At 33.8% G+C, this 71,433-nt stretch overlaps 6 protein-coding genes and 1 long non-coding RNA gene across 11 annotated transcripts; 4 read left to right on the top strand and 3 right to left on the bottom strand.

The window, feature by feature from the left end:
* The first annotated feature begins 11,929 nt into the window (after positions 1-11,929).
* On the top strand, positions 11,930-13,866 carry LOC126726616 (uncharacterized). Its single transcript, XM_050431895.1, has 2 exons — positions 11,930-12,252; positions 12,644-13,866. Exons 1-2 carry the CDS (start codon positions 12,165-12,167, stop codon positions 13,501-13,503), a joined length of 948 nt encoding a protein of 315 aa, XP_050287852.1. The 5' UTR covers positions 11,930-12,164; the 3' UTR covers positions 13,504-13,866.
* Positions 13,867-17,064: 3,198 nt separating this feature from the next.
* On the top strand, positions 17,065-17,919 carry LOC126728510 (F-box protein At3g07870-like). Its single transcript, XM_050434318.1, has one exon. It carries the CDS (start codon positions 17,065-17,067, stop codon positions 17,917-17,919), a length of 855 nt encoding a protein of 284 aa, XP_050290275.1.
* Positions 17,920-20,424: 2,505 nt separating this feature from the next.
* Positions 20,425-27,423, bottom strand: LOC126726615 (protein BREAST CANCER SUSCEPTIBILITY 1 homolog). The gene is made up of 14 exons (XM_050431894.1): positions 27,257-27,423; positions 27,019-27,072; positions 26,849-26,919; positions 26,147-26,260; positions 25,032-25,522; positions 24,567-24,680; positions 23,459-24,454; positions 23,243-23,343; positions 22,574-22,760; positions 22,377-22,474; positions 22,141-22,264; positions 21,891-22,056; positions 21,540-21,658; positions 20,425-21,070 (listed from the first exon to the last, which is right to left on the bottom strand). Exons 1-14 carry the CDS (start codon positions 27,313-27,315, stop codon positions 20,720-20,722), a joined length of 3,045 nt encoding a protein of 1,014 aa, XP_050287851.1. The 5' UTR covers positions 27,316-27,423; the 3' UTR covers positions 20,425-20,719.
* Positions 27,424-29,016: 1,593 nt separating this feature from the next.
* LOC126726612 (BAG family molecular chaperone regulator 3-like) lies at positions 29,017-34,660 on the bottom strand. Its single transcript, XM_050431893.1, has 4 exons — positions 34,252-34,660; positions 33,092-33,348; positions 29,652-29,798; positions 29,017-29,335 (listed from the first exon to the last, which is right to left on the bottom strand). Exons 1-4 carry the CDS (start codon positions 34,487-34,489, stop codon positions 29,195-29,197), a joined length of 783 nt encoding a protein of 260 aa, XP_050287850.1. The 5' UTR covers positions 34,490-34,660; the 3' UTR covers positions 29,017-29,194.
* LOC126726614 (uncharacterized) lies at positions 30,318-33,071 on the bottom strand. Its single transcript, XR_007656007.1, has 2 exons — positions 31,425-33,071; positions 30,318-31,381 (listed from the first exon to the last, which is right to left on the bottom strand). It is a non-coding gene; the product is annotated as an uncharacterized LOC126726614 (long non-coding RNA).
* Positions 34,661-39,096: 4,436 nt separating the features above from the next.
* On the top strand, positions 39,097-39,689 carry LOC126728509 (glutathione S-transferase T3-like). Its single transcript, XM_050434317.1, has 2 exons — positions 39,097-39,408; positions 39,507-39,689. Exons 1-2 carry the CDS (start codon positions 39,097-39,099, stop codon positions 39,687-39,689), a joined length of 495 nt encoding a protein of 164 aa, XP_050290274.1.
* Positions 39,690-60,984: 21,295 nt separating this feature from the next.
* Positions 60,985-70,993, top strand: LOC126726611 (mediator of RNA polymerase II transcription subunit 19a-like). 5 transcript variants are annotated; one of them, XR_007656005.1, is made up of 8 exons: positions 60,986-61,268; positions 62,698-62,730; positions 67,804-68,093; positions 68,164-68,217; positions 68,364-68,561; positions 69,252-69,310; positions 69,470-69,569; positions 70,817-70,993. XR_007656005.1 is itself a non-coding variant. In XM_050431890.1 (7 exons), exons 2-7 carry the CDS (start codon positions 62,700-62,702, stop codon positions 70,830-70,832), a joined length of 648 nt encoding a protein of 215 aa, XP_050287847.1. In that variant the 5' UTR covers positions 60,985-61,268; positions 62,698-62,699; the 3' UTR covers positions 70,833-70,993. The 5 variants fall into 5 exon arrangements, 3 of the variants coding, with proteins under 3 accessions (XP_050287847.1, XP_050287848.1, XP_050287849.1); XR_007656006.1 differs by having other exon boundaries at positions 70,798-70,993; XM_050431890.1 differs by lacking the exon at positions 69,470-69,569 and having other exon boundaries at positions 60,985-61,268.
* Positions 70,994-71,433: the final 440 nt, after the last annotated feature.

The following is a 71,433-nucleotide window of genomic DNA, read 5'->3' as shown; positions in this document are numbered from 1 at the left end:
ACTCCTTAAGTTTTACTTTTACTGTTTATTGTATTTGTTTATGCCTTAGAGAGTTGTTCCGATTTCATTGCGTTACACTTACTCTTATTCCACACATTGTTAACTAGGGTAAAACAAGTTATAGTGTTTTAATTTGGAGATCTAAACAAGTTATAGTGTTTTACACTATTTGAGCTTTCATATACTCTCATTTCATAAGAAATTGTAAGCTAAGAATCATATAGTAAACCATAGAAAAATCCCTTGAGAATGTGAGAATTGTGTTTTTCATTTTGTGAGTCAAACACCTTAGTTTCTCCACCTCTCTTCCATCTCCAAATTCAATATTCATGAGAGGAGATCTATCCAAACACAACCCACACTTATTTTGAGTGTAGTAAGTGTCTTGGACCATTGGGAAGCATTAGAGCTTGACCACATATTCAATCCACAAGGCGTGTTGACGCAACTAGCCAGTGTTGCGAGATCTGAAAAGCTAATGAAAATAAGACTTCGTGAAGTCCATTGGTAGATGGAGCTTAGAAGGCTTTAGCTTAGGCTTTGAGGGTTTTTGTGTATTCTTGTACTCCAACTTATTTACTAGTAGATCATTTCTGGCTTTGAGAATCACAAAGAGGTTTTTACGTGAGTTCTTCAGTTTTCCTCATTGACAACACATCAAGTGTTATCTAGGGTTTACATCATCTTTTCCCTACTGCCCCTTATATCAGGGGCGGAGGGAAGGGGGGGCGAGGGGGGGCATGTGCCCCCTCTGAACTTTGAATTTTTTTTACTAATAATATTATAAGGACCTAAAATGCCTTATTTGCCCCCCTTGACACAAAAGACAAAAAAAAAAAAAAAAAAAAAATTATCAATTCACCGTACCTTTGCTCAGGAGACTTCTCCTCCTACTACAATTCTAATATATAATAAAACCAATGGGTCCCACTTAGTAATGATTAAAAAAAAAATCTCAACATTGAATAGGATAGGAGTCTAAACACATTACACAGTAGCTTGATAGACTTAAAAAAATAAAAATAAAAAACAAAAAAAAACATACAACTATAATATAAAACCATGGGTCTCACTTGGTAGTGATTAAAAAAAAAAAAAAAAGATGTTTCATATCCATTAGTGACTTTGACAATGATCTTACTAGTTACAATAGCTATTGTTGAAAGAGCTTTTTTGGCAATGAACATAATTAAAAATCGATTACGCAATTGAATAGGAGATCAGTGGAAAAATGATTATTTAGTCACATATATTGAGAAAGATATATTCAAGACTATTGAGTGTGAAGAAATCATGTAGCGGTTTCAAAATATGAAAAATCGTCGAAGGCGATTGAGTAAAATAAGCTAGGTGTAAAAAAATAAATTAAAGTTTACATTTTATGTTAAATTCTGTATGACAATTACATTATCATATAGTAGTTCATTTATTTTGTTATTAATATTGATTAATTTTTTTAGATTAATTTTTTACTTTCAATCTTGTCTTTTAATTTTGCCCCTCCTGACTTAAATTCCTGGCTCCGCCACTGCCTTATATTATTGCTTTGCACATTCTGTTTTAATTGTATTTTGCCTAAAATTAATTAAGCCGTAATTAAAAGTTGAGGGTCTAAAATAGTACCTAGTAATTAAGTCTACAAGCTTTCAGTATTCCCATAAGGATATTCAAGAACAATGGGGAAGCAAATAATTTTTTCCCTAACGTAACTAAAGCCCATATACTTGTTTTCCAGCATATACAGAATGTCAATTATTGCGCCACAGGAGGTGCGCTAGGGCCCCATTTGTGTCTTCTTACAAGGACGTTAGTGTTGAATGGGAAGATCCATACTCTGTATGTGTTTTAATTAAGCACAACCCAAAATTGGTGAGATCAAAATTCTACTTGGCATCTGACTGATTTTCAAAAAATGGATTATGCTTGGGTGCAGAGAAACTTTGTTTTTTATGATTAATGCAAGGACTATGAAATTAAAGGTACCTCACATGACCAGTGGAGTGTTCATTGAGTCCAGGGGATTGATGACCAAGTGATAAGAGATAAATACTACTTGATATTTTTATTTTTTTTAAATTTCATAGTACATAGGTATAAAAATCTGTATTTTTGTGTGGCATTATTGTATCTGATTATTATTTAGATATTTAATTGATTAAAATTTGTATTCTAAATTCCAATGTCTTCTTTTGCAAAAACTGCATTAACATATTGAGTTGTGACTTTAATCTGCTTACAAAAGTAATAAATGAAATTACTAATTAGAGATTTGTCACACACAAGGTCAAATTATCTTTTGATATTGAAACTTGTTTAGACTTTAAAGCTTAAAAACTCAAAACTTAAGCTTCTCTAACATAAATAGTCAAAAATTTATTGTATGTTAAAAACAAAAGAGAATGGGCCAGGTATGAATAGCCTAATAAAATTCAAATGTTGACATTGTAAGTTTTCATATTTTCCAATGCTTCTATGTGAACAAAGAATAACTTATGTTTGTCTATTCAAATAAAAAAAATTATTTTCATGTTTATGTTTATTTTTATGATGTTTTTGTTTAATTTTTATATTCAAAAATAATAATTCTTAATTAATATATATGTAACTATTCTAGATCTTTTAAATTGTGTATAAAAAAAATAAACAAGTTAGTTGGCATTTATTAGTTAGATGATATCCATGATTACATGCAAGGCACGACAATAAATAAAAAAAATAAAACAAAATAAATATAATTTATAATCATTTTATTGGAATTAAATTACATTGTGAAATATGATAATATTTTTAAAAAAAAATTACAATATAACATTATACACTTTGGCACTTTTTTGTTATTGCAACTGCATGGCATGTACTCATTCCACCACTTTTTTGTTTAGCTACATCCTTTGGAAATATTTTTTGAATTCAAGAACTAAATTTAAAAAAAAAAAATTAAGTTCAAACCTTTCAGAACAAGATAGTTCACCAAATTAGAAGAATATCAAAAACTAAAAGGTGGTAAACTAGAAACAACAGTAGTTTTAAGTGACTATATCACAGCTAACAACCCTACATGTATGATCGTCAATAATATTGAAATGATTTTTTCTTTATTTATACCCGTACGTTATTAAAATACTTATAAATGAACATGTAAGTGATTCCGATAATGTCGCAAAGTGATTCACTAATTTACGAGCCACATAAGACATGAGTTTGTTGCTGACAAGATTTTGACCAATTTAAACTATGGTTGCCACTAGAAGCTCATCTCTTTTAAGTCAACTTCTTTAGAAGAATTGGGAAATATCATTGATTCTTTTTTACTTCAAATGCGCCTATAGGTGAGAGTAAAAAATTATTCATATAATATAATAATAAAAAATAAGGTCGGAATATCTTTAGATGCTGAAACTTCTTTAGAGCTTAGAAACTCTTAATCTTAACTTCTTTTGTATAACTAGAAAATAAATTATTTGTATGTTTAACACAAAGGAGAAAGGGGTATGAATAGCCTTAAAAATTCAAATGCTGACAGGTTGTTATGGGCTTTTAATTTGAATCCACCACTAAAATTATTTTCTTTCCCACGAATAACAACTAGTAACAACCTGCCACATAGGATTTTTTATGAAAGTATTGTGAAAATGTTGTGGACATAACTTTTTTTAAGGCCTAATCTTTGGTTTCTTAAAGTTTTAAATGAGTTTTAGAACTTGAAGATTATCCAGCTTCATCTTAGTGTGCCTCTTTTTTAAGAGTACTTTTGTTGATTGTGGTTTAGAGGTAGCTTAAAAAAGAGTAAAAGTGTGTTATTTATGGTGTATAAAACACCATAATGTTAGTTGGGACAAAGCATGTATGCAATGGCTATAAACTGCCACTAAAAAAATTATCATGGCTACATAATTTGAAAATATAACTATTGAATTGTATGTTCTTAAGTTCTTAACATGCATGTTGTTGATATCCATTTTTGATAAGAGAAGCCCAACGCCAAAAAAAGCCCAGTAGCAAGTAAAAAGGAAAGAAAGAACAAATTAGAAAGTAATGGCAGGAACAATGGGCTATAAAAGCCTAAAGAGAAAGGATACCCATGAAGAATGGGAAATGGATGTGTAGATTTTAGAGAACTGCTACGTCCACAATATTTTCGCAACACTTTCACAACAAAGCTTAGGTGGTAGGTTGTTATGGGCTTTTAATTTGAATCCACCACTAAAATTATTTTCTTTCCCACGAATAACAGCTATTAACAACCTGCCACATAGAATTTTTTATGAAAGTATTGTGAAAATGTTATGGACATAACTTTTTTTTAAGGCCTAATCTTTGGTTTCTTAAAGTTTTAAATGAGTTTTAGAACTTGAAGATTATTTAGCTTCATCTTAGTGTGCCTCTTTTTTAAGAGTACTTTTGTTGATTGTGGTTTAGAGGTAGCTTAAAAAAGAGTAAAAGTGTGTTATTTATGATGTACAAAACACCATAATGTTAGTTGGGACAAAGCATGTATGCAATGGCTATAAACTGCCACTAAAAAAATTAACATGGCTACATAATTTGAAAATATAACTATTGAATTATATGTTCTTAAGTTCTTAACATGCATGTTGTTGATACCCACTTTTGATAAGAGAAGCCCAACGCCAAAAAAAGCCCAATAGCAAGCAAAAAGGAAAGAAAGAACAAATCAGAAAGTAATGGCAAGAAGAATGGGCTATAAAAGCCTAAAGAGAAAGGATACCCATGAAGAATGGGAAATGGAACACGTTGGCCGATGGGCCATATGGAAGGGCATGCCATTGAAGGATGGCCCCCTTCAAGAAATAAAAAAGGGAATGGGCCCAAAGAAAGAAAGGGAAAGGAAGAAGGCCCAATGGGCCAGCCTTGCAGAAATCAACAGCAAGCATTAGAAAGTTGAAAAGCCCACTGGCACAAGAAGAAGCAAAATGGGAAAAGCCCAATAAGCCCATACCATTCTTCATAAGGGACAAGTATGGGTGAAGTAGATTCAAACTTAATAGAGGAGCAAAAGGAGACAAAGCTAAGCAGTAGCGGCAAAAACGATATGGGAGAGGAAGAAAACAAAAGCATGAAGTAGTAAGACAACCACGCTATGGCCGGAGCACCACCAACCTATACCTAGCCAATGCAAGGGAGGTGGGCCCACATTCAAGGGACTTACAAAGGGTCTAGTTTGGCAGAAGGGGGGGGGGGGAAAGGGTCTATTTTCGGTATCCAACCAAGGCCTATTTTGGGAGGTGCTCTACTGGGAAGGCATCTTTGCCCAAAATATGTAGTAAATTAATGGTTAGGACCACTTGATGCATGCTAGAGAGATAGGTAGAGAGAGACCCAAAGCTTTACTCATCGGAATGAGAGAGAAAGACTCATGGTAGAACCAAACGGGTAAGAATTTGTCATGGGATGGGTAGTGGAAGAGAGAGAAAACACTGGCATGTCCAAGTGTAATGGAGGCCAAACAGCCAACAGTGTAATGGGCAACTTTAAAGAGATGTTCACAGCAGAAAAAAATGGTTGGTGAGCAAAAAAGGCAAAAGAGAGAAATCATATAGGATTAACCCAGTATAAATAGGAACAATAGCCATAAATGGAAGCAAGACAACAACTAACACTATTAAGCAAGGAGGGGTTGCCTTGCACACAAATGAACTCCTATACTTTCCAAACCAACTTCTTCAACCAAAAAGAACACTAATGACCCTCTTAGGCATTGCCACTGTATTCCAAAAATTAAAATCCCATAACTCAATATCAATTTAGCAATGGGCCAACAAATGATCCATGGTCATACAACACTGATTTATCAAAGTTGCATATACATGTGGTCGAACCTAATTAATATGTCGAAGATTCTTTAAGGCTTTGCTGTTGTTGTTCTCCCTCGTCATGGTTTTTCACCAAGTTGTTGTCCTCACATGCACACACACAAAGGAAAGAAAGAAAGAAGAAGGAAGTTACAAATTGCACCCTCTAATTGTTCCCAAAATTTAATTATGTTATGTAACGAATGTATCTCATGAACAACTTATCAAAACAAAAATTGTACCTCACGAACTTATCCAATCCTTTACATTGTCCATAGGCCCAAGCTTCCCCACACCAATCACTCACCTTCAAAATTGATCTCCTGCCTCTTCAAAGTACCACAATATTGAAGGTGTCTAATACTCTCACCCCCAATCCCCCATATTTTATTGGACAAGACATTCAGCAGCTTGTTCACCCCCCCTAAATCCAATATCTCCAAGCTATATTTTAATTGCATACCCTATACCTTATCCTAAATCAACAAGTATTATGAACTTTAAGCACACTACAAGCACATATATAGTTGTTTTTTAATTTTCCTACACTAATGGTCACTTATATCAAGGTGGGTTTTGTGATTTGCATACAATGTAAATGTATGGGTTTTTTTTTTGTTTTTTTTTTTTGAGATATAAATAAAATTTAATTCTAGCTTAATTTAAGTATATATGTGTGTGAAACTCTCTTTTGAAAACTTAAATCTCGGTCCTATCCTCCCAAATCCCACAATCATTTATACTTGTGGAGTGATCATCGCGTCAAAAGAGTGCAGTAGTTGTGTGGTTTGTTGCAACCACATCAAACCTCTTTTTTTTTTTCGGGGGACAACTAATGCACATTGAACCAATTATCATTTTTTTTTTAGGGGGTAACCAATTATCAATTGACAAATTATTTTCATATCCAACAATTTGTCATGTGACTTTGATAAAATTGACCGATCAAACTACCTCTCTATAGAGCAGATACAAACTTGGAATAGTTTGGTTGCTTTTGATATTTGGTTAAGCTTACTTATGCTGTCAGCGGACACATGGTCACAAGTGCTTGGATTGATAGCTTCAAATTCAGGTAGGAAGCTTGGATGATTTGGCCTAAAGAATGTTGCCAGTTAGATATGTTGATTTCTTACTCTTTGAACATTTTTTTTGTGTGTACAATAGAAAATAAACAACACACCAACACGTTGCAACCCTCATGGGTCGCACTGAAATGGAGGTCCTAGAGAGTATTTCTTTGATGACTTACTACAGTTCACAATCTATGTGGTGGCTTCAAGCTATTTGTCTCCAATATTATTGAATTTACAGGTGCAGAATTCTTCCACATTTTGTATTTACTTGTCTATTTATGATTGCTGGTTCATTAATCTTCATCACATTTTTGGTATCTTTGCAGTACAAGTCAGCTAAGACGTCTTCGTCTTGTATGTTGCTATTACATTACGAATGAGAAATTGACTGAAGTGGCTACAAAGCTTCTATTATTGGAGGAGCTGGACATGGCGATTTCTTCATTGTCAAAAGAAACTCTGGAAGCTTTGGGGAGCTGTTGTCCTCTTTTGAAATCATTAAAATGGAACTAGCTGTGGTATAGAGGCTGATGAGGAGTATGATGATGATGGCTTGCAGGCCATACTTGATGGTTGTCCTCACCTTGAATAACTTGACATAAGGAAATGTTTCAATGTCACCTTTTCCCTGTCAGGAAATTTAGGAAAAAGATATGCTGGAGGGATTAAAAACTTGCGGCATCCCAATGATTCCACTCATGACTATGGATTAATGGCAGGAATTTTTGATAATGGACCTTTTTGATGAAGATGACTTTAGGAGAATTTTATTTTGACTAGATCTTTAATTTTTTTTTAAGAACATGAAATTTTAATCTGTAGCTTCTAATTTTTGAGGGTTGTTTTTACACTTTCTGTACCTTAGACACTTGTCTTGATTATTAAATAACGTTTAGTCTAAGCTTTTTTTATGAAGGAAGTTTGGGCTAACGCTTCCGCGGAATGGGCTCCAAGGTCCCATTCTGTTGCTGTCAGTTTGTAAGCAAATATTAAGTCCAAAGTCCAGGGGATGATACTACAACCTAGGCTTATTCCATGTTTCTACTGCGAAAGGAACATTTACCCAGTTTCTACCACAGAATTGACTTTTTTTAACTTTTTGCTATGCAATAAAGTTTTTTGCACTTTTTAGCAGCATGAGTGACTTTTCTCCATCTCTACCAAAAAAGGAACATTTTTCCAACTTCTGTTGTGGAACTAACTTTCCTTAACTTTCTGCTGTGCAATAAATTTTTCTATACTTTTCTACAACGTAAATGATTACTCTTCATTTTCTACTATAGAAATACTTCTCCACTTTCTACACACAAAGTCTAAAACCCAAAGAAAATATCTATCAAGCGAATGTTAGTTTACATGGGTTAGCATATTCTGAAAGATATACATACATGTCTTCGCATATATACTTATACGTATTCACATATACATATATAAAATATATTCTGCAGAATATGAACTACAATGTTTACACATACGTATGGCAGAATAATGATTAATTTGTATCAAAAGAAATGCACGTAATAACAAAGAAAAAAATGAGAGCTTCAGCATAAAAGGTTTAGCTAACATAACAACTAATACGACAAATATGATAAAAATGTGTTATAGCAAAATAACCAATATAGCAAATAAAGATACCACAACAAGACAAATGGTGCAACAAATATGATAAAAAAATGTGCTACAGCAAAACAGATGTAAATATTCATGACAAAGATAAAATATTGAATCTTCTCGCAAGAAGTGAACCAAAAAGGAGCCCATATCCCAACTTGAACAACTTTGTTATTGGCTTCTGCCATTAAAGTTGTGCATTTAATGAGCCTAAATGGCTACTTGTTACTGCTTTTGGGATTCCATAGAGTGGGTTTGCTACTAAAGAAGGGAAAAGATAGTCTATTGATACATGCCTCTATTTTTGCTGTGTTTTCTCTCTCTTTTTTACCACTTTCTTTCTTTCCCTTTTTTTCTCAATTACTTCTCTCTCAGTTTTCACTACTTTCTTCCCTTGAGTCCCTTTTTTCTCCCTCTCTTTTTTCCCCCCTTCATTTATGGCTACTGCCCCTCTTTATAGTGGGTTGATTCCATGGGATTTCTCCCTTTTACCCCTAGGGCTTCACAAACTGTTTCTAGCTTGTTGTGGACATCCCTTCAAGACTGCCCACCAGCCCATTGGTTGCCCAGTCACTACCACTACTGGGTAAACCCAGTGCATTCTCTTTCTTCCACTACTCATTCCATGACAAAATCTCTCTTTGTTTGTTCTTGCTATAAGCCTTTCCCTCCTTGCCTAAATGGATAAGGACTTGGGTCTCCCACTACCTACCTCTATGGCATGTATCAAGTGGTCCAGCCATCTACTACCTCTTTTGAGCAAAATGTCATCCTAACAAGGCATTTTCCTAAAAGAAACTCTAGCTTGAAACCCAAAATAGACTCTTTTCCCCCCACGACCAAACCACACCCTCTCAATCTCTTAATTGTGAGCCCACCTCCCTTGTATTGGCTAAGTACAAGTTGATAGTGCTCCGACCCTTATATGCTGGCTCTACTATCTTCTATTTTTGTCTTCTTTTATTCCCACGATGTTTCTACCGTTGCAAATTGGTTTTGTTTCATCCTACTACGTATCTCTTCTGCCCATGTTTATTCTTTGTGGAAGAGGGTATGGGCTCTTAGGCTTGCCTTATTTTCTTTTGTTTTTTTTCCAATTTTGTTTTCTTTCTCCTTCACGTTTTTTCTACCACTGGCCTTGTCTTATTTCTTCATACGTTTCCTGCTATGTTTGTCATTTCCTTTTATTTGACTTCTTTTTTCCTTCACGCAGTTCCTTCTGCTAACCATTCCTTGTTTCTTTCTATCATATCTTTTCATATTAGTTTTCATTCCTTTCCTTTTATAAAAAAAGATTTGGGCCTTTGTGGGCCAAGTAGTGTTTATAGGATCAAAAGGTTATTGACCCAATTTTCCTTATTCTGCCAAAGTCATTCTACTAAAGATTTGTATTTTGTTGCAAACCACTTTCCCATGCATTTCTCTCTTAGCCCAGGCGTAAGTCTAGGTTTTTGTTTCTTTTCTGTTTTCTTTTTGCCTTTCTTGCTCTTCAATCTTCTTGGTGGGCCTTTGGGCTTTGCTTTGTATTGGGCTTTCCTCATGAGCTTATGGGTACTAATTTGCAAAAACGAGCATCAACACCAACATGGCAAATGGCCTAGTGATAAGGGATTTGGGCCAACAAGACTCAGGTCTTGAGTTCAAGTGTCCCCACCTTTATTAGTGAGTTCGTTGGTGCCCACTGCCCACCTCTTTCTCAGTTCCCTTAGGTGCGTAAGAGTTGCTCCATTCCCCTAAGCATTTTTCTTTTATTAAAAAAAATACATGAATTAGTCGCTCATGTCCTTTGGATTTGCCCATGTGCATAGAGATCTGGCATGCTAGCTGTTTAAAGGAAATTCACTTAAGTTTTCTATTTGACTATGATACATTTCATTGATTGAATGGCATCCTTAGCTTTATTTTGTAAATCATATATAGGTCAGTGTATCCACTTATTAAGTACTCCTTATCAATAATATCCATTTCTGTTGTTTTACATTTTTTTGTTTTGTTTTAAATGCTTCTATGAAAATCCAATAAAATCACAACAAACAAAATCGTTAGTAAGAAACTTGTGAATGATGTTTGCAAAGTTGCTTTTGCATTTGCGATCTTATTCAATTAAATATTAATGAAGCTTGATGCAAGATTTAAGTGTTTGTTTATGTTTGATCTAATTTCCTGCTTGCTTCGAATTGATTTGAAGTTAGAATAATCATGTAGGCTTTAATCTATTATAATTGCTGCAATTTACGCTAACCTGACAAATGTTCTGTTATTTACTGCGATCGATAGTGGTTGTCAATAATAAATGCTGATATTAGAGGGTTTGTACTTTGTACATAACATATTAGAGAGTTTTTACTTCATACAAAATCTTAGTTCAGCCCCTCATTCAAATAGGGATAAATAACCCTATAGAGGTGTCAATTTGTAGTTTAGCTAATTTAATTTTCAATAAAAGCAAGGAATACATTTACAGACCTAGAATCCACATCCAGGAGCGTGTGTTGCGCTTGACCCCCACATGCATGGCCGGATTGGGGGCTAAATCCCAGATTTGATTTTAGATCTGGTCAAAGATGCCATGAATATTGGCATAGGACTTGGAAACTAGTGGCCAAATATGTTACGTCCTATGTGCCCAACATAGTTTAATACTCTGATGAGTTCTATACTAACATTTAATACAAGATTAACATCCCATAGGTGGTTTTTTTTTTTTTAAATCATTAGTTTCAATAATAAGATTGAAATATTTGAATCCTAAATACCTCTGTTAAAAACATTAAAAAATGCTAGTTAAGTAAAAGGTTTTCATCAACCATAGTTTCTTTAAAAAACGTTGTTATACGGCTAATTATACCAAAAGAAAAAGATCATCTCAACATAATGATCTTGTTCATATGATAATCAACATTTTGTTTATGGTGAAAATTTGTAAAGACTGCAATGATTTATATACAATTTAGAGTTTAATAAGATAAACACATAATGGACTACTCCTACTATGGAAAAGCTAAGATTAATATGCAATTTTTGCATTAACTTATCATGTACATCATGGCTACCAGTTAGTTCAATTGATAAAATCTTTTATCGTTGAATAAGAGATTTGGGATTCAATCTCCGCCTATACCAAAATCATCACGAATAGATGTTATAGGTTGAAATTCTTTATTAAAAAAAATAAATAAATATCAGGTACAAGGGTATATGACACATGTATTTCTAATTAAAAGTAGAACGAAATCTCAAATGGGTGCTAACTTTACAAGCAAAATTACGGATCACGTTTAATACAAACAATATCCACAATAGAGGATCCAATCATGTTGTAATAAAAAAAGTCAAAAACAACGAGAGCCAATAATAAAGTCAAACTACCACCAGTAATTGCGCTTGATTACAACCAGAAACTAACTAAACATATAGAATATGACAGGCAGGAACAGAGAAATCCAGAAATTAAGAGAGAAGAAAAGAGAAAGAGAGAGTGCAAAAGCAAACTCTCTTTCTTGGATCTCACAATACATGTTAGAGTGATATTAAACTCTAATTATACATACCCTTTTCTTCTGTATATTCATCATTATCTTCCATTTCCTAATTAGTGGTTATATCTTAGACCACAGGTTTTTCTCTTAAAGATCCTTTCTCCTTCATCTTCTGTAAGAATATGAATTGGTCTCGAGCATTTTCATCACCGGAACTAGTACCACCTTCGACAAATTATAACGAAAATCCAGAAGAATGTAGTTTAGAAGGTGATTTCTTTTTTTTTTCTTTTTCCTTTTTTTGTACGTATATAGATATTTCTTGGTATTGAATTTTGCAGAATTTTGTGCTATGTAAATCCATGACATACATCATTGCAGAAACCTAGCTATCACATCATGACTTTGATGCAAATTATAATAAACAAAAAAATTTAGGGAAAAAAAAAAAAAAAAAAGATGAAATTACTTTAATCGTTTCCATTATCATTTGTGATTCTTTAACATTCATGAAATGGATGAAAAAGTATATATTCGTCCATCTTGCTTCTTCATCTACAAAGCAACAATATAAAATATATTAGTTAGTCTAATTTTTTTTTTTTCCACGATAGATTGGAGTAACTAAATGTTGTTTATATGATCCTCTACAATGTTTTAGGTGTTTCAACGAATGTTAAGCTACTACTAAAACTAATCCAAGATCATAATGAGGCAAGCACAAAAGACAGTGAAGAACGCATGCTGCTAAGAGTGGCCGGAATGATAACAATCGTTGATGATGTTAAATCCCGGATTGAAAATTTTCAATCTTCTGGAAAGAAAAAGGAGCTTAGGCGGTGCTACACAGATGTTAAGCATAATGCTCCAAAGGACAAAAAGTCGCAAGATCCAGAAACTGATGAGAAAGAAAGGTTAAGAAAAGAACTCAATGCAAGCTTGGCAGCACAAAAGAACCTTGAAGTAATGTGTTCAAGTTTGGGAAAGGAGAAAGATATTATTGCATCAGAGCTTGCAAGAAAGGTCCAAGAATTGAATGGCATGGAGGAACTTACTAATGATCTTAAAGCGCAAAATGAGATTTTGTTAGGCAAATTGCAAACTTGCAAAGAAGAACACAAAGAGAAGAAGTCTGGTGGGATGGAGGCTCAAGGGAATGCATCTCTTCTAGAGCGAAACAAGACGCTTGCAGAGAAATTACTCAAGTCACTTGATGCGTATCGATCCTTAAAGAGAAAGTTTAAAGATACAAAAGAGGAAAACATTGCTATTCTTGCAGCAATGGAAGAAATGAGGATGGAAGTTAAAGCTGGCCTTGATAGAATATGCAGCTTGAAGCAACGAATGGCCGCCTCAAAGAATAAACAACCAGTGGATGATGTTGAAGAGGAGATTTCAGCATTAGAGCACTTGTTTGAGGGCATTAATATGAAAATAACAAAGTACAGTCACAATAAGAAGAGTGATTGTGTCAAACCGAAAGCTGGGATCAATGCCAGTAAGCCTTCTGTTCTAGCATGAGAAGAAAGGGTATTATTATCAGCTATAAAAACCAGGCATGACTGGTTTGGTTTTTTTTTTTTTTTTCTTTTTCCCCTTTCTCTTTAAGTCTTCGAGACAGGGAAAAAACACACTAGTATTTACCTTGGAATTATAGAAAATAAGAAGGAAGCAACTGTAAGGCGTCAAAGGAGACTCATGGCACATTGTTGTTAATGTGCAATCGACTAATTCAGGTTTCTAGATTAAGTTCACTGTATACCTGATATAGTTCCCTAGAAAGTTGTATAATTCCAAAATTTTCTTCTCTTTTTCCCCGTCTTCTTGAAGGGAAATTAACAAAGCCCTGGTTAATTCTTATAGATGGGCACCTGATATTGCTTTTGCATGAAGCTCTAGTAGTTTCTTCACTTACTCTTCAAAGAATTACCAAATTTCAAACTCCTAAATTACTGTTATTTCACTGCCTGGAATCCATACACTTTTCTTTAGGATCTCAAAGCAGTGTAGATTTATACGGTAGATAACTATAATCATAGGGGTTCTAAATACTAAATGACAAAGTAAGCATTTTATTATAGTACCTGCATGTGGAACTGCAAACCTTTTTTAGGACAATTGGAGCTCAAAAGCAGGACATAACTCCAACATCCATATCCTTAGCTGTTTGGGCTCCAATTCAAGCCATTCTTCCTAAGAGTTAGATTTTGTAACTGCACTGTAAATATGGGTTTGTTGAACTCCACGTAAAAAAAAAAAAAAAAAAAAAAAAAGAGTAAAGTGGATAAGGACAACGAGGTTTTTTTCTTTTCTTTTTCCACAAGATGCCCACATTCACGAGCTGCCAAAAAGGGAAAACTTTGCTATGCAATTTGAACACAAGAACAAATCATACCATAACAAATCTTCACCTTTGGCTTTTATTTTCTTAAACCATCATAAAGATAGCATGTAGATGTCATCATATGAATCATATGATACCTAACTTCAAATACTACGTACCATCCACTCTCTTAATGGGTAGGAGTACACTACGCTCTATCTCTTCAACATATATGGAGTAGCGTAGATCAAGTCCAAGCAAGGCTCAAACTTTTCCGTAAAAAATTACTTTATCAAGGAAAATTATTAGGTACTTTTGGAATACCATAAATGCGTACTCCTTCCTCTCACATGAATGATGAGTCCCACCATGAATTTAATTAGTAAGACTCACCATTCATGTGAAAGGAGGGAGTATACGTTTATGGTACTCCAAGAGTACACAATAATTTCCCCTTTATCAATATGTCAAAGTCATTCTAATTAGTATGAATCTTCAAAAGATAAATATCCCCAAAAAATTTGCGTTTTCAAATTTTGTGATATCGCACATCAATATACTTTATTTTTCATCAAGTGAATTGCTCTGACTATCACAATGTAGCACCACACTATCTTTCTTGATACCAAGCTCCTTAACTAGTATTATTTCTTTTGTTTTTTTTTTTTTTTTATAGGAAACTGAAACTTCATTCAACTAGAAAAAGAAATTACATCTTGGAGAAGAACTTGTTCTATAAAATAAAGATTCTTTTGTTGTTTAGTATTACTCCCTCTGTCCCAATTTGTTTGTCCTCTATTCCATTTTGGAAAATCCCAAAATATTGTCCTATTTCTAAAAATAAAAGTCATTAATTTACTAATGTTTCTATTATACCCCTACTTTATTTTCAAAACTATTTGAAAAGAAAACTAACAAATATTTATAAATAAATAAATAAAAATCAATCTAATTGGGACACCTTTTTAGTTGCCTCATTAAGAATAACTCTTTTAAACAAAAAGCTAATGAGACATACAAGAAAATAAATTATGTTCCTTTAAAAAGTTTGATTTTTCAAACTAGACAAACAAAATTTGTTGTTGCCATATATTATGTGCTATGAGTTAGAAATAAAATGACAAGTTAGTCGTGTTCGAGATGACCAATCTCCTGAATAGGGGTGAGAGAAGAGAATTTTGTATTAAACTTTTGCTTACCTAGTTATTAATTGTTTCTGGTCTTAAATAGTCTCAAGCAGAGTGCTCAACTAGGAAATTCAAATTACATCTTGATAATTCTGCAGTAAATTCAAATCATGACTAATCCTAACCAACAACTCATCCTAATCAACAAATAACAATCCTAACTAACAACTTATTCTAATCAACAACTCATCCTAATCAACAACTTGAAATAACAATTAATCAGATAGCTGTCAACTCCTATCAGCTCACTCCTTATCTCCTCCCTTTGTCTGAATCATAACATTATGCCTTTGTGGTGGGATAGAATAATTGTTTCATGCAGCCTAGACTTCATGTAAATTGGACCACCAACAAACATAAACACACAATTTGTAATGGAACTCACTAAATCAAGATTCTCTACATAATTGACATCCACAAAGCTTGTAGTTTCTGTACAAACTCTTTATAATGAAATAGGGATGAATTGTATCGTCCGACCTCTATTAGACATCATAGATTTTGTGAATTATGTTCACAATTAATTTTCTAAGTCATAAAAGATTTTTTTTTTTTCAATAATATTAATGGCACCTACCTTCACATACACTTTGACACGATTATGTAACAAAATGTGATTAACTATTTGTCATTATCACATGGAACCATTATTTTTTTTTTTTCACTCGTAATAAAACTGTTGTAGCAAAAAAATGTGTAAAAGTGTACGGTAATGGTATCTTTTTTTTTTAAATGTCTCCAGGCCCAACTTAAGGAAAAAAAAGCCCAACTAATATTCAAGAAAAAACAAAAAATCTATTTCTAAGTTCTAACCCAACCACCGTGAGCAGCCCAAATCAAAGGAGTGAATCACACAGACACATAAAAGCCAACCCCTAAGCTTGGACCAACCCACCAATGTGGTACGTACGATCGGGGATATAGCCGAACTGACCTAAGGAGATAGTAGTCGTATCCGAATCACATTAAAAGACTATATTAAATAATTTGAATCGTGTAGGCGAGTTCCACCATAAAATTGAGTCATGTTTAAACTCAAAAATAATTAAATTCTAAGGAGATTATTTTTATTTGTATCAGAATCATATCAGAACTCTCAAAATTCCGAATATTGTTATGTTACGTATATAAAGGCCCGTTTGATAATAGTGTTTAAATATTATTGTTCAATTTTTTGTGTTTTGAAAATACATATTTGAGTGTTATAGAAATACCTGTCAGAAGTGTTATTATTGTTTTTTTTTTTTTTTTTTTTTTTTGAGAAACAAACACACACACAAGAGGAAATGAAAAGGGTTCTAACACAAAAACACACCACAACTTCACTCAAAAGTCATGATAACTTTTAAAGGAAGGTAAAGCAAGTTATACACAAAGGCACACCCCTTTCCCTCTCCCTTGTGTGAGTGTGTTAGTTTCTCAAAAAAAAAAAAAAAATTATCCCACATTGCTTGAATCCATCGAATACATTGTTAGTAACTTGGTATATTTTTACCTCTAGCGAAAGTTTAGATTAGCGCAGTCTTCCTTCTCAAACTCAAGCATTCTGCACCGACTGCATGGTAAACAAGCATGGTGAAGTTTCCCTCAGATGTCCTCTTCGAAATCTTTTCACGACTACCCATCAAGTCACTTCTCAAATTCAGATCCGTCTCTCAACAATGGCGCAATATCATTGATGATCCACACCTTGCTTACATGCAACATTCTCGCTGTGTTGAAGAACCCAAAATCCTACTTCTCGATCATCACACCCAAAACGAAAAACCAATAGATGTAACAGTTACAAATGTTGGGGTCTTCTTGAACGCTGACTTGAATTTAGTTGCAAAGTTCTCAAAATCAGTGACATTTTACCTAGAGGATTGTTGCAATGGTTTGCTTTGCCTTTCAAAAAGTTATGATGATAGATTCTTGGTTTTGTTTAATCCTCTAAGGCAACAAGTTCTACCACTGCCACCATCTTCAGCCTCTCCTAAGCTAGGCAGTAGAAAATATGGATTCTGGTTCGACCGTCCAAAGAACACATACAACATTGTTGTTGTTGCAGTTTTCTTACGCGAAAGTGTTGATGAAAAACCGTGCTACAAGTTGCGTGCTAAAGTTTACACTCTTGGTACAAGCTCATGGAGGCCTCTTAGCAAAGGTCCTCCTTGCTGTTTAGTTGGAAAGCCTATATTGGCATGTGGAGCTCTTCATTGGCAAGGACCTTGTAAATATAATGGTGATATTGGGAATATTGTTTCTTTTGATGTTAGGAAGGAAGAATTTGGCTTGATTTCTCCGCCCAAATATGATTGCCTTGGATATTTGCTTGATCTAGGGGGAAACTTGGCTATGGTTGATCACTCGGCTATGTACTTTAATAGACACATTGACATATGGGTAATGAAGGAATATGAAAAGAAAGTAGGGATGGCAATTTAGATCCGACCCGTGGATACCCAGTCCGGCCCGACCCTAATGGGCCAGATTTTATCCGGCCCGATAAAGAATAGGGTCGGGTATGGGTTTAAAAAAAAAAAAACCCGAAGCGGATCCGGGTCGGGTCCGGGTTTTATTAAAAAAATCCGAAACCCGACCCGGATAAGACCTGGTTACCATAAAATTACTAAAAAACCCCTATATATATAGCTAAACAGAACACAAACCCTAACTCCTTCATTTCTCAGCTCATGCCTCCAGGCTCCTCACCCTCACTCCCTCATTTCTGCTCAAACCTTTTCAGTCCTCACCCTTGTCCCTCACTGCCTTACACAGCACACGGCCTCACACCTCACGTAGCCACACTCTGTCTCACGGCCTCACACCTCACGCTTCGTCTCACGCATGGTCGTCGCCCCCCTCACGGACTCACTCTCACCCACCCTCACGGCCTCACTCTCACTCTCCAGGCACAACCGATCGCACCAGATCCTTCAAAGCCCAGCGGATGTTTTTCCTTGTTGGCTGATTGTAAGACTCATCTAGTCATCTGTGTCAATCAAAACAGTGATGTCTTCCTCCGACGATCTATGCAACCTAGCCTCAGCTGCGCACGCCGCCATGGCACGTATGTCCCTCGGCGACATTGATGAGACGACGACGGTATCAGATACGAAAGAATCAAAATAGGGATTTTTTTTTTTTTTTTCTGTTTGTGATTTGTGTTTTTTTTCTTTTAGTAAAAATTATGTATTAACAGAGAAGAGCAAAAAAATCAAGCTGATTTGTGTTTCTGTTCATGTTTGGGATTGTGATTTGTATTTTTTTTTTTTATGGTGAAAAATTTGTATTAACAAAGAAGAGAAAAAAAAGAAAAAAGAAAAAAAAAAAAAAAAAAAAACTGATTTGTTTCCTCTTTTTTTTACAAAAAAAAAAAAAAAAAAAAACGAAAAAAAATCTTACACTATGGCATAATGCATATGCTTATACTCAAGATCTTTACACAAGCTGATTTGGTGTGAGATTTTTTTTTTCCCCCTTCACATTTTAAGCTAGTTGGGCCTATTTTTGGCATCTGGGTGTTAAAAAAAAAATTGATTGTGATTGGGCCATGATTTGGTCCGAGAATTAGGCCCAAATTTGGCCTAGCTGGACAGGGCCCGCGGGGCCCGTGGAGCCCGGTGGGGCGGGTCCGGGCCCTGGAAAAAAAAAACCCGTTTAGTAAACGGGCCGGGTCCGGGCCGTGGGTCTTGGCCCGCGGGTCGGGTCTGGGTATGGAAAAACCCGGCCCGAACCCGACCCGTTGCCATTCCTAAAAGAAAGAATGGGTCAAAGAATGCAGAATTGATCTAAAATCCCATATTGAGAGGCAATATGGTCATGGTGTACAGGTTGAAGTTATAGGGCTATGCAAGCTTGGCCAAATACTATTAAGGCAAAATGAAAATCTTCTTTCCTATAACCTAGAGACTGGTGTGCTAAGGAACATCCCAATTCCAGGATTTGGCCTTGAAACGAATGTCTTAATTTACATGGGTAGCCTACTGTCAATTTCTAGTTTTCATTGAGAGTGATGATTTGAGGCTTTTGTTTTTCTTCTTGTTTTGCTGTCTTTTCAGAGTCAAATTATTTATCAATTAATCAGAAATATTTTAAATTAAATGCAAGATGATTGATTTCATATGCTTGGTTCACACGTGGTTGGGGTTTTACTTGTGTGTTATGATGGATTTAGCTTACCTCTAATACTTTTTTAACTGGACATGTCATTTTATTTTAAATATACAATGACAACTGACAAGTGATAGTGGGTTTTAATCTCTACATTTTATTTAGTTAATAAGTGATGTGACAGTCTCTCATTAAAATAAAAGGAGATTCATTTTTAAAAAATACTAGAAGTAAGTCAAACCTTATTATAATTAGTATCCAATTCCTTTGCCCAATGCTCATTTAGGCTTCATTTAGAATTTCGAATGAAAATGAATGGTATGAAATGATCATAAAAGAATGGAATGCATTTATGCAAAGAAAAAAAAAGAATAAAATAGAATTAAGTAATCTTGCTTGGATGTTTACTCATGGATAGAAATCTTTTATCCCTCATTAAACCCAATTTCAACTAATATGTTTTTTCCCATCAGTTTTAAATTAAATTCTAATTAGACTTATTTTGTGTCAAATGTCATTGCAATTAAATTTTTCATACTCTAATTTTATGCCAAGTATCCCTCCATTTTAAAAATACATCCAAACTATTTAAACAACTTATGAATTCAAATCCATTCATAACTACTTCCAACCCATTTGAAACAAAACCAAACTATACCAAATAATCTTACCAAAACTTATTATTAATTCAAATTCAAACTTCAATGAAAATTTTATGAAGTTCTAAATAAAAGATTTTTCCTTATCAATATATTTTATAAAAACTCAATTTTCTAACTTTTTTTTTAAAAAAAAAATCTGATATTTAATAAATTCATTGCATCACAATACCAAAAGTTATGTCAAGTAAAAGCCAACTATATAAATAAATCAACAAACTACATTTTGTTTAATAACTAACTAACATTCGAAGTTACATACTCTACCAACTAAGATTCGAAGTTAGGTGCAACCTTTAACATGTATCTAATTGCACTTTATCTCAAATGCATTTGTGCGAATGCAAGGGATTACAAGCTCTGTAAGAAAGAAGATATATAAAGTCAACAAAATTTTAAAAGAAAAGGATATATATAAAGTTCGGAATAAGCTTCTCAAACATGTACAAGGCTCATGGAATTGGAAGAGGTTTTTACTCGGCAAGATTTTGCAAATGGCAGCCTGCTATGGAGTTCAAAACCCATGAATTGCTGGCTAATTTGGCTCCAGTTGAACTTGCCAGGGCCTCTGCTTCAAACTGCCTGCGGTTGATAATTTTAGTTTTCTTGCTAGGATCATATTCATCTGGCAGCTCAATACTGTAAATTATGAAGGTTTGACATGTTGAGGAGCCAGGTAACATGGCTTTTTGAACCTCTGAAATAGGTTTTCTATGCAGAATTGTTCCTCCAGCAGCAATTACAAGGTCTTGTAGGTATCCCTTGTATTCAGGTGTAAAATCTCCCATAAAATAGAACTTACACCCATCGAAAAGCTTTGGTTGCTGCATGTAAAAGTGTTTATCAATAAAAGATGCAAGTTCACATTTTTTGCACGCAACCAGGTACGGACTTGTGCAAATGCACACTTCTCATTCTATTGATTAGATGCTCAATCATGTAAATCAGTTTAAATGCAAGTGGTAACTAATTTCAGAATTATTTGCATCTTAGAGGGATGAACAATGAGCACAATAACCATATGAAGGTCTTTAAATAATAAGAATCCTCCCAGACTTAAGTTTTAGTACTAAGTATATTAAAAGTTAAAGGAGTAGAAACCTCCTCATTGTTAGAACATGGAGTGTTAAAGATGGCCAATGAAGAACAGGACAAAAGCTATTTTAGATGAATCACAATTAGAGTATGCTTACATGCTGTTAATTTATGAAAATTACAGGAGATTTACATCTTCTAGAGGAGTGTCTAAGGAACTATCATCGCCATTACAGTTTAAGGCAAGAAGCAACCAACCTGGTTGAGCAATCTTAGTCTTCCAAGTCGAGGGCCATCTCTGATCCCATGAATGTCAACAGTAATTTCATAAGGCTCCTCATCAACAATTTGCATGACCTTCATGCAAGCCTTAATCCCTGTACAGACACATACATACACAGAAGGAAGCATGAGCACATCTATATTATATACGTAAATACGTCTGTATCTATGACTCAGCAAAAAATATTTATGTGTAGATTGCTCCAAAACATATCATGCTTTATGCTCCGTAAAAATATAGAAGTCTAATTCTTAAAGGGAATACATTCTGAATGGAAGGTATAGTCCTTACACTCATTTACCAAAAGGTTTCTGAATAGTACTTACACTCCATATTCAGTATCCACTTTCCCTCCAAGATACCCATCAATACTTTGAGGGTTCTTTTACATGCCCCATTTTCATCGGTTGATGCAATAACATGGGTGACACACGAATCCCACTTTTTCAGAACTGTAACTCCCGATAATCTCTCAAATTTAAAAACAGTTTCCTGCAATTCCAGCCATCAAGGAAATACTGGAAATCAGATTTTTTTCACAAAATTAATAAACAATATAAGCAGATTCTGTTTTACCCTCTCTGGAGTTGTGATAGCTGAACAGCAGAGAAACAATTTCTTTTGGGATCCACAAGAATTCCAGTTTCTACCAGTAATGTCAACATTTTTACTTGCAACATGATCACATTGAGATAATCGCCTAAAAAGAAAAGTCATAAAAGGAGAAATTGTAAGAAATGCTCTGATGTAATGCCAAAATCAGAGAGTGGGTGCTCTTGTGTCTGTTACTGAACACTCAATGGAAAAGGTACCCTTTAAGAGTGCATTCCTTCCTCCTTCCTTGAGATTCAGGGCTTTCACTGGGAAGCTTAGAAGAAGCATGAAGAGGGCATAACATGACGAAGTTATCCTATTTCAAGAGACAAGGGAATAAAATAAAATAAAAATTTTTGAACAAAAATGTTTGGTACAAAATCTTAAATAGCACTTGAATCTCTATTTCACTTACAGTGTCCCATCGACATTGATGGATCAACTTTGCACAAGGAACATGGAAACTCTTGCGACAGCTCTTCTCATAACAGCCAAGAGCCGCCCCCTTATTTCCACAGCAACAACACTTAATTCTCCGACTTCTAGTTAATTCAGCTTCTAGATTAATTGCAATATCATCTTCAAAATAGACATTAGGGGCCCTGCATTTATAGTTTTGGATACCTTTAATAGGATTGACAACATTAAAGTCATAAAATATTTGGAAATTAAACTAGAGAACCAAGTTTTTAAAATTGATCTTATATTAACACTAGTCATGGTAAAAAACCACCTAACCCTATTGAAGTTCATGTCAGTAGTAACAAGTAATAAATAAACACTTGAATAGCTTGTCCTCATCCTAACAACCAGACTTTTTTCACTAGCATATTTGGCATAGACAGCAGATAATAAATCAATTGTACAAATAATTTCAAAAACTACTTTGGATTTTTCTTTTCTAATCAAGAGCCATGCAACTTAAAAGATTTAACTAATCCAAGAAGCTATTATTTGCTCCAAGATGGCAATTCATCTAACCCCCACACAGACTCATAAGTACTAAACAAAAAGACAGCACCATGGAAAAAAGCAAAGACAGAAATTTGAAATCAATTCTTTTGGTAATGTGAAGGATCTTTACCATTCAGTACAATTCCTATGTGAGTGTATGACCTTAGATCCTCCATTGTGATCGGCAGCAACAGGCCTACCATTATAGTAGTGCACTAGTTCCCCTGAAGCCTGCATTTGGTTTACAAATAGAATTGCTGGTTAATTGATCAAAATAAATTAAAGTAGATATAAGGACAAAAAGGGCAATCATGTGGCCAAAAAAAATCGAGGGAGTACAGTATACCTCTGATTCTTCTGAAGAAAGACAGAAAGCACATTGAAACTTTTTAGAAACAGTCCCACATTTCCATAAGACTACTTCATTTATCCGAGAAGGTAGCTTCTGCACCACTGATGAATCATCCTGAACTTTGACATCAGGATTGCATAGAGTCTTTTCACTCATTTGGGTTTCCTTAGCAGAAACATAAGTATGACCTTTTTGGCTGTCATTGACCAAATCATCCTTTAAAATGCCATCAGCAGAAGCTTTCATCTTTTTCCTACTTCTCAGTTCTCGATCACCAGACTTAGATACAGGGGCCAATTCTGGGATTTTATGCTCATTTTTATGGTTTTCAATCTTAGATATTTCTTCAAGCATGTTGTCCTTCACAGAATCAAGCTTCCGTTTCTCAGACCTTATTAAGCAATCAATCTTCTTACGCCCTTTTCTAGCATTCTTCAAGGTGGAATTTTCATCACTGCCTTCTTTCTTACCGAATGAAGCAGGGGTCTGAGTTGCCATGCTTTCTTTACCATGCTTCAGATTTTCTGTTCCCACAGAGACAGCATGAACATTTTTAGGTGTTGCTTTAATTGCACTGGTACCAAAACAAGTCTTCTTTCTCCTTTTCCTTGTCTCATCTAAGTGATCTAACTTTAAACCGTCTTTATTATCATGAGTTGGCTCTTGGATATAATTTTCTGATGCTTTATTCAAATCAACATAAATTTCAAAATCTGAATCTGTATGTCTTTTGGCAGGCTTCTTTCGGGCCATTTCACTTGCCTTCCCAATCTTACAACCCTTGTTAGATTTATTGCTCTCGTTTTGATTGTTGGAACCTTTAGTTCTGGGAGAGGACGCATTGGACAGCTCATCTGCAGTAACACTTCCTTGTTTAGAATTCACACATTTTGCATTTTCAGTGCTTTGTTCTTCACCAGCAGTCACACCTTGTAAGGCTACATCTACCTCATTTTCTTGAAATCCATTAATTTCTTCCACATTTGCAACCTGCTTTTCACTTCTAATTTTATTAAGAGCCTAATGACTCAAGAAAGAGGTCTTGAGAGAAAGAAAAAATGTATGAGGTAAAATGTACTGCTGCAAACAATGATACCAATACCTGTGTCTTGAAAGGACTTGAACAAAGTTCAGGAGAGCAAGGTCTTTGTGTCCATTCAAACATCTCACTATCAAAAAGATCTGAAACAGTGGAGCATTTTCCATGCAATCCCCCCTACATTATATTAGCAAAACATAAGAAAACAAAAATATGGAATCAATCTATCGAAGCCAATATAATGAAGAAACTCCATACAGTACAAATAACTTGATCAAATCAACCTGTTTTAGTTTGGAGATAGCACAATCCATGACAAATCGCATACGGAGATAGTTTCACTCGAAATTACAGGAAGAACAAATAGGCTAATTTTTCAAATTTGAGAAAATCTAAGAGTTTTTCAAAATCAAGAACCAGTCTACTTAGAATTTATCAGACATAATAAGTACTGATAATATTTTACCAAGTTAGTTAAACAATATTACTCATAACGTTTCCCAAGCTCATAATAAACTATGTACTCACAGTTGGGGTCAAATTGGAAGGGTTTTCATCATCTGAGTCTTTAATATCACTGAAGGCAGGAGCATCTGGCTGTGGCAGATCCATGAAGTGACTCTCATCAGTATGCTGACTTGACTTTTCTGCATTGTCCTCCTCTCTCAACCAAAAGAAAGGTAAAAGCACTGGTTCTCCCTTGTCATTTAGAGCAGAGTTCTCCTTTGAAGTGGTTGAACTTCTTTTAGGATCTTCTTTGGCAATTTCACTCAATTGACCTTCAAACTTTGAGAGCCTTGTTGGGGTTTCTGAAAGAGGACACTGTGGCACCTGAACCCTTTTCTTGGTTGGAAATGAAGGTTTCACAGAGATAGAACTAGTGTTTTTCATGTTGGATTTAAATGTTTTTCTTGACCCTTTTCCTTTCAAGGTATTTTGTTTCTCTGCAATATCCTGGCAATTTCCTATCATAACTTGTTCACCATGGTTGTCATCACCTTCAGCTTGCTTTTCTCTATCTGTAACATAAGAAAATGGTACAACAACAACAAAGTAAAAAAAAAACGGCATATTAATTGAATTTTATGGGTGACAGAATAAGTATATGTGACTTGTATTGTACAAGGCAACAAACTGATGTTTGGACTAGTATATACTGCAAAAATTTGCATGAATCTCATATTGTTCTTTTGTGAAAATAAATCTCCTTTTGCATTAACGCCTTCATTATCATTTCACAAGATATTTCATATGTAAGTAGAACTCACACTCCTATGGGATTGAATTGTAAACTGACTACTGACCCTCCAACCATTTCTTTTTGGGAGAATATGTCACATGGTCCAAATGGTGTGCCATACTTAAAACATAGTGACAATATTCATAGCTCATGAAAATGAAGAATCAGAGAGTTTTTATGGCAAAAGAAAGCACAGGAACAATGAACAGTGTCCAACTAAGAAACATATTTCCAAAAGATACAGGATGTACAAATGTAAGTTTTGGTGATAGAAACCACCTATGCATGTAAAATTTAATGTCATTAAAGTTTAAATCCCTATATTATTTAATCCAATAGCAGCTGAACGATTCCAACATATACTTTGCATTATTCATATGCCACATGTGTGTTGAAATTCCACCTGATAATTTATTTGAGGGTGCATTCTGAGTGACAAATATACTGATTCCTGAAGCAACTTCCATGCTTTTGTAGATGCTCACTAGGTTATCCATGTGAGGAGCAGGACGAACCTCTGCAGCAAAAATTATTCATAAGCACTAAACACAACCGAACAAGAAATACAGCAGCACTGAAGCCAGTGGAAAAGGCCATATGACTCTTAAAAGACAGCCAACAAAAACATAGTTTTGTAGTATTCCACATCCAATGCTTCCAAACTGCTAACCAAATATTACCAACAAAAGCATAATGGTTAACTAATAAAATTCAAAATTTTCTAACATTTTAAACTTTTGGAACAATCAGTAATTTATCATTGTACCAAAGTAGATGATCATGAGTTTGAAAATTTTCTCCACTCTACCTCCCATTTAAAAATTGCATTCACCGATTTCTAACAGCTTAAGCTTTTGTAAAAATCGATAATCTATCAAGATTCAAGAACTTTTACTCGTCTCCATGGGCTATATTGGCTTAATGCTAAACCATATCTAATTTTCCACATTCCCATTTTATTATTCGATCTCTAATTAGCCACAAAGCCAACATGTTCCCCAAAACATTATGGTACTTCACACAAACAGATCATGTTCATGACATTAAATGACTAAAACTATAAAACTGCCCTTGTGATAAAACTGAAAAGTCATGAGTCTCATACCTCTACGCCGATATGGGACTTTACAAACCGGACAAGTGGAGCCCGATTTCATCGATTTCGAAATGCACGAACTGAAAACAATCAGAAAAAATATATACATTAGCTTCAATTATTTTAACCAAATAAATAAATTGAACCCATTTGAACTGTACCAGAAAGATTGAACTCACTTGCAGAACACATGATTGCATGTAAGCGAAGCCGCGGAGTTTAGCAAACTCAAGCTGCAAAATAAAAGGGGAGATAATTCAGCCTATGGGATCCCAAATTGAGATATCCACAAAATACACTAATTAAAATTAAGAATTTTAAAAAGGGTCTGTTTGGCTGCTGAGAAAATTTTGAAAAACAAGAAGAATATTATTAAGGGTTTGGGCATTGGTAAAGAAAAAAAGAGAGTGGATATACCAAATGGGGCACTTGAGTTCTCTGCCCATTTTTTCCAGGTGGGCCGTCGGATCACCCATTTTTTTGCTCCGATGAGAGACAAAGAGTTAAGGAAGAAGAAGAAGAGTCTTAACTCTTAAGTTTAGAGAATGCAAAAATTGAAAGATTTTAGGTCAGAGAAATGAATGAAACGAAGATGGGGAGCTTTTATTTTGTTCACAAAAATGATTCTAATTGCTTTTTGAATTTTTATTGACCCGCCAAAACTTCTCGAGTTAACGCGCCTCATTTTGCTGTTGCCTGGTTAAAAAGTAAATTAGTAAACTATAGGGGGGGTTTTGAAAATAGAACAACTTTTAAATATGGGAAATTCGCAAAACCTTTTTTTTTTTTTTTCCTTATATTTTTAATTTAGTTCTCAAATAATCTTCACTTTTATTTTGGTCCTTGTATTTTTAAACTCATCGTGATTTACATTTAATCATGCATGGAGGTGACATATGATTTTGGGATTTTTTTTGGGCCAGCCTGCTATAGCCTATTGGAGTTGAGGACAAGCCCTTGAAACGTGTATGAGATTTTTGGATCACTTTTTTGGAATTTTCCTTTTTTTTTTCTTTCTAATAGATAATTAAAAATCAAAAACTTTAGGATAACTCAAAGAAAATTGAGAAAATCATACCAATGTATTCATGTTGACTTGAAGTGGGTCATGTTTCAAACACTTGCACAAAAAATATATATTGGTTAGAGATGAACCTTCTTGCGTGTTTATAAACTATTGCACAACTTAAATGGTAACTTGGAATATAATGGACCAAGTGTTGGCTTGGGTTTGAATTTGTTATATCTTTCTTGGGCCTTATCCTTTTCCTTTTTCTTTTCTTTTTTTATCCTGTTGGGCACCAAATTTGCACAATGACCATTGGAAGTTTTTCTCTTTCTTTATTTTAGCCCAAATTTGGTTTAGCCTATAGGTTAGTGACTTAGCTACCCGTTCGGCATCAAATCTGCATAGTAATCATTGGAGGTCTAGCCCATTAGATGGGCCACTAGTCTTCCTTATGTTGGCTTATAAAACCCTTAGTTCCACTTTTTTCTCTTCAAATTTTTTCAGCTCCTTACATTTGCATCTCTCTCCCTTGGTTCCACTCCTATTTTTCTACTCTTCTCCACACAAAATTCCAGCTTCTAATTTTTGGTTTTAAGAAAAGACAAATAAGGTTGTTCTTTGTTCCTCTTGCTTGGGTGTGCATCCAACTTGAAGAAATTACTATATTCTAATCTTAGAGGATTGTTCAAGAGAGCCATTCGCATTGAGTTCTATTTCAGGTGACACGAATCAACCTTTAAGGACATGCTATTTGCGTGATTCTATAGTTTGTGAAATCTTTTTAACTCTATCTATTTTTTATTTATTTATTTTTTGCTAATTTTTTAAGGTTTACTTTGTTGAATTAAAACTTGTTTATATTGCTATATTTTCCAACAATTCACTCTCATACAACTTAGAAGTTATATTTTACTAAGTTTAAGGTTGAATTTTATGATTTTCTATATATATGATAGGATTTGAACTTAAGGCGTCCGCCCCTTAATGATTTTTTTTTTTTATCATTAAACTAAAATATTAATTGGTTTTTTATGTAGGTGGAATTTGAATCATAGCCCCTTATTCAAGAGCAACATACATTATCATTTAAGATAACTGGAACCTACTATTAATCTTATTTACATATAATTGCATGGATAGCCAGTAGTTACTTGTAGAGGACCAAGAGTGACAAAAAAATTTATTATGTATATATCACAACCAATGCTTATGGGCAACGTTGATAGGGAGGAGGGATGGGCTATTAGTACAAGTAATGTAGCAAGCGGCTCGCTTATATTCCTCCCAAGATAAGTACATTCCAGTGAATTAAGGAAGAGAAAGAAAATAAAAACATTGGGGAGAGATCAATCAAAAAATTCCCATTTTGGTGCCGAAGGAGGAGGATCAAATGTCTCCCACTTGGTCGTGACAATAACAGGCTTTACTTTTGCGTTTGCTATCTTCAGCACATCAAGGCTTTCAACACACTTTTGCACTCTCTTACCCTGCAAAATGAATATCATTAATATCAGCTACCTATATACAGGGCATAACTGTAACACTACTGATGTCAATGAACAACTAAACTAGTGCATTTCAGGTAACACTATAGAAGATCACACAATTCACACCAGATTGAAACATAGCAGTGTAGCTAAGCATCAAGGTAAGGTGAATTAGCATATCTATGTATATTACTAAAGGCAGTGAAATACTATCTCTTTAGGGAACAAGAGAGAAGGACAATAATATGATTAGTACCATTGTGGAAGTAGTATGCAGAGGAGAAAGAAGCAAAATATAATATGATATGGTAACTACCTGCAAATTCTTCTGAGCAGAAGCATCTCCTTCTGCAGAAATGTTATCTAGCTTGATTGCTTGTCTCATAAGCATCTCAATTAATGTCGTGATCTGAACTTCCGGTACCTTAACCCCATTTGAGATGGACTTTTCAATGGCAGAGACCTATTGAAGAGAAAAGTAATTATTTTCACATGGTTACCAAATGATTTTCTTATCAATAAGAGAGAGCATATTAAGTCATGATATGACATAAACTTCAAACAACCTTCTGAATAATCTTTCAAACTTTATGAAACCACCTCATTTATGGTCTGGCTAATGTAAATGCAATGTTTCTAACTATCTACTTTGTGCAGGGAACATTGAACATCAAGATTAATGCTATGTTTCTACTTTATACGGAGAACAGTGAACATCAAGAGTGCTGTAGTCTCCAGAATTAGTTCCATTCTTTCAAACTCTATGCAACAACCTCATTATGGACTGACTAATGTAAATGCCATTTTTCTACTTTCTACAGGGAGCATTGACGAGTACTGAAGATTAATTACTCGCGCAATGCAGGTCGCATTCAGAGCAAATATCAAATCGATTAAATATTTACAGTAAATGAGATCCCACTGAGCTACTCCGACCATAAGTTACCGGTATTAACTAGTCATGTACAACAAGTGAGATTCATTCAGCCACTCTTTCTGTAAGCAAGTGTTATTAACAAGTACTCGTACCTGATTATCCTTTTCCTTTTTTTTCTCTATTTCTTTGTTCTTGAAAAAAAAACATGGGTAAGAGAATGGTGGTCCTAAATCCTAATGGCACCATAGTTACAATTTCTATTCATTTATGAATGAAACAACCGAAATATTTCTTGTTTGGTTTCAATCATAAAATGAGTCAAAAAACCGTCTTAATGTTCCTTACAATTTTAAATAGTTATGAACAAAATATTCATTCAAAAAAACATACCCCAAATAAGAAACATTTTCTATTTTTATGTCATTTGAAAGCCCAAATTCAGAATCCACTTGAAAAATTAAGTGAAAATATGCCTGGTTTGAGCATAAAAGCCGTTTGGAAGGAGTAAAAAAAGTAAGAGAGTCAACAAAAGTCGGTTTGTGGAGAGAGAGATAGAGGTGGTGAATGGAAAGAAATTACCATTGGGAGTTTGTTTTTTTTCCCCTAGTAATGAGTTGATTTGGGATGGTTTGTTAAGTACATATGCATGTATTCAGCCAAAAAAAAAAAAAAAGTATGCATGGAAATATGGATAATGTTGTCTACAAAACAAACTATTTGAACTTGTTTCTTTTGTTACAACATATAATGGAAGGTTCTTGGAACGAGTTCATAACACTAATTTTTATATCTTTTATATTAAGGGTTATTTTTTAGAAGAAAATCTTACCCAAACTCTTAACAATAATATTAAAAATGTGTAATATCTAATTTTAAAACGAGACATTATGAATCTATCGTATTATATAACAACAATTTAAATGAATATTGAAGCTTTATATATAATAATATATTGTCAAAATATATTGCTACCAAAATACTTCATTTCAATAAACAAATGGCAAAGGTCACGGTAATGAAATTGAGCATTTTTTTTTTTTTTTTTGAAAGGTAGGGTTTTAACTTATTTATGTAAGAGATAAAAGACTTTATCAATATTTATACCAACCTAATATTTGTCACCATTGTTGAGTTAAAAAGTAATTATTAATTATTATATGGTCCAACACCTCTTTATAATACAACTTTATTAATTATTATATGGTCCAACACCTCTTTATAATACAACTTTGTTCGAGAGATATGACATGTGACGTGACTCTTACACTTATTAGTGATGTATATCAATAATCCAAAAGTTAGCTAGGGAAACACACAGCTAAAGATGCAAGGTGCAACCAAAATTAATGCCTTAGAAGCTAATGAAATTAGAAAAGGGCGAAACTTCCAATGCTCCTATACATTGAACATGACACCAAACCGACACGTGAATTGTCGTTGTCAAATCCAGTGTACAGAAACAATAAGGTTAGCCACACAACTCATTAGAAAATCAGCTGATACCTGGCAAATGACAATGACAATCTGAAAAAGGTCTCAAATTAAAAGCAGACATGGTGGTCCAGTCCAGTACCATCCGAACTTAGGAATGAGATTGGAGACTGGTGCCGTGTGGTCCATGGGACTACACCCGATTTTTCACTCTCTGTTTTTTAATAATTATAGTCCAACAAAGCAAAGCAACCAGTGGGCAGGGGACACTACCCCACAGGCCACAGCCTAATTGCTACACCAAATAAATGAGTGGGCCCCACCCCAAACGCAACTTGCCAGTTAAGATTCTACGCCCAATTATCATGTAAGACCCCACATCACGCTCCAGCTAAATCCCACAATTCCACGGTCCACCCATCTAACGGCCCATATTCACCCGCCACAAACAATGCCAATCAGTCAATCACCAATCATACACTACATACAGTAGTACACTCTATTGAAAAATAGGGTGAGTAACTGAGTATTGGATCCACTTCTCGTTGGAATATTGAAAGGATTAATTAATGGCTTGTAACTTATGTTTTTCTTATTTTTAACTTTTTTTCAAAAATTTATTAATGTTTCAATTTATAATTAAAATAACATCATTTTTAAATTTTATAGACCTATTATTGATACTATTCATATAAAAAAAATTTGTAAAAAATTTTTGTATTACTAACATGTTGATGTTCTTTAAAAGGTAAAACTGCACTTGCTTTTTCATTTTTTTTAATATTTCTGTTTAATTTGACTTTAAAAAAAAAGTCTTTAAGGAGTGTCTTAAAAACATAATTTAAAAAATATTTAATATTACATAAATGATTTATTTACTTGGTATAACAAATTATTTTAAACTAGGTTGAAAAATTAAAGTTAAATTTTATATAAACATTAAAGAAGACATACAATCGTCTCTTGAATTTACAAGTATGAAATGTGAAACAATGAATGATTAACTAGTTTTTTTTTTTTTTTTTTTTTTGTGTCAAGTATCATAGTTCATAATTAAGCATAATTTCCTTAGGCCTGAGATAAAGATAATTTTTTTTTTTTTTAGGAAAATACATTTTAAATTATATAGTTTATGGGATATAGCAAATTAAATTTTAAAAAGTAACAAATTAAATCTTAATATTTCTTTTAAATCAAAATATTAACTCATTTAAGTAAAATGATTCTGTGTTTGAGGTTCAATATGATCTTATAGTTTTATTCATTATTTTTTGATATCTCAAAGTTTAATTTATTAATTTTAAAATTATACCATTTAATCACTTAATGAGTTACACTCCTAAACTATAGAATATACCACACTATAAATAAATAAATAAATATATATAGTGCAAACTTTAAAAAAAAAATTAAAATATAATGCAAAAAGGAAATGAGATTTTGCTTACTTGATCCACCAGCTTATCGACCTCCATGCACACGTCCGAGATGGCACGATAAGCATTTTGGATTTTGGCATTCCTACGCATCTCGATGAATCTCCGCTCGATGCTTGAAGGGTCCTGGACTAGTACGAGTTTGGAACGGTCTTTGACCCCACACATGTCCAAGTAATGCCCATTCTCTCGCTCTTTCCCTCTAAACATTACTCTCTGTTCATCTGGCTGTAATCCTGTCTCAGCAGTAAGAATCTTCTTCACCTCTCCTGTCAAGTCAACACACACAATATCTCCAAAACTTTATTATTTATTCTCATAAACACAATGAGTCATGACAAATAAAAAATTCACAACAATTTTATAGTATTTTGAAATTAACATTTAAAAAAAATAATAATAATAATTACGTGCTGTGGTGGGCTCATGTGTCAAGGGCATTTTAATTTTGAAATGTTGCTGTATCCCATTATCCCTAGCTTTATTGAAATTTGAAACATATAAATCACCTTCAATTTCTAACGTGGGTACTATGGTCATTTAAACATAAAGTAAGTACATCATTATTTTCCCTCCAAAATAGTCAAAAGTAAACAATCATTATCATCGATGGTAAAAAAGGTTGTTTGGTAACCAAGAAAAATGGAAAGAAATTAACTAATTAATGTTATTTTAGTAATCATTATTCTCCAGGTTGAGACTTGAGAATGGTAATTGTACTTGTATCGTTGTACCAATTTTGCTTCGTTTGCTAAAATCAGAAAAAATAACAATAATAATATAAAAAACTAAATTCAAGAAGAGAAAAGAAATAATAGATCTTTGCAATAACCATGCAACAAACCCCACGTAGTCGTAATTATGAATATCGAGCTTACTTTTTCGTTCCAAACCTAGCTTATCTTTTCCATAACATGATTAATCAAAAACAGTAATATCACACATCATCATATGGAAAATGTCGAGCATATTACAAAATTAATTTTAAAAAATTATAAACTGATCATGATATTGAATATAATTGATATCACTTTTTAACTGTTGAATTATATATGTTTTCACTCTTGTCATTTCCTTTCCTCCACTTTCTCAGCAGCCAAACACAAAACAATAACGACTTTAAGAGAAAAAAATATATATTAACAAAGATAGATCGGTGGAGCTGATCTTACCGAAAGTGGCACTAGAATTGACCGAGATCTCGTAGCGGAGAGCACCATAAGCAACACGAAGCCGTACATTTGGAGCTGCTGGAAGGTCCTTAACATTGTCGCTTCTTTTCTGGACCAACATTCCACCTGGCCTCATCTCCCACTCAACTTCTTCTTCTTCAATTGTAGGCATAGAGGTCGTGGTTGTGGTTGAGCTCTCACTCATTTTACCGTACCCATTTGACCTTTTCTTCATCATTTTCAGGTCCAATAAGAAACCCCAGAGATTTTAATTTCCCAGAAAATATTTTCCCAGACTATGTTTCTAATTTTTTTTAGTTGTTCTAGGAAGTATGAAGGGAAAAAATATCTAAGGAATGAATGAATGAGTGTGGTGGTGTTCTCTGCCGACACAAACTAGAGTTTTAACGTGGGCTGTGGGGTTTTATAAATGTTCTTTCTTTAAGGAAGGAAAGGACGAAGAAAGAAGGTATTTTTTTTGCTTAGAAACACATGGGAAAATGACTTGGAAAATGATTGACCAATGGGAAGAGCGCCACGTGTTCGTGCGTGTGAGATTGTTTGCAGTGACAGCTAAGCAGAGAGAAGTTGCCGACAGTCTAAGGAAGGATCCAAGAGAAGTGTTACTTGTACACGTGGCGTGTTTCAATTGGGTGCGACTGTTTCAGTCTTTGGTGAGATGGGGATTTTATTTTTGTGTTTAGTGGTTGTTGGTTTAAGACTTTAAGTTAATTAATAGGTTTCATTTTCATATGGGGAGGAATTGAAAATGAAAAAAAAGGTTTATAAGTTAAGTTATTTGTGGGTCATACTATACAGAGTAATATGTGATTTTCAGATGAGGGTTTGGGCATGATAGGTAGGATCATCACAGCCGTTGGGTGAAATGGGTGTCATTTGATCGTAGGGTGTAGGGAGTGTTGATAGCATCACAACAAGCATAATGTTGCTTAGAGTTGTGATTTTGTTAGGAATGGATAATTAAGGTTTAACAGCCTGCAGTTAGCACTGTGAAATCAGAAAGTGATGAACCCTTTGACATTAATGGGTTTGTTGACTTTAAAAATGCCGATGTTAGCAAGGTTTTAACAGCCTGAAGTTAGTGGGGTGAAATCAAAAGTAATTTTACCACAAAAAAGAAAATCAAAAAATCAAAAGCAAAAGTAATTAACCCATAGTTGACTAAGACTTTGTTTGGATAGAGAAGTGGAAAAACGGAAGTATAAAAAATAGAATTCACGAAATGATAGAAAACTCAATTGATTGGTTGATGAGAAAAGTGAGAGGATGGATAAAGCAATTTGTATGAATTTACTATTGTATCCATATTACATAATGTATAATAAATAATTAGACACATTGTACAAGTGAAACAATATAATTATTAATTTATTTTGACTTCTTTCTCTATCTATTGATCTTTTATATATTAAAAATGAGATTAATTAAATTGGTTAAAATAAAATAATAAAAAATAATAAAAATTCTAATGAATTGTGGAACCTTAACGTTGGTATTGTATCTCAACAAGGAAAAAGAAAATAAGTATTTGCTCGCATAAATTTCGATAAAGATGAAAATAAATGAAAAGATAAGAAGGTAAAGCTAATAAGAGCAAGTTCAATAGGACAAAATGGATGGACTTCAAATATATATATATATATATATATATATATATATATGTATGTATGTATGTATGTATGTATGTATGTATGCGCTAGAACTTAACATTAAAATGGGGGCAAAATTGCCCTTTGCCTTTAAGCCCTTTTTTTTTTTTCAATATTTTCTCCCTAAGTTGAGGAAATTGGTTTTTGGTAAGTTATAGGAGAAAATGCATTGGTCCCACCAAAATCCTTCATCTTTTTCTCCCAACCAAATAACAGAAAAAGTAATTTTCTCTTATATTTTCTCCTCCCCCTCTTGGCATCCTCCCTTAAATCACCCCAACCAAATAGGCTCTTAGGGTTTGGTATTGTATGGCATCAAGTGAACTATGACGCCTTTTAAGAGCAATTTTCTTCCTTGTGAGCCAAGGTTGTCTCAATACATTTTGAATTCTAATGTGATAATTTTACTACTTTTTATATTTAAGTATCCTTAGGTTGGGTCTCTACAAAACACGAAACGATGTCATCTGACATAGGTGTCGATCAAGTCATCAAAGAAATTGAAACGAGAACTAACATTGTTTTATGCGGGCATAAGTTAGGTTATTAATTGATCCAGAAAGACAACGTTTGGGTATGCTTTACGACTAGTTTTCCTCATTTATTCTAATCACACGTTGTCATTCCATATTCAAGTTTTTCCTCTAAATCTTAAAATAAGATTTTTTTTTTTTTCATGGTTCTTGCGTTAGCACTAGCATCCGGGGATGCATGCTAGTCTCTATTTTACACCTTAAAAATCTACTTTATCTATTTTAGCACTAATATTGGGGGTGTAAAAACCCTCCAATTGCAATTTTTCCCCCCTAAAACCTTAAAACCATGCATCATTCGGGTATGCAAACCCAAAACTTTTTCCATCCTTTCTACAGTAAGGTTACATATGCAACCTTACTATTCATGGGGTTGTAAACAAAAATATAATATGTTAATCTCTCACAGTCTCTCTCTTCTTGCATATATAATATCTTTTATTATTTTATTAGGTAATTTATATTATTTTATTTGGTTGTATGTAAAAATAAAAACTGAGATGTAGAATGAGTTATAAAATGGGTTGGTAAAATAGATAAGTAGTGTTTGAGGATGTAAAAGCAGTTTTTTTTTTTTTTTTTTTTTTTTTGGCATCCTCGGATTCTAGTACTTACTATCTCATTTTACAACTCACCCAAGATCCTAATTTTTACTTTTACATACAACTTATTAAAATAATATAAACTACTACATTAAATAATATAAACAATTCAACTACCCCTAAGAGAGAGAGAATAAATTATATTATTTTGTGTTTACAAACTTGTGAACAGTAGTTTGTAAATATAAGTATCTACTATTCATGGATGCTAAATTTTTTTAGATATACATGCCAGGTTGGAGCACTTTTTTGGGTTCTCAGTTGCTAAAATGGTAATTTCAAAAGCTTTACACCTCAATGCTAGTGCTCTAGTTACTTCACTCTTCGATGCAGCAGAAGGAAAAAAAAAATCTCAGATCCTTTTTCAAGATCCGATTCAATCAAAAAAATTGGAAAATTAATTGTTATCTTCTTCATTCTTACTTCCTTAAATCATTATTGATGATACTTGCGGATTATTTTCTTCCAGTCTTCATGTACTTGGCGTATATCACTGATAAAAGGAACACCTCTAATGGTGACTTAGAGCACTCTCATCAGGTGTGTCAAATGCCAAATTTTTGGCATTTGACACACCAAACACCAAAAACACAACTTCATGAGGTGTGCTATATGTGCTAAAAATTTGAAACATGCTACAGTACGCTTCCATTTTTAACACGGTACGAACTGAAATGCTATATACGTTTATTATTATTTTATTTATCTCTCCCTCTGAAACCGATTAAAATATAATTCCTCTATCACGTTCACAGCCACTCCTTTTCTGCCTCACATCTACACTCTCCCACACACTCTTTTCTTCTCCATTTTATCTCTTTGCAACTTCACACCGCCCTCTTTGCAGCTCCACACTGCTTCACACCACCATCTTTGCAGCTTCACACCACCATCTTGCTCTCTCCCATTCTCCCTTCAGGTTCACCGATTTTTTCCCTTTTTTCCCCTTTTTTTTTTGGCTCTCTTCTCTCTGTTCTATGATCTGATACACCGAATCGGCAACATCGAATTGGAAGTTCATCTCAATGTCGCCGATTCGCAGTTCAATCTGAGCCACCACCGATTTACTCTACCATCCTACAAATTCCACCGGTTTTTTTTCCCCATTTCTTCCCCTTTTTTTTGGCGATCTACCCTCTGTTATGTTATCTCACACACCGAATCGGGTCAGTTCATCTCAGACTCGCCGATTCGCAGTTCAAGCTCGGTATCGCCGATCAGAAGTTCATCTCGGTATCGCTGATTCGCCGATCGGAAGTTCATCTCGGTATCCCTATCGGAAGTTCCTCTTGGTATCGCCTATCGGAAGTTCATCTCGGTATAGCTGATCGGAAATTCATCTTGGTATCACTATCGCCGATTCGCTGATTCGTCGTACAGGTAAGTTCTCCATCTTTTCTGTGATTCTCGGTATTTCGGTGTCTACATCTATTCTTGGTATTTCGTTATTTAAGTGTGGCTACCAAATATCTGTAGCAGCATACGTCTAAGTCATATTTCCTTAACATTTAACAGCAAAATTAGTTGAATACTTGAATATGATAGATATGTGTGTCCAAATTAGCATTAATATATGGTGTTATTATTTCATACCTGGGTTATCTGCTTGAAACCGAATAGCAACCCAACCCCCAGAAGGTACACCCATAGTGTTTCTTTCATTAGGGTCAACAAGATTAAACTTTGATGGCTCCTTATTGGGTGTTTCTTTGTTGTGTGCTGTGTTATTTAATTTTTTTTTTTTCAATTCTTTTGCCTTACCGAATGATTACTTGGATGCAAATTTATGAGACACTACAGATTCTAAATTCTAGTTCTAGCATTTAGGCTATGAGACACTACGAATAATCTATTAGACACTACAAAATTCTAATAGTCCATGCTCTAAATTCTAATTCCAGCATTTAGGCTAAATTCTAAATTCTAATTCCAGCATTTAGAGCATGGACTCAAACTGATGTCTTACGGGGGAATATTAATAGTGAGGATGAACTTTTCGGTTTATCTGAAAATAGTCCTGTGTTAGTCCAAGATTCTCCAATGGATGATGAAGTTGCCACTTCTAAGAAAAAAACATCACGTGGTGCTGGCTTCAGTCCTGAGGAAGACAAGCTGCTTGTAGCAGCATGGTTCAATACCAGTGTCGATCCTGTGCATGGTAATGAGCAACATAAAACAACGTTTTACGGCAAAGTTGCAAAATACTTCAAGGACCACAGGACTAACTCTACGCGTAGTATTTCATCCCTAACAAGCCGATGGGGAGTGATTAATAGGGAAACAGTTAAATTTTGTGGTTCCTTAGCTAAGATTGAAGCAAAAAATGAAAGTGGAACCACTGCTGAAATGAAGGTATAAATTTTGCAATGGTCTTTAATTTTTTTAGATTTACAACACAAATGAAATGATTGAAGAAACTAATTATGTTATATTTATTTAATTTTTTTTAGATTGAGAAAGCAAGGGAATTGTTTAAAGAATTATACGGTTACTTTTTCCTATATGAACATTGTTGGCAAATGTTGAAGGATTTTCCCAAGTGGGCATCTACTATACCTAGGGAAGATTCAAGAAAAGAAATGCCTCAAACTCCAGATTCAATAAATCAAGGAGGGGGGTTGGTGACACTATGAATTTCGAGAGGCCAATAGGTAGAAAAGCTGAAAAGGCTAATCGAAAGAGAAAAGATGATGGGAAAGATGTTGCAACGCAATATTTGAAAAAGAAAATGAAAATGCTTGACGAATCTTATGCACAAGAAAAAGAGAGAGTTCGTCTCAAAGTGGAAAAGGTTCGCTTGAAAGAGTTGAAAGAGAATGAAAGAATTATGATGCTAGACACAAGTGGCATGAATGAAGACCAAAGAACTTTTTATGATGGACTCAAAAAGGAAATCCTTGCAAAACAAAGATCAAGTAGTTCGTTGGGTTGAGATGATGTTGGGGATGTCTTATTTCAACCTTATTTTGGTAGTAACTTATTGTAGGCCTTTTTTTTTTGTTGGTAGGAACTTATTGTAGGCCTTTCTTTTTTGGGTAGGAACTTATTGTAGGCCTTGATATGTATTTTGTGGCATTTTTTGGATGTAACTGATTTTAGACCTTAAATATGTAAATTGTGATCTTAGCAAAAGGTCTAGACTATTTTATTATGTAATCCTAACATTTTAGCTTATATAAAATGTCGTGTATTTTCTATATTATGTCTTCTCTTATTAATTGCCCTTTATTAAGTACCAAGATATCTACCTACTATATAATTGTATAATTGTTGGCATGAGAATGTATGCTTTTAGCTCATTTACCTTTGTCCCCCACCTTCCTTCATACACATGTTCATGTGGCTTGGACTACTTATTAGTACGTGAATTCCCCAAAACCATAAAATATTGGTGTAGGTTTGTTCCTTATGGTTACTTCACTAATTATAGTCAATTTATCTATTTCTAGTGTTAAATGAAAAAGAAGAATGCACTTGTAGTTCTTAATTTTTCGCAGAAACTTGTGCAATCATGATTGGTAATTAGCTATGAATAAGTAATAGACTTCAACTCAGTAAATGAAAAGATTCAACAAAACTTTTTGATGGTGTTTAAATCCTTAGTGTAAAATTAGTTCATTATGTCACAATGGTTATTTATGTTGAACACCTTTTGTGGCCACACTATTCTTATGTTAATATTTCTAGATGGTTTGTTGTTTGGTTTCAGTGTGTTTACATAAATTATTCAGCACTTAACTTTGTCAGCCATGACTGTACTGTGATAAAGATGCGAGTGTTATGCCTATTTAAAACATTGAATTATTACTGCCTATATGTAATGGTATTTTTTTCCGGAAAATTTTAAATGAAGAAAAAGAAAGAAGGGAACAAGAAAGAAATGAATTTCTTTTGTGCATGGACAACATAATAAGACCAATAATATTCTACTGTGAAAGTAATTTCTGATTGTATGAGCACTTACAAGAGATTGTTAACTATGCTTAATTAAAAATTCTCAATAAACTGAAACTGCTAGATCAAAGTAGAATGATGCATTTCTAAAATAAGAGAAGCTTTACCTTAAGCTTTATGTTTTCCTTGAGAACTGTAAGTATATGAGATTCAATTATTTTGATTCGTTGTCCACTATGATATGCTATGGGATTCATAGTTTTTGGAGTAAGTGCTTGAAGATTGGTGGATGCAAACTCTAAAATGTCGTGTATTTTATTATGTAATCCTAACATTTTAACTTATATTACTGTCATGCTTAATGTTGGTGTGCTATTGGTGCTGATTTGGTATATGCATCTATTGTTTCAACCTTATTTTGCTATTGATGTTGCTGTACTATTCTTGTTTTATATTTGGATTTTCTTTTAATCAATTTCAACTCAAATGAGGTTTTGAGCTTAAGGATCAGATTGAAAGCTTTTTATGGCCTATTGAATAGGTTTGGGTTCTTGGTTTATTAGCTCTATTCCTTTGTTTTTCAAATTTTCAAGATGATTGGATCAATTTTTGCTTAGTAATTGATTTGTGCATTTTGTTTTTTACAAATTTCAGCTTAAATGCGGCTGGGAATTCAGTGATCAGATTAAAGGATTCAATTTTGGAAGCTCTTTATCACCCACTGAACAGGTTTCAGTTCTATGTTCAATCTCTCTATTCCTTCGTTTTTCGAATTTTCAAATTTGATTGTTGTTACTTGGATCAGTTCTTGTTTAATATTTGATTTTTTGCCTTTTGTTTTCTATAAGTTTCAACTTTAATGCGACTGTGAATTTTGCAATCCAATTAAAGGTTTCAATTTTGGAAGCTCTTTATCACGTATTGAACAGATTTGGGTTCTTGTATGGATATGCTCTCGAGCATGCCGAGATTATCCAACAACTAGTTCTAGTGGGTGGAGTTAGTTACTTGTAGGTTTTACTTGAGTTCCAAGGGCTCCTCTTTAAAAGGGTTCCCTACCTTACAAAAAGAAAGATATGTTTATGTATGTATGTAAATGTGCTAGCTTAGGGGCTCATTGAACTTAGGGGCTAGCTTCTAGATACGCTTAATTTGGAATTATGAAGAAGGGTTAGTTAAGCATATTAGGTCTATTATATTTATTAATATGTAATTGTTAAAATTATTGATTGAAGTTGGAAGGCAAGTTTATCCTTAACTCTATGTTTCACAGCTGTGCATAATTGATTTTTTTTTTTTTTTTTTTTTTTTTTTTTTTTTTTTTCTGGCTGTCTATTTTCATTTGGCATGTGTTTTATGTGAGTTGAATTTCATAATTATTGTTTCTTAATTATTCCTCAATTTATGTTATGTTTTAGTTATAGAGTTACTCTATTTTTTTTAGGGGTTGATGAAGATTAATTTGTTACTACTTCAAAATTCTTCTAATGGTCAACATGTGAACTTCAATTAAATTAAAAATAATTTGGTTTTGAAGGTTTAGTTATATGTATCCTCAGGTTAAAACAGTTTTTAATATGGGATTTTATTTAACAAGTTATTATCAATTTTGTATTCAAAGGCACAAAACTATCATGAATTTTGTGCTTGAACTTACTCCATCGACTACATTAAACTCACAAGATGACTCTAGAGATAGAATTGATCTCCATACCAAAGTAAGAGTATGCCCAATTCCTAGCTCATCAAAAACAAGTTGCTTCTTCCTTTGCTTCCACCCTACCCCAATCAAGTAGTGCATCCCATAGTCTTTTATGTTCCACTTTTGATCCATGGGTCACTGGAGTCTAAGAAAATAAAACTTAAGATATTTAAGATCTCCTAGAAAATCCTAGAATCAACTAAACAACCAAAATATCCTTAATTCATAGGAATTGCAGAAGTTACAATTTTGCTATGAAATAGAAAATTGACCATAAATTACTGAATATAACCCAAATAAAAAACTGTTTTAAGCCAAACACACCTAACTAGACATTTTAAATCATGTGAATTTTACTTCAATTGAAGTTCAATCATGGCCCCATAAATAAATCTTGAATAGGTAAATTTGTAAAGTACTAACATTTTAATCTTCCATGGCTGCATCAAATATGTTGGTTTGGAACTGTTGTGTTGTTTTTCTAATTGCTAGGTTGTTGTCAGGAGTGTGGGTGGTTTCCTTGTGGGAATACTGGATGTCTGTGGACTGTGTGTCAACCATTGTTTTGGTTGTTATTTATCTTTTAGTGTTTCTCATGGGAACCACATCCTTATGCCTGGTAGGTTAGCTTGTAGGTTAGCTTGTAAAAATAGTGGGAGCAGTAAGTTAGCTTGTTCATTCTTCCTCATGCCTCCACCAAATCCAACTTCATGTGCTAAAGAAAATAAGTTTATATGTATCTATTGTTTCAACCTTATTTTGCTATTGACGCTGCTGTGCTATTGGTGCTGATTTGGTTATATTTTCTATTGTTTCAACCTTATTTTGCTGTTGCTGCTGTTGTGCTATTGGTGCTGATTTGGTTTTATTTTCTTTTAGTTTCTATGCTTGTCTTGACTCTTAGGCTCTTCTAATTGTTGTTGAAATGTATCCATTGGTTTACAATTCTTAAGTGCTAGAAGAAGATAGGAGAGGATCTCATCTTAGGTCACGTTTGTATTTAAAGAAAATTTTATATTCTTTACATAATGATCAAACCTTCTTTTAAAGTTATCGATTTCATTTCATATTATGTTTCTTGCATCTATATTGATAATTGTTTTCCAATGTTTTCTTCTAGTTTATCTCCATGGGTCGTTCTTTTTTTCGTAAATTGCTTGATGATGACTTAGATGATGATGAGATAATTATGAAACTTCTCATGGGTGAGACATCACAACGTAAGCGTCGTCGGTATATCGACCGTAACCATTTGGCAGGCCATAAACGGCTTTATGATGACTACTTTGCTAAAGAACCTGTATATCCTCCCAAAGTATTTCGAAGGAGATTTCGAATGAGACGTTCTCTTTTTCTCCGAATCCTATCTAAAGTAGAAGCTCACGAACCTTATTTTATCCAAAAAAGAAATAATGCCAAAAAGCTTGGTCTATCTCCCCTTCAAAAGATGACCGCTGCACTTAGGATACTTGCTTATGGAGTAACAGCTGATTTTTTGGATGAATATGTGAGAATAGCCGAAAGCACTGCAATGATGAGTCTGAAAAAATTTGTTACAGCAGTGGTTGCTATTTTCTCAGAGCAATACTTGAGGTCACCAAACAATAAAGACATCGCTAGATTGTTAGCCCATAGCCAAAACCGTGGATTTCCAGGCATGTTGGGAAGTATTGATTGCATGCATTGGAAATGGAAAAATTGTCCAACTGCCTGGAAAGAGATGTATTGTGGTCATGTTCGTCAGCCAACTATTATTTTGGAAGCAATGTCTTCATATGACCTTTGGATATGGCACTCTTTTTTCGGATTACCTGGGTCCAATAATGATATTAACGTGTTGGAGCGGTCTCATTTATTTTCTGAGCTTGCACAAGGACGTGCTCCTGCAGTTAATTACTCAGTTAATGGTCATGATTACACAATAGGATACTATCTTGCTGATGGTATATATCCAAAATGGTCAACATTTGTGAAGACAATCTCATCTCCACTAGGAGATAAAAGAAAATTATTTGCAAAAACTCAGGAGGCATATAGGAAGGATGTAGAGCGTGCATTTGGAGTGCTTCAAGCGTGATTTGCAATTGTACGTGGATCTGCACGGTTTTTCTATCAAGAAACACTACATGATATTATGAAAGCATGCATAATTCTTCATAACATGATTATTGAAGATGAGCGTGATGAAGCTGAAGCAGTGAACTTCGATTATGAACAAATTGATGAGATTTCATGTACACCAATGTCACGTGAGCGGACAAATGAATTTTCGAAGTTCATTCAAGTTCATCAACGCATTATGGATAAAGAAGTTCATTCTCAACTCCAAAAGAATCTCGTTGATCATTTATGGCAATTACAAGGAGAGTTGTGAAAACTTTTGGTTTTGTTTATCTCTCCTCTTCTTTTTATGGAGTTGTCATTAAAACTTTTGATTTGGTTTATTTGTTTTATGTTGTTTATGAAGTTGCCATTAAAACTCATTGGCTATGTTGTTTCATTATGTTAAGTTTATGTACTAGCCAATTGTTGTGTTGTGTTAAATTTAAGTACTATTTGTGATCAAGGAAGTGGCAAGCTCAACTCTATTTAATTCAAGTATTTGTGTAAATTTGACAGGTTGATGTTATTTAAGTATCATTTGTGTTGTGTTAATTCAAGTATGTTTGTTTAAGTACCATTTGTGATCAAGGAAGTATGTAAATTTGACAGGTTGATGTTGTTTAAGTATCATCTGTTTAAGCCAACTATGTGTGTAAAATTTGAGTTGATGTTATTGGATATAAGTTGATGACAGGTTCAACATTTTTTTTTCCTGAAGATGACAGGTTCTGTGAGGGTTATTTTTATTTTTTTATTTTATTTGAACGTGACAGGTTCAGCTTTAACATTTTTTTTCCTGAAATGAAGATGACAGGTTCTGTGTGAGGGTTATTTTTTATTTTTTTGATTTGAACGTGGTAGGTTCTGGGTTTTTTTTTTTTTTTTTTTTTTTTTTTGTTTTGTTTTTGGGAAGCTGACAGGTTCTAAAGTTTTTATTTTTATTTTTTTTAAAATGCTAAATGGAAAATATGGATTTAAAAAAAATGACAGTTGAATAGGTTGAATATTTGAAAATGTTACCGTTGGTTAGAACCAAAATATTTGAAAAAGAATGCAATGTTACCGTTAGAACAAGAATTTGGCTGGTAGGAACAAATAATAAGAAAGAATAAAATAATAATAAAAAAGAGTTAAGAAATAATATTTAAATGAAGTTGTAAAAATATAGAACATCTGATAAATGGTATGTTGTAAAATGATGTGCTAAAATGATAAAGTAGGTTTTTGGTGTGTTAAAATTACATTTTTTTTGAGAGAGCTGATGGGAATGCTCTTATGATGTTTTTTTCCATTCGCTGTTGCAATAGCAAGATGATAATTATAGTATGAACTTGACATCACGATCCAAGAAGTTGTCTCTTAGTGTGCGTTCGGCATAGCTTAAAAAACCAACTTTTTTTACTATTCAGTTTATTTTTGCTACTATTCATGAATCTTATTCATGAGTCTTATGACACTTTTTGATACTATTCATGGGTCCCACTGTGTTATTTCAGTTACCTTTTAACTTTATTTATAGTGATTTTAACAAAAAAATTTCAGTTTCAACTAAATAACATGTTCCCAAATAGACACTTAGTGGTCTCAAAAATAAGTTTTAACAAATTTTTGGAATGGGTGGGTGGATGGAATAGGAGGGTGGTGCGGAATTTTGTTTCTTATTCAAAACCAACCATTGGCTCTGATAACATTGATGGTGACTAAGGATGAGAGTCTCATGACAGTGGTGGTCATAGATGAAAAGTATTATGTCCTACACAAAAGACAATGCGACTTTTTGGTATTTATATTACTAGACACCACCATTTGGCAAAGGATATACTCCCCCCACCTCCTAAATTGTTAGTTATGTTTAAAATATCCAAAATTTTAGGGGAATATTATTTATTGGAGTATCTTTTTGTTAAAAAAAAAGTTTCAAAAATTTCCCTCAATAATTTAAACTTTAGTAAAAGAATGGCATTGAAATTTTAAATAAAGTAAAAGAGTAAGTTAGGAAATTTATTCATTAACTTTTCAAAGAGGACTATAGTTTTGTACATCTCAAATGGAATAGAGGACCAACAATTTAAAACGAGGGGATTGAGTATCATGAATTAGCGAACAAATATATCTCTACCAAGAGTAATAACTCTATCCAAAAGATTAACTCTTTGTTGAATAAATGTAGCATTGTGTGAAGTAACAGCATCCACCAGGTAGAGTATTTGCATGCATGAAAGCGCACAAAATTATGGTGTGATCACCCATAATGACCATACACTAACACTTCATTCCTTACATTCTTTGCGTGTTATTCGAATGTTTTCATATTTGAAATCTAATGCTGGACACTATTCAAAAGTTTAGAGCTTGAATCGATAAATTTTTTAGAGTTCTGGAGTTTTGAATCTTTTGATACAGGCAATGTAGGCTTTTTCATCTACTAACCTTATCCCTTTCAATTTCCTTTTCCATTTCTTTTCTTTTTTAATTATTATTTACAAGTTATATTAAAAAAATGTATACTTTTATCCCTTTTTATTTATTTTTTAATATTCTTAGACCCTTTATCTTTACTTGTTAGATTTCAAACAATATTTTGTAGCTAAAATTTTGGTTCCAATGTAAAAGCTCTCCATATCCTCTTTTATGCTGATAGCATAATACAAAAACAGATGCACATATGGAATGAATTTAAATTTTTTTCTAATTTTTGACGTATATTTAAAATACAAGTTTATGTTTTTTTTTTTATAGGAACAAGTTTATGTTTAAGTACATGTTAATGTTAAACATATTTTTTAAAATTCATTAACAAGTAATTAAATTCCAGTTGATGTTTTTATAGTTTGATGTTACTATTAGAAGACTGAATTCTTTGGTATATTAGTTGGACATCATTTGTTGTAATATTTACGACAATTTCTAAAAGTGGTAGTCAATAATTTTCTTTTAATCAAGTTTTTTTTTTTTCTTTTTCCAATAAACGAACATATTTAATGAACCTTAAGGTTTAAGGGCTCTAATGTATGCGTAGAGAATGGTGTAATAAAAAGGAAATTTGGAAATATTTTTTTTTTTCATCTTTCAAATCGATCTGTTAGACATGTGTTGACAGCTATAACAAAAACAGCCGCTACATTTGCGGTTTTCACAATAGTATCCAATAGCTACCTTTGCTAATTTGCCAGCTCACTTAAAAACATAAAGATTTATCTAGAAATGGTAATTGCACCAGCTTGCAAGTATAATTGAAGGAACGACTATTGAAATGTAGGAATTGTATTATTGTAAGTGCACCGATTAAAATAATACTAGTAGTCTTATTTTTCATAATGAAAGAATGGCGAAAATGTCGTACCTCAGGATTTACATATGTTTATAATTGTTGCTATTATTCCAGCTGCTATCACTGTTATATATTTGCACCATGTGAACCAAACTCACATACTTATGGTCTTTGACAAGTTCATCTTCATATGTTTGAGTCAATCCTAGTTTACGTGTTTGCAATAATTCTCACTCAAAAGGCAATGAATTATTGCAAACAAGATATGTGGTAAGCGCCATGGATTTAGAAATATATCTTTACTCTTATCTCATATTATTTTATTTGTCCTCTTCTAACAATTTTTTTCTTTACATGTTAGATTTTTTTTTTTTTTTTTTAAAAATATTTTATAGCCCTACTTTTAGTTTTAACATAAAGAGATCAAATAGTTTTCTCTTTTATGTGTGTAGCATTAGACACAAAACATGTAAATATGGAATGAATGTAAAAAAATTATTCAATATTATGGTTTGAATATAAGTTTATGTTTATTTTTTATAACTTTTTTCTTTACATGCTAAAATTTAAAAATATTTTGTAGCTTAATTGTTGGTTCTATCATAAAAGGTCCCAATTTTTATATTTGATGGCTTTAACATTGTACAAAAAAATATGCATATGTGGGATAAAATATAAAAAATCATTTAATTTTTTTCTTTCATATATTTAAAATACAAGTTTATGTTTAACTACATGTTTATATTAAAAGAAAAGGTTGTTAAATCATTTTTAATAACATATACTTAAGTGGAAGTTTATATTTTTATAGTTTAATGCTATTTGTAATAGTTTAAATTATTGAGAGTATAAAGTTGGAGAGCACGTGTAGAGCATTTGTGAATAAATTTTTTTAAATAAACAGTTATGTAAACATTAACTTATTTTTTAGACAAGTAAAATAAATTAAAAATAATTATTTACATTTATCCCATCTGTACATATTTTGGTATTATAAAATTTGATGCTTATATAAATTTGATGTTACCCATTTTAAATTATTTTAAGTAGAATTTGAACATTATTTGTTATCATGATATTTGTATTAATTTCTAAAAATGGTAGCCAATGGTTTTTCTTTTAATTGGTAAAGAGACATATTTAATGAGTGTTAGGAATTATGGTAAGTTTGATGTGATTAAGATTTTGTTGACTTTCCCTTCTTTAAAAGTTACTGTGACTTTTGAGTGGAGTTGTGGTGTGTCTTTGTATTAAAACATCTTTCCCTCTCCCTTGTGTGTGTGTGTATGCATTTGTTCCTAAAAAAAAAAAAAAGGGTAATTATTCCACATTGCTTAAGAACGTATGTTGTGTGTAGTATAACTTGTCACATCCTCCCTTAAAAGTTATCATGGTTTTTGAGTGGAGTTGTGATGTGTCTTTGTGTTAAAATCCATTTCCCACTCCCTTGTGTGTGTGTTTGTTTCTCAAAAAAAAAAAAATTGATTTTGTTGACTTCTTAATAAAAATAAGTTTTTTTTCCTCTCTCTTTTTGCTAAGAACCTTATAACTCAATTGATTGATATCTTCTTGTGTTTTTAACAGAAACATTTAAGTTTCAAACGCACGTCCCCTAGCTATCTAATTATAATATATATTTTAAATTCCATATTGTATTTTAGTTTTTTTTTTTCTTCCTTGCATTTATTTTCCTTTTGTTCCCTTTCTACTTTTTTGTTTTTAACTTTAGATTGCTTTTTATTTAAGTAATATAGATGTAAAATTAGGATTTTGTTTTTTTGTTAGTATACATATGCATCTTAAAACAATACGTATGCAGCTTAAGTCTCTATGTACACAATTGGCTACCCATAAACCAAAACCCTAGTTTTCCCTACTTTCTTTCCATAAATATGCTCATATGCTCTATTTCATATAATTAGGTAATAAACTATTTTGATGATTAATTCTTGAGGTTTGTTTGAACTTAATTATTTCATTATGATCTTCTATGCTTAAGAGGGAAGTTAGGGAACCAACTTAGTAGAAGCCCAGTGAACTGACTAGATAGTACAAATGGAGACTATCCATCAGTCTCGGTGGGCTTGGGTGTCTACATGTAGGCCCCCAAGCCCGCATAGAGTTTTTTTTGAGAAACAAGCCCACATGGAGTTAGGGTATAGGATTAGCAAGGTGTACACCTTCCTGAGCCTATACCCTAACTCTAGGGGACCTAAAGTATAATTGAATTGCACCTTTGCATATGGTCAACAAGGTGATTCTTGGAAATGGCAACTCCCATCTTTGTCTAAACCACAAGATAGTTACGTACTTCCAAATCCTTGTCTAGGACAAATCCATATTGGACTACTATTAAGAGAGCCTTTAGTATGGAAAATGCGGTGGCATTCATTGGTCATGCTTAGGGTGCTCACGTATGATATAATGAAATATTGATATTTTGAATGAAATAGTGAGTCTCTTTGGTTGAGGATTTTCTAAGGAAGTGAATAGGATATATGTTTTTTTAGAACTAGTCGCTAACCCGTGCAATGCACGGAATCGTATGGAAAAGGTGTTAAGTATGTTATATGATTTAATTTCTTAGATGAACATATATGATTTAATCTTGATTTATTTTAATACAATCAAATAAATTGAATCTGTAAATAACACTATATAGCTAAAATATATATTAAAAATTATATGTTATAGAACGAAGAAAACATAAAGTGGATTTCATCTTCAAAATCAAATAAGGTGGTCTCCCAATATGAACAACTTGGATTTCATTTTTTTCTTCTTCTTTTTTATTTTTTTATTTTTTATGAATGGATGGGATTTGCTCTTCTTATACTCTAGAATCAAGAATTGGATAGTCATAAAAATAAACTAGTTAAGAAATTCAAAAACCAAAAATCAAAACCAAAGTAGGAGTGCAAAAATTAATAAGTAATTGGAATATTACGAAGGAATTGAAGGTTGATGGTAGGGGACTTGGGAAGCTCACACTTTTTCTTTTTCTTTTTCGATAGTCCTCTCTGATCTTTTGTGTTTGCATTTTGAGAAGAAAAAAAAAACTCAATTTTTATAAACTCCATTATGCAAGAGCTTGGAAAACCCATCCAAAATAAAAAATAAAACTGCCAAGACTCCTTTCATACCCAACAAAAGCTAACACACACAAAAGCCTTGGAATAACGTTGCTCTCTAAGAAGCTTGGCTCACTCCATTGGGCCATAATCATGTGCAACAACCCTGCCATCAAATCACGATGAAATTTTTTATTACCTTCAGCCTTGAAATAACGTTGCTCTCTAAGAAACTCTTAGGGTTTTGTTCTTCTCTTCCTAAATGTAGGATTATAAGCCAGAGATAAAATAAGAGGTTGCGAGAGATTGGCTGAATTGGTTAGATTGGAGAGTGGAGTGGAGATGGAGGCGGGGAGAAGAGGAGTCGGGTATAAATTCTTCTTCTTCTTTTTACTTTTTTTTTTTTTTTTTTTTTTTTTTTTTTTTTTTTCTGAGAATTTAGTCGGCTATAAAATCGTAATATAATAATTAATTAATTATAATATTTATTTATTTAAGTAATGCTGACGTGGAAAATTATGGAGAGGTCAGAGGCTTCGGTTTTATATATATATTGATGATGTAGATCAAAGGGTTAGAAAGAGAGTCCCCTTTATGAATGGATGTCCCTATTTATACAAGATAATTGGTAGCCATATGGGTAGTGTATTTAGAGGAATGATTTCCATCTTTAATCCCGAAAACCCTTGAAAAGTTAGATGATAAAAATAATAGAGCAAACAAAATCTTGTACAAGTTTAGTGTAGAGTGTTCCCATAAAAAAAAAAAGTTTATTGTAGAGTGGCGATTAACCCTCATGTCTCATGGATCAGTACTATGTTGGCAAGTTAGAGTGTTGAGTAGAATGTTTGATCCATGTTTTTACTAGATTTATATTTAGATTTTATGGTAATTGTAAGGGGTAGAACTAACAGTCTAGCCCAACTTCACTGAGAATGAGGCTGTATGGAGGCTTAGTACAATTAATTTGAAGAGGTAGGTTATCTAGGCCAACCTTTCAAGCCTAGTTGGTTTCGTTAGATGATTTAGAGAAGAATATGCAATTAAGGAAGTAGCTTTAGGATGGAGTAACAATAGAAAAAACAAAGATTCTATATAAATTCTTCCTCGGGCTGGTCTGAGGAGCTCTAGTTCATATGATATCAACTTCTCGATTACAAAGTTCTTGATTACACTTTATATTTCTCTCTCTAATTTTTCTATCCCCCCTTTCTGGAGGAGTCCCTTTCCCTTATATAGCTACCTAGATTGTATCTTAGCCCTTCACTTGGACAGCCATTAATCTTCACTTGAATGCTTGTCCCATTAGGGCCTTACTGGATGTGGTAGGATATGTTGCAAGCTGTGAGGGCTGTTCAGGGGTCATTCTGCCATTAATATAGTCAGTTGAGTTGGTGTAGTGCATTGAATGTAAAGATGATGGGTACTTTATCTAGAAGTGTGGGCGTAGCAGGGAGTACACCTCGGCCGAGTGGATCGTGGCGAAGAAAAATGGAGTTGCCGCCTAGATTAGGTCTAGAAACCATAAATATAGCACCCTTCATGGAAGGACTAATCTACTACTAGAGTATGTGTCCGGAGTTTAGGCATAGGGATAGACAAGTGTTAACACCCAACCCCACCTGACCCATGGGTCAGCCTTCACTCATTGTGTTCCAAATCCTAATCCAATCAAAGGGTCCTTTAATATGTTCTTGTAAACTCACACACACATTAACATACATCTAGCAATCAACATGACATCTATCCCACACTCATCCATAGCATAAAACCCTACCATTCATCTAGCAATATATATATCCAAAGTCAGCAAGCACATCACAAGGTAACAAGGCATTTAATTAAGTATATTCAATCATTCAAACCTAGCATCATGGTATTCATCAATCAATGAGACCAATTATCATATTCAAAGATGCATGTTTATATTCATATGCATGACTTACCTTTACTTACCTCGCTGCACCATAACACCTCAGCACCTATGCATCAATGCATGTTTATGTGGTTCATCAAGGTTATAAACTCTAATTATCAATTCAACAATCAAAGCATGTGAAACATATTATTCTACTAACCCTAATACTAAACATGTGAAAACTAGATTCAACAAGACCTAAACATATGATTAAAACAAAACAAATAAAAAATCAAGAACCCTAAATCTGCATTTCTGGGCACGAGTATGCATAAGCATACTTAAAACAAAACAAATAAAAAATCAAGAACCCTAAATCTACGTTTCAAAACATGAGTATGCGTACGCATACTTATGTATGCGTACGCATACATAAGTATGCGCACGTATACTGCCCAAAAACACAATTTTAAAGCAAACAACAAACAACAATCAAACAAAATCTAGCATGTTTCTAATATATAACCAAACAACCTAAACTAACAACAAAGATATTAAAGATAAAAAATAAAGATAAACAAAACAAAATCTATTCCTAACATGCATTGGATCTAACAACAAACAAGAACAACACTTAACACATCAAAACATGTTCATCAATATATCCAATTATTCAACTCTTCAATCAAAACATGATAAGAAAAAAAAAATTAATAAATAAACAAAGCCAAACATATTTCTATGCATTCATAACTTATAAATCAAATTAAGACAAAAAGAACATAAGTTATAAAACCCTAAATTAAGGAAGAGTCATGGAGGGAGACTCACCTTACTTATGGAACATAACTTGGTTGATATTTTAACCGGCCCCTCAGTGCTTACACAACAAGATTGAATGATAACCAAGAGAATCAAAGTATTCAACAGTTCATAGGTAATCACAACTCAAAATATAAAGATGTTCTTGAAAAGATTGTTTGAAAAAAAATTAGAAAATAGTTTTTGCCTTAATGAATAATAGAGAGAGGTTTTGATGAACCATAAACGTGCTTGGTGGCTGTGTGTGCAAAAAATCAGAGTTTTGGAAGAGTTTAGGTGAAAAATCAACTCTCTCTTACTAGGGTTTGAGTTTGGAGGCATAAGGTTGTATTTATATGTTTAAATTAGAGTTTTCAGAATCATTTAAAGGGTTATGGACGTTCCAAAGGGTCTAGGGGCCGGGGCCCATCAAAGAGGGACGCTTTAGGCCCTAAAAAATGAAGTTCTAGGCTTTTAGAATTCGGCCTGTGTACACAGGTTTGGGGCGGTGCATGCATGCATCCTCAAAAACCCTAATTTTGATAGCTTTGGTGGCCTAACTTCAAACGGCCATAACTCACTCAATATTAATCAAAATTAGGCAAAATTTGTGTTCAAATTGAAGCTCAGGATGTCTACTTTCCAATGAAACAAAACTCACACAATGCTCTGTGGATCAAAATTTATGGTCAAAATAGTGAGCAAAGGTAATTTTTTAGCATCATTTTCAAAACAATTTGAGCACTTTTGAGATGCGATCACTTCCAAACTATCAAAATAACTTTAATTATCTTTTTTAGACATGTCAAGCTCATCATTGGGATCGGGGACTAAAGTTTATTAACCGGGTATAAAATAAGATGTTTATAGGAAGCTTCCTCCTTTCTTCACTTGCATGTCTCTCCTTCCCTCCTTGGCTTTCAACCTTGTGGCCTTGGTGTTCAATCTCTAGTCCTCTGAGGAGCACTTGTCCCTTGGGCTCCTCGGGTGTGTCGCTCTCCTTGGTTTCTCTGACAACCTTACCTAGATTGGTCCGATCTTGTCCTGACATATAATTGGGATGTACTACCCCTCAGGCAGGTTTTGTTCTATGATCCTCTCTTTTTGGTTCCTCACCCCCCACAATTATAAAATCAATGTTTTAAATTACATGTTCGATTAGTCTTAAAGATCATTAGTTTACATATTGCACTTCATCAAGGTTGAATGATGTTTTTTCTCAAAAAAAGAAATGTAGAATGATGTTGTATCTTAATTATGAGCTCTTTATCTTCTTCTTCTTCTTCTTTTTTTTTTTTTTTTTGTTGAGAAACTAGTCCGTGGTACATACTGACATATGAAAAAATAATGAACATCAAACAGAGCAAGGGGGATAATGTCCTTAGGTAAGTCATCAACCCAAACCTTAAGTTCTAACCCAACCCAAGATTTCTTAGCGAAAGTATCCGCAACCTTATTACAATTTCGTGACACTTGACAGAATTTATAATACCGCAATTGCGAAGCTAGATGGAGGATGTCGTCCACAATGTGTCCTTATAATGAAGGGCTTGACAGTTTGCCATTGATTGCCTAGATCAATACTGCCGAGTCACCTTCAAAGATCACCTCGTAAAGACCAAGGTCAACGACGAAAGAGATAGCATAACGATAAGCAAGGGCCTCCACCTCTGTTATAGATTAAGGGAGAGGGACACAAACTGACATAGCTCCTATGATATCACCACGATTGTCTCTAATAACCACTCCTAGGCCAATAGTGTTACTCGACTTGAAAACAGCACCATCAAAGTTTGCTTTGTAGTATTGGGGATCCGGAGGACACCATCGGTTTGTTGAGGAAGTCACAGTAGGCATAGGGACTAGGTCTTGTGCATTGATAAAGTCTTGAAACATGCCACCAGCCAAAGAAGGTAGCATCTGTAATGGTTGAACCAGTTTGCCCAGACACAACAAATTTCGTCTATTCCACAAGAGCCACGGTGTGAGAGCAAAAATTTCAGCTCTGTAATCATCATATACCTGTAAAAACTTGGAGATAAGGTTAGTAAAATCTAGGGGAGGGGGGATGTCTGCGCGATTGGCCCAACTTAGCAATTGCCATGCCTCCTTAACTCCTTCACAGCCCCAAACTGCATGTACAGTGTCTTCAATATGGTTTCTACAAATGTTGCAAGTGGCAAAGAGGAGAACCTTGCAGTGAAGGAGGTTGTCCATGGTTGGGAGAGCATTGTTACTTGCCCTCCAAACAAAGTGCTTCACCTTACTAGGTACTCGTAGCTTCCATATGCCTCTCCAAAATATTTTTTGGGGGTTAGGATCTAAACTACTAGCATTGCTGGCCAAAGCATTGGAAACCAGCAACTTGTATGCACTGCGGGCATTGAAACAACCCGAAGAAGAATGGGACCAGATTAGGTGGTCCGTTGGGAGTTTGATGCTTAGGGGAATGCTCAAAATTAATCTAGCTTCATAGGGCAAGAAGCTTTGGTTGATCTGATTAGCTTTCCAATTTCCTGTGTTAGCATCAATAAGGCTACTAACTTTGGCATTAGGGGGGATAGAAGGAATGGGTGAGCTACCCTTCCTATAAGCTTTGTTTGGCAACCACTTGTGCTTTCTAATACAGACAAACTAACCATCACCAATGCGCCACACCGCCCCTTTTTTGATAACATCTCTAGCACTTAAAATGCTTTTCCATGCATAGGATCCAAGGGCAGAATCTTTAGCATCAAGAATTGAACTGTTGGGAAAAAACTGGGCTTTAAAACCCCTACAACAGAGTGAGTCATGATTATTCATCATACGCCAAACTTGCTTGGCCAAGAGAGCACCATTAATCTTTTCTATTTCCTTGAAACACATACCTCCAACCTCCTTTGCTTTACATAAACGCTCCCACCTTACCCAATGAATTTTCCTATTGTTGCCACTGTAGCCCTACCAAAACTTTATGAATCAAAGTCTCAATTTCTTGGATCAACCATTTTGGGAGTTTAAAACAGCTCATGGAATAGGTAGGAATGGCCTGGATCATGGATTTGATGAGCACTTCTCTACTAGCCTATGATAGAAGCTTTTCCTTCCAACCCTAGAGCTTCTTCCAAATTCGCTCCTTAATATATATGAAACTCTGTTTCTTAGCTCTGCCAACAAGAACTAGAAGACCCAATTATTTCTTATAATTCCTGATAGAGGGGACACCCAAGATCTATTCTATACAAGTTTGGAGATCAGGATTAGTATTTGAGCTAAAAAATAGATTCTTCTGACCAGAGCCTCTTTCATAAACAACCAATATGTCAAGGATTACCTGGCATTCTACTTTTTTAGCTCGATAAAAGAGCACACTATCAATAGCAAAAAATAGATGGGAAACCCGAGGACCATTTCGACATATAGAAACACTTCTAATACTACCATCAGATTTAGTTGTGTGAAGCAGACCCTGTAACCCAATAGCACAAAGCAAGAACAAATAGGGAGATAAAGGGTTACTTTGTCGGAGGCCTCTGGTTGGTTTAATATTGCCAATAGGTTCCCCATTGAGAAGCGCAACATAGGAAACGGACTTGATGCATGACATGATGGTTGTAACCATTCTACCATCAAAACCTAAATGTCGCATGACTTTTTTTTAGAAAAACCCATTCCACCTTATCATATGCCTTGCTCATATCCAGCTTGAGAGCCATGAACCCTAGCTTCCCTTGTGTTTTTCGCTTATGATAGTGGAGAGTCTCAAAAGCCACGTTGACATTGTTAGTGATAAGGCAGCTCGAAAGGAAGGCACTTTGAGAGTCAGAAACTACATAAGGCAAAACCAATCTCAGACGATTAACCTAAACCTTAGCTGTAACGTCCTAGTCAAAGTTAAAAAAAAAAGAGGGATCAGACTTTATGGTCACACGTGCCCCACCTACCCATTTGTTCCCCACCACACATCCTTACAAAATATCTCCCTCACACTTTGGCCAGCCATCTCTCTACCTCTCACTTTGCTCTCTTTTATTTTCTTTTCACACAACACTCTTCTTTCACTCTCTCATCATCTCCCGCCGATACACTCCACACCACCATTTCCACCATCTTTTTCCGGCAAGGTCACCAGAAAATCCTTAGCAACCTCTAAGCATCTTCATCTTTTTTATTTAGGGTAAAAGTTTCTAATCTTTTTGGTGGGTTTTATACTTTTGCTTGAGGTTATTTTTATCTAAGCTTTAATGATGATACTCATGTGATTTATGAGCATTGGAAGTGATATTTATGTGTTTATATGTATGAGTTTTGTATTGGTGGAATTATTTGATGAGTGGGTTTATGGTTTGTACCAATGGTGGTTATCTAAGTGGTAAGGATTTGGCTTTTTAATGTGAAATAAATGGTGAATATAATTTTTATTGATTATTTGGAGCTAGTTAATTATTCAAATCATTTGTCTTGGAGGATATTATGATGTTTGGTATCATGTGTCTCTTGTTGTTGTGATGTAAACCTTGTGGGAAGTACTTAGAACGTGTTGAGATTTTGATGTTAGAGATAATACCTTGAATGGGTTAATTTTATAAATTGGAGCCTATGCCTTATGAATGAATTTGTTGAGAAACTTTGGAAGTGGAATATATTATTCATGGGGTTAAATATTAGGCTTGCCTAATCAAAGTGCTTATTTGGCAATTCCTTATTTGTAGCTAGATACAATTTCAAGTTTTATGCTTATTGTGATAGGTTTGTTTGATATTGTTTAGGTTCTAGTTAATTTCATTTGGAGCTTGGAAAATTAGGCTTTTGCGGGTTGCAAAAGTAGCTTTTAATGGGATTTTTGGAAAATAACCATGTTGCATAAACTTTGTTTTTGGGTCAAACACATTTTGGAAAATTATTTGTGGAACTATGTTTTTTTAAAAATGTATTGTGTTGTGACCCTATTATATATGATTATACATAAAAAGTGCATCATGTTTAATATTGCATATGGGGAAATGCATGATTTGTTAGTATGGAAGAGATAAGCATCTTTGATATAATTCTTGGAAATGGATTTTATGGATTTATTGCATTATTTGCAAATTCTAAAGATGTTTTATCTTAACTTGTGATATTTGAGAAATTGATAGAAAATGTTATTAACAAGAAATGATTTTGGAAAACTTGAGAACCTTGTGAATATATTGTGAGCTCTTCATGCTTTTACTCTTGGGCCGTGACATGTGATTACCTGGTGATTACCTAGCCAGATGCCGTAATCTTTGTGACATTGGTATCTCGGCACCCCGTCCTTGTGGCGGATTGATGTCTTTGTGGCATAACTTGATGTCTTTGTGGCATCCTTCACGTCTTTATGGCGGCTTGTCATGTGGCCTTGGTTGGATTTTCAAGTTTTAAAAGGGTGTTTTGATAGCTCACAGTAAATAGGACGTAGTTTCATGTTGGAATATTTTGAGAAAGCTTGGTGCTACATTTTTTTAATCATTCTTGTCATTTTATTAAGAAAAATTAGAGTTGCTGGATGTTCATGGAAATTCCCAAATTATAACACGTTTTGTAAAAAGATCACTATCATAAAACTTGCATTTCCCCTCACTCCCATTAATTATGCTACTTACTAGGCTCTATCTCATCCCATTATTTTTGCAAACTTTTCAAAGTAGGCAACAATCATTTTGAGACAGCTTTTTGGTGGCTAATAGTAGTTAGACTAACTACTGATGGAGGATGAACTTATGTGATGGAGATATTAGATGATGTACATCATAGAGTAGACTTGACTTATTCTTTTGTATATTATGGTAGTTATGACTTTATTTCCACTAATGGGACAAGTTATTGATATGTAATTGTATTTATTCAGACCTCCATTCTTTTGTGGCCAATGGTCGTTGCAATTGTTGCATAGAGTTCTGACTAATTTTTGGAGTATATTTAATGAAATTATTATGATAATTCTTGATATTGGTACTTGATATGATTTATTTGAATTGAATTGTTCAAAAGGGAAAAATCTATAGGTACGTTTGAGATGTTTCTCATGCTTTGGACCCTTTTGGGTTCGGGGCGTGACATTAGCTATAAGCTTATAAAACGCATTGTACAAACTAATAGGCCTAAAATCTGAAACTTTCTTATGATTTAGAATTTTTGGGATAAGGGATATGAAAGTGGTATTGATGGATTCAGGGATAATACCCAAGTTTAACGCCACCAAAACAGCCGCTGTAACGTCACCACCAACAATATGATAGAATGATTTGTAAAAAATAGGGAACATACCATTAGGGCTTGGTGCAATAAGTGGTGCCATTTGGTAGAGAGCTTGAAGCACCTCATCTGCTGTATACTCATGGTTTAGACCAGCGTTCATGTCTTTTGTGATCGTGGGAGAAATTCCTTTTAAAATGTCATCAAAACCCGAGGGGTACAAATTCGCATTAAATGATTAAACATAGAAAAAATCTTTGTTAAGGCAATTTCGAACCCAAGAGCCCTCAACCATGAAGTTAGGTTACAATCTCAAGACCACCTTGAGACAAATGGAATACGTAGCCTAAAGTTACCTTGGCATTTATGTTTTTTTTTTTAGAATCTACCTTGGCATTTATGTAATGCTTGGTTGAGGCGGAAAGAGAGGAAATTGTGATTAGTTAATATAATATAATATAATTAAATAATAATGAGAACAATGAATAGTTAATATAATATAATTGAGTACATGTCCATTGGGTTTAAGCCTTTAAGTTAAAACATGTCTTTATATGTTATATTAATTAGTTAAGAAGTCTTCTCAATGCATCTATCTCCGATCCCCAACATATTATGAGAATAAGTATTATTATTTTTGTTTAGTCATCATAATTTTTTATTCGTCTCAATTTGAGGTTAGCATGCTTGTCCATTAGTTTCCCAAAAAAAAAAAAAAAAAAAAAATTGCTTGTCCATTAATATTATTTTACAAGCTATTGATACAATTAGGAGTTTCATGAGGTCATTTCCAAAAAATGAAAACTAATAGCGCTTAAATCATATTTTTATGCGTGAATTTGTTTATTTTTTGAAGCTAGCTAGTTTTATGACACTTTTTTTTAAAAATTTTTTTTGAGAAAAATAGTTTAATGACACTTTGTTATTGGACAAACACATAAACCTCAACTTAGCATGAATGCAAAATTATGACACCGATACGAGAAAAGTTGACGGATTATTTTAAGAGATATTTTAAGATATTTTTTTATGTTTTGTTTTTGATTGTGTAAGAATATTTTAGAGCTCTCTCAACATACAAAATCTGATGCAGCCACTCCTAGACTGTTCAAAGGCACCGCCTAGCCTAGGGTTTTCCCTCAATTCCTCTTCTTAACGTAACTGTAGGACTTTCCTGCTCTCACAAATTCGAAACCTTCCGTTCCCTCTCATCAAAATCCCCATCAACGATCGCTGCAAACCCACTCCCAATTTTCAATCTCCACTGTACAATTCCTGGTTTCAGTTTTCACTCCACCGTGTCTTTCCCAGGTAATTGCAACGTCTATAAGAATCAATCGAAGCCAATAACAGGAACTATGAGACTTGGGTTTTTGTTTTGAAGCTTTAGTTTGGTCATATACATGTCTTTTTTTAATGGGTATCCGATAATTTTTGTTGGGTCATTCTCATAGTCATAGATTGTTGTGGTTTATGTTATAAGTGTGTTATCTGATTTCCTTGTATGTGGAATATGTTTTTACAATGGTTTGTTAACGAGAAACATTAATTCTCAGCAATTCAATTGGTTTTTCATGTTTTTGTGGATTTTGGGTTTTATTATTATGTGGGTTGGTTGTGTAATTGTGTTGGAACATAACAGTGTTTTGTTAGAGATGGTTGTATACTTCATAGGTGTGTCATTTGTATCTTTGGTCGTTGGCATATGTGGGGGTTAAGAATAAAACAAGACACTTTTTGTGTTAGTTTTGAAAAGCATGGTAGGTAGAGAAATAGAAATGTGTGTTGTCTTTTACTGATTTTAATACACTTTTTTAAAGAAAAAAGCAAGAAGAATCAGTATAGCATGGTGATGAATGATGATGAAGGTTGAACAAAATGATGACCGAGTTAAGGGGGTTCAGGATTTCTAGTGTTTTAAGTTAGAGGTTCTTTGAATGATTTCTACTAGCTCATAGCAATATTGTGCCTAATGTAATTTAGATATCCAACTAGTCGAAATCAAGCCTATCTAAACATCAAATTTTTTCTTTGTTGTTAGGGTTGTTGGGTTACAAAATAGATTTTTGTGTACTTCATATTTATATTATAGTGTTGGGTTGTTTATCATTAAGCTTTGTATGAATCATTATTAATGAAAAACCTTGACTACATGGTCATCTATCCCTGTCAGTTCATGTGGGTATCAAATTCTCTTTCTCTGTGGCACCAAAAGAAGGGATTAGATTATGATTGTTTTGAATATGTCTAATAATTTCATGGTAACTTTACCCAGGCAGTTAGAAAACAACTTAAGAGTTGAAGCTTCTACTTTTGAAGACTCTTTATGATTGGATAGGTGCTAGTAGCTGTTTTTTTTTTTTTCTTTTGAACTTGTTATAATTTTTAGATCCTTTTGTTTTTCTTGAATTCATGGTGTATCTGTTATGTACTCTGCATGTTCGGCCCCTTTGTGCTCATAATTAATTTGTTTACTTATCAAAAACTTTACTTAGGAAGTAGTTCAACATTGATGAAATTATTTTACTAAGGACATTGGTCATTCATATTTTGATCTTCAAATTTGTGGAGGACTGAAGGTTAAGCCACCTCTGGATAGTGTAAGGACCAGAAAGCATGCTATTTTTTCTTTTCTTTTCTTTTTTGTGTATGTGTGTGTATATATGTGTGTTTTCCCTTTTAATATTTTTCAGCGATATTGACTGATGAACTAAAGCTGTCGGTTGTTCTGACATTACAGGAATGGATCTTGAAGGTAGAAAGTTTGGAAGGGGTAAGATGCTATTATGCTGCTTATCTGGTTTTTTATTTTACTTGTATAGTTAAATTCCTGTCGATATTAAATACTTTAGACATGATAATTTTTTTTTTGAAAATAAATATGGTATTTTCTTTCTGAACTTTTGAAAAAGAACTAATATGAGGAGACTGTGGAAATAATTTATTTTAAAATGATATTTTTGAGATGCCCTCCACAATAGAGCAACAATGGGATGAATACTGCCTCTGCCATACTTACTGGTGGAGGTTCTATTGATTCTTCATCTTATTTGTCCCCCTTTCTTAATTATGTCTGGGCAGAATATGTGATCATACCTACTAGGTATAAATAGGCTGTAATTAATGGCTAAATTTTTGATATCAGCTTGAGTACTTCTCTATTTCTCAAAAAAAAAAAAAAAAAAAAAAAAAAAACAGCTTGGGTACTTCTCTCTTTGCTTTGAGAACAAGGCTTTTGAAGGTTTTAAATGACCTATCAATTCTTCCTGCACATATAAGTTGTTTGTTTTCTTTAGATTCCCTGGTGGATGGCTCTTAAAAATTCAAGTGACATGGACTTAAAAGATAATTGATTTTAATGAAAGTCATAAGCCACTTCATATATATATATATATATATATTTGATAAGTAAGACAGACTTTATTAGATATAAAAAAAGACAACCCCCAGCACATGGGATATGTGCTGGTGGTGTAAAACAAATATAAAAAAAGTGGAGCAATCAATAAAGTCCATAAAACTAGTAAGTGAAAGACTACTTTTTTTTTTTGATTAGTGTTAGTGAAAGACTACTTAGAGGAGTTATCCAATCATAAAAAAGTTGTAGGAAACAATATTTCACAGCCAGCCCTGAACTTTCCAAGCCTTTGAACGCATAAGCCACTTCATATTTCAATTATCCTCCGCAATCTGCTAATGGAAAAATTTATTGAACCAAGATAGAGGGGGAATAGCGTGTCTACCTTAGAGATCAGTAGTTTTTAATGGTTTTCTACCTGTTCGATTGACCTTTTTTTTTATAGATAAGTTCAATTGACCTTTTCCATACATGGTTTTAACCCTGTGTTGGCCTTGCCCATTGGATTGGGGAACTGGTGGCCCAGTGATGTATCTGCCAAAAAAATGTGACTTTTAGATTTGCCAATTTAGGGTTTTATGCATTGGGCCTCATGGAATGTTTGATGGGCTTAAGTCCCGCGTAGCATTCAAGTTTATGTTTTCAGGAGTCAACAGTTTTTCTAGCAGTCAAAGGTGTGTTTTCTTGGTCTTTAATTATTAGATATTAGCTAGTCTTTTACCTTTTTGAATTGGTTAGGATTCTGGCCTTATTAATTTCTAAATTAGTGGACGTTTTTCACTAATAAAAAATCAGTGGAAGATTGTTACTTGCCATCTACTAGTTTTTAAGATTTGGTCAGTTTTATTCAAACTTTTCAAAATTGAAGTATGGAATTTTGAGGATTTGAGTGTGGGTGCAGGTTGACCAGTTTCTTGCCTCTCTCCTTCATTTTATTCTTTCTCATTAATTGTTTGCTGGCTCTGTTTAAGCCTCTCTGCAATGGCTCTTTTTGTTGCTGATTTAACAAAATCTGCCCATCAAAATTGCCCCTTGATTGCTTTTCTACTCTTACGCCACAACTTTTCCTTTGCAAGACACCCTAATGTCTGAATTTCCTAGGCTGTCCTGTATAACCTGGCAAGTAAGCCAGTTTTCCTCTTATGATGGACTGGACAAGCAATTGACTCAGCTAGAACTGGTCACAGTGCAGTCCAGCCATGGGTTTCAGCTAAAAGGTGGTACCCAACTTGGATTGAACTGATGACAAGTTTAAAAGTAAGTTGTTGTTGGGAAGTCTTGAACTCAACTTGTTAAGTGGTTTAAATCAAATGTAATCCTAACAAGTAAGCTGCCTTTGTTCTTTCTAAAACTTAAACAATTTTGATTAGGAAAATGCTTATCTCCAAACTGGCTTGGAGCTATCTTCCTTCAACCCACTATTTGGTGATTAAAGAGACTATACATGTGTAGTTTTTTTCATGTGACTTTTTTAATGTCATGTGGCTTGTTTAAATACTACATGTGGATATTTTATGAATCACCACATAATGGTTGGAGGAGAAAGCTCCAAACCGGTTTGAAGCTAAACTTTGTCCTTTTGATTATTTTTGGTTATTTAGCATACGAAAAACTTTTAACTTAATGTTATGATGTACTGACCCACATTTGGAATAATGACCTAGTAGCCCATTCTCTGACTCATTGATGTCTTCTTTGGAATGACTATGGTTGAATAGAGTATTATTATTATCATTATTTTTTGGGGAGGGGAGGGTGGTGGCAGGTGAACCCATTCTTATTTTGCTGCTCTAAAAACTGTCTTGCTCAGGGGGCTAATCTAGGTATTGATGTACTTAAGAAATGGTATAAGGCTTGTGTCTCTCTGTGATACGAAACAAGGCCCTTTGCTTTATATGTTGGTACATCTTTTTTGTTTTATTTTGTTGGAATCTTCATTTTTTATTTGATTCACTGTTCATCAGAGCTTCACTCTGGGAAGAGTATCTTGTGAGGTTTAAACACAGTGATATAGCAATGCGAGTTTCACATAACCCTTCTGATCTTGAAATGGTCACTTGGAACTTGGAATCCTTGAGAAGGCATAACTCAAACATATTCAAATGTTTCTATACTAGAAATTATTTTGTGAATGCGCCCTTGTTTTTTAATTATTAATTGATAGTTGAGTTAGACTTCAGTATTCATTCTGTATACCTGACTCAAGCTTTTACTGAATATATATTATATTATATTATATATTCATTCTATAGACAAGGAAAACAAAATGATTTACTGTTGTAGAGAGTTTTTTATTCAGTAATATTAGCTTGTATAAATGACATAGTAGTAAGGTACTTACCCCCACCCACCACCCCCCCCCCCCCCCCCCCCCCCTGTGCGCGCGTGCGGGGGCAGGTAACCACTGTGGTTGTAGTGGAGTTTACCTTAAAGGCTTAAGACAGGCCTTTTTGGTTGCTCCAGTTACGTTTCTGAAAATTTATTTATTTTCTGATGATTTTTTTTTCCTTTCTATTTTAATAAATAATTAAATATATTTGAAGAGGGTGCACCACCCTAGTACATGTGACAGGAGGTATACAAGAGTAAGACAAAACTATTGATATCTAAATTTCAACCCTATGAAATCTAACATATTCGATAAAGAAGAAAAATATCTGTTTCTGCAATCCACTCATGAAGCACCGTATAACCTTCATATTTAACATTGCAGTTTCACACCTTTCAGATGTACGAGTATTTTGCTGTTGCCAAATATACCATATGAGAGCCAAGGTACAGCATTCCAAATCATGCTGTTCCTCTGTCTCTCCAACAAACCAGTACTCATACTACTATGAGAGTGAGACATGACACACAATCCCAAAAAGTGAAAAAAGGAAAAGAAAAAACGTCCAAAGTTTTTTAACAATGGTTTTTCTGTACTGTTTAAAAAAAAATTAATTTTTTTATATATAAATTTTTTACACATGCAACTTACTATTATTTTGTTCTGCTTCTTTAAATTGTCCACCGTCAGAGTATTTTTCGAAAGCTACAATCCAAGTGAAACTGGTACTTTTACTTGCAAGATACTCCAAGTATAGAGTAAATTCTCTCCTCCTTTCTTTAACACGCTATATTATGAATTGATCAAGAGTCTTGTAGCTTAGTGGTATCGTTTGAGGAGAACCAAGGTTCGAAACCCCCCTCATTGATGTAACTATAAAAAAAAAAAACACACACACACACTATTATGAATTGATGGTGACCTCCCTTCTTTTAGAAGAATACCATACTGTCTTTTCTTATTAATCCCTGTGGGCTTTAGTTGGAAACAATAAGTACAAAATAGAAATTACAGACACTGATAAATCATGAATTTCCCTAATGAAGTTTGGGGACCAAAAAACTATTTGCGTTTGAACAATCTCCTTTCAATTGCAGTATGAAATAACTCTTGAGTAAGCATCTTTTAATGGCATATTGCTACACTACAAGTCATACCAAAGCTGGATTTGAAAACTGTCCTACCGAGTGAATTTGGAGACCAAACCTCACCCTCCGTCACTTATATACCTCTGCACTCCCACATTGTTGGAGCACATAACTAACTTTGAACTACAACCTTCCTCCATCATCGATCTCTCTTTGCCACGTGTCTTCATGGACCTTTGCCTAATACTGCTTGGTTGAAAACATGTAATCCCTGATGCCTAACCCACCATATTGGCTTGGGCTACATACTTGATTCCATTTCACCCAATGAAATTTGAGTTCATCTCCAACACCATCCCACAAAAAGTCTCTTGTTGTGTCACAAGTTTTAATTGCCATTGATGTAGGCAAGCGAAAGAAAACATGAAATATGTGGGTAAACTCAGAAGGGTGCTTTTTATCAATGTCACTGTTCATCCTTATATATTTTCCAGCTTGCCAACTGACATTCTATCCTCTTAACAATTCCATTCTAAATAGTGTTACCTAAAGGCAAACCTAAACTGAAAGACTGGAGTTTTTTTTTTTAATGATCCTTTGGGATCAAATTAAGTCCCTCAGGGAATGTGATGGATCTTATGTTTGGTTGAGTAAGAACTTGTCAGTTATTTGGAACATGGCTTCCTTATGTTTGATAAGGATCATATGGACAGTGCGCAATAGGCATACATTTGAGGATGTGGAGAGTATGGGGAACAAGTTGTTATAAACTTTTCCAAGCTCCTTATTTGATTGGTCTTGTGCATGGGGATTTACAAAAAGTGATGTTATTGCATTATTTGTAGAGTCTTTGTTCTCTTATACATACTTTTTGACATTGAAACCACCTCAAAGATGGAAGAACACAATGCAGAAATCGGGGTATCATGTTTAGAGTAGTTTAAGCGATTGTGCTACTGGAAAAAAAAAAAAAAGATATTATTTATTTTTTGCCATTCCAGTTCCCCTCCTTCCTCTTTTAAGTTCAGTTTTCATCACATTTCGTATAACAAGGCTCTTTTTGGAAATCAGGGCCTAGGGAACTTAGTGGTGCTGTTGATCTCATAAATCAGTATAAGCTGTGGCCTCATCATGAATTCTTTTGCAAGAGACCACTTCCTTTATCAGTGTCGCAGACTCATTATCTACGCAATGTGGTGGGAGACACAGAAATTAGGAGAGGAGAAGGGATGGAATTAGATCAGCTCTCGCAGAGTACTTCCTATTTGAGAGAGAGGAATGCACATATACATCCTTTTGACTTGGATGCACTGTGGGAAGCCTTTCAGATGAGAGAGACAACTCCTGTCTACCTGACTGATGTAAGATCTATGTTACATTGAACTGTGTTCTTATTATTATTTCTAACCTTGTCTTCTTATTTTTTGTAAGTGTTACCTGGGGGAAGGAGAGTGGGGTGAGGTGTTGCTCAAGGCCTGTTCTGATGTATAACGTGTGTTAAAATTTTGTCTTTCCTTTATAATTGCCTTAAGCTGGACAATGACAGCTTTCTGAACTTGGGAATGAATGTGCCGTTCTTGTGTTGCGAATTCTGTAACATATGGTCTTGTCATATTGAATGGTGTTTACAGGCTGAGAAGGGGATGCCTAGTGCAGGGGCGAAGTCAAATGATGACTCCAGAGACCAGAAGAGGAAGCATAAGAAGCACAAGGACAAAGACAAGAAGAAGGATAAGGATCATAAGAAGCACAAACACCGCCACAAAGACAAGAGTGATGATAAGGATAAAAATAGAGATGGACATCTTGATTTGAAACTGCAAGACAAGGTTTCCATAACATCCCTTTTCTTGTCATATTATGAATGCCATGGCCTAAATCAATATTTTATTCATTTTGGATGATAACATTTTATTTTAGGTGATGAATAATGGGATCATATTATGTAAGGATAGGTTATCAGTCTACCATCTTTTGCATATCCTCATTAGATTGTATTACTACCTAGTAGCATTTGTAGTTTGTAACATAAACTTAAGCTGGGATTGGTCTTCTTCCTTGTTTGGCTGCATCATGAATTATTATAGTAAAAATGTGAATATCCCAAAATTTTTAAAAAGTAAAAAAATCTCTTTAAACTACTTTTAAAAAAAAAAAAATTTATTTGTGTTTTCATTTTTAGCATGACAAGTCTTGGACCTAAGATATTCTTGATCCTCACCTCATCCATTACTTTCTAATAATTAAAAAATGACCCTATATTTTGTTTCTTAAAAATTATTCAGTAAAATTTCCAAAAATGCAAAATTATCTTAAGTTGATCCAATAACATCATCAAATTTCATTGATCGTGGTTGGCTCCATTTTGCTCTTATAAATTAAACCATTAGTGCTTCTATGGACTTCCAGAACTGGTTCAACTTAAGGAGTGGCCTAACTTTAACATGAAGTTAAATTTTAATGTGTTTCTTGAAAGCACTCAAATAACTGTAAATAGCTATTTTTATTTGTTGATTCAGAAGAGGAGGCATGAAGGAAATGGAGATCTTTTTGATAGTCGCAAGCATCAAAAAGCCAGGTAACAAAGGGGAAATTGGAATGATCTAGTTGTTTGATATAACTGCTCCTTGTGTTCTTCTGCATCATAATCCATGTTTCTTTACTTCTTTGTCAAGCTCTTTGCTTTCTGTTCTACTTACTATATTTTTGACTCTGATAACATTTCCCTTCACTTCAGAACTATTAAATAATTGCAACAGCCTAACTAAAGGTTGTTGTCCGAAAACAATTCACTTGGGCTTGGTTGGATATTACTTTATGTTCTCAAAAATCTTCAGGTACGTATCTCCCACTTGAAAATCAAGAAGAAAGATCAAAATAATAAAAAAATTAAATTACTGTAGAATACAACAAAAATTCTTATCCAGGTACTACAACTTTTATTTCTTAAGAAGCTTATTATTCTCTTTGACATTTGTTTAGACTTTCAAGTGCGTTTAGTAGGGTTGGAAGAGTGACAGGTTAGGGAAGGATGAAGAGATGTTTGATATCTTCTCTTGTTTAGAATATAAGAGTGGAAGAATGGAAAAAAAAGAGAGATGATTATTTTTTATCTGGGCCCATCAGTTTTAATCTTCCCAAAATAGGAGGAAAATAGGGTAGAAAATGTCTTACATGGGTGATTTGATATCTTTATCATTCTAGTTTGTTAAAAACAATTCAATACAAGGATAAAATAATATAAGATTGCTTTGTTTTCTTTGTACTTTTTTATCCCTCCTACCAAACATTTATGATAGAAAATATTAATCTCTTATTTCCTATCTTTTTTATTTTTATTTTTCATTCTTTTTTTATTTCTTTTCTTTCACTTTTCTGTCCTTCCAACCAAAGCCAACCAAAGCCTAAGGCCACTGTTAAATCTAAGGCAAAGTGTTTTGGATCTTTTAGGATTGTTTTCAAATTCTTCCAATACATAAAATAATTAATTTTGACGTACTTAAAAAAAGTTCTTTTAAAATAAAAAATAAAAATGTAAATCCATACTTTTTTACTTCTTTATCCCTGCATTCAAGCAGCCAGAACTAGAAGGCATGTGAACTTCCTATATATCAGTAAATATTGAACAGTAGAACCTCTTTGACTGCTATAATGTGTACGTTCTTTAAATTACTAAACAACCTGGGAAAACTGATTCTCTTTGGGTTAACTTGACTTTACTCTGGATACTACAAAGAGACTTCAATATTTACTTCTCCTGATATTTTATACCGCAGTCGGCAGTGCTTTACCAGTTTCTAATTGACTTGTGTTGCCATTTTCAAATTTGTGAAGATTTTACAAATTGATTACATCTTGGAGGTAACATATGAAAAATTTCCGGCTAGGATGGATTGAAAAGCTATATGAATTTTGAAAATAAGAACAATCATAGGGAGATCAGAAAAAGCTGTATGATTTTTATTTTTTGACGAGTTTAAAAATAGCTATGATATCACCTGTTATTTATGCATGATATGTCCCCTGATTTTTGCTAAAGCTCATCTCTGTACTCCTTGACTGCAGTTTTCTTCTCTTGATGCAGAGAAGTGCAGAGCTGATAGAGGTTATCAATTGTCTCTTGTTTATTTATTTTTTTTGACAGGGTGAACCTGACACTATATGTGATAACAATTAATTGGAACTGGCAACTACTCTATATGTCTAGGTGTTACAATAATTTAGTTCTGAACTCTTTGCAGCACCTAACCAGTGCATCTCACACGGGATTGAGTTTTGAACTATTCTTCCTGGTATAAGCCAACATGAAATTTGGATATACCAAAACAAGATTTTCCTGGAATCAATCTACATGGGATTTTAGTTATTACCAAAACAGTTCTTGCCCTATGTAAACCAACATGGAAATTGGTTGTATCAAAAGAAAATTTATCCTGTTATATGAAAACAATTTTTTTTTTTTTTCTGTTACAAAACAACATAGAATTTTGTTGTACCAAAATATAATTGGATCAAGCAACATGAATTTGATTTTTCTTAAAAATCTTAAAATTTTTCCAGTATAAGCCTACATGCAATTCGGTTTTGGTGGCATAATTTTTCCTGGTATAACCAAAAAGGGAATTTGGTAATACCAAAACAAGGTTTTCGGTATAAACCAACATAGAATTGCTGGTATAAAACTACATGGGATATGGATTT

The sequence above is a fragment of the Quercus robur genome, chromosome 5, assembly GCF_932294415.1.
Source record: "Quercus robur chromosome 5, dhQueRobu3.1, whole genome shotgun sequence".
Lineage (NCBI taxonomy): Eukaryota > Viridiplantae > Streptophyta > Magnoliopsida > Fagales > Fagaceae > Quercus > Quercus robur.
This window is presented reverse-complemented; position numbering and strand designations above follow the sequence as displayed.

Excerpts from the sequence above, each read along its gene's own strand:
- LOC126726612 (XM_050431893.1), bottom strand. The coding sequence starts at position 34,489 with ATGATGAAGAAAAGGTCAAATGGGTACGGTAAAATGAGTGAGAGCTCA. Across the intron at positions 33,349-34,251 it reads CAATTCTAGTGCCACTTTCG|GAGAGGTGAAGAAGATTCTT; the intron begins GTAAGATCAGCT and ends TTGACTTGACAG. Across the intron at positions 29,799-33,091 it reads TCGATAAGCTGGTGGATCAA|GTCTCTGCCATTGAAAAGTC; the intron begins GTAAGCAAAATC and ends TCTCTTCAATAG.
- LOC126726615 (XM_050431894.1), bottom strand. The coding sequence starts at position 27,315 with ATGGGTGATCCGACGGCCCACCTGGAAAAAATGGGCAGAGAACTCAAG. Across the intron at positions 22,475-22,573 it reads ATCAATGTCGATGGGACACT|GATAACTTCGTCATGTTATG; the intron begins GTAAGTGAAATA and ends CTCTTGAAATAG. Across the intron at positions 21,659-21,890 it reads GTGGATACTGAATATGGAGT|GGATTAAGGCTTGCATGAAG; the intron begins GTAAGTACTATT and ends GTGTCTGTACAG.
- LOC126728509 (XM_050434317.1), top strand. The coding sequence starts at position 39,097 with ATGGATGATGAAGTTGCCACTTCTAAGAAAAAAACATCACGTGGTGCT. Across the intron at positions 39,409-39,506 it reads GAACCACTGCTGAAATGAAG|ATTGAGAAAGCAAGGGAATT; the intron begins GTATAAATTTTG and ends AATTTTTTTTAG.
- LOC126726616 (XM_050431895.1), top strand. The coding sequence starts at position 12,165 with ATGAATTGGTCTCGAGCATTTTCATCACCGGAACTAGTACCACCTTCG. Across the intron at positions 12,253-12,643 it reads AGAAGAATGTAGTTTAGAAG|GTGTTTCAACGAATGTTAAG; the intron begins GTGATTTCTTTT and ends ACAATGTTTTAG.
- LOC126728510 (XM_050434318.1), top strand. The coding sequence starts at position 17,065 with ATGGTGAAGTTTCCCTCAGATGTCCTCTTCGAAATCTTTTCACGACTA.
- LOC126726611 (XM_050431890.1), top strand. The coding sequence starts at position 62,700 with ATGGATCTTGAAGGTAGAAAGTTTGGAAGGG. Across the intron at positions 62,731-67,803 it reads AGGTAGAAAGTTTGGAAGGG|GGCCTAGGGAACTTAGTGGT; the intron begins GTAAGATGCTAT and ends TTTGGAAATCAG. Across the intron at positions 68,218-68,363 it reads TGCTCAAGGCCTGTTCTGAT|GCTGAGAAGGGGATGCCTAG; the intron begins GTATAACGTGTG and ends TGGTGTTTACAG.